Source organism: Galendromus occidentalis, unplaced genomic scaffold, assembly GCF_000255335.2.
Source record: "Galendromus occidentalis unplaced genomic scaffold, Mocc_1.1 scf7180000077471, whole genome shotgun sequence".
Classification (NCBI taxonomy): Eukaryota; Metazoa; Arthropoda; class Arachnida; order Mesostigmata; family Phytoseiidae; genus Galendromus; species Galendromus occidentalis.
The window spans coordinates 190,194-257,483 of record NW_003805459.1 but is presented as its reverse complement, the minus strand read 5'-3'; the positions used below and the strand labels follow the sequence as shown (position 1 = coordinate 257,483).

Below are 67,290 nucleotides of genomic sequence, written 5' to 3'. Positions count from 1 at the left end.
AAGATCGTGTCGTTGACCTTATGGGGCTCACTGATACACAAAGTTGATGATCGTGAGGGTCAAGTCGTGGATTTCCAAAAACTCTCTGTGAAGGAGTTCAAAGCTAGGAAGAATATCTCCTCGACTGGGAATACAAGCATCCAGTTCCCAATACGATCCAATTCGAGAACACGAGAGCTCGAAGATTGGTGGAGAAGCAGCAAGGGAAATGTGATATTCGAAGAGCTCGATATACCCACCTAAAATATACCGTCTCAGTCAGAGAAGTGAAACAACGTTTGAGCGCTGTAGTCATACGTAAAAAAGCTCTACGTATTTAATCGTTTAGAATAGGTCATATGAAGACTAGGTCCCTGTTCCGTCGCTTTTTTTGATCGTTGTCATTTGTGAGGGATTCTTTGACTTATGTAGTCTGTTCTTATAAATTGTTCTTTCTTGGTGAATTTTTATCAAGTGGTGAACAGGGGCGCGGCACAGCGCGCGGGTCGCGCTAGTTATCAATGAAACTATCTATTGCTTCAGAGGAGAACATATTTCGAGAAGGAATGCACCGGCTTCCTGGGGACTACCTGCGACTTTCCCCGACAGGGGGTATCAAACCCCTCCCGTTCGGGAATGCCAGGCTCGACATAGGCAGCCCGAAAATCGGCCGCGATCCCGGCTCGATGCACGTCCACGTGCGAAAGAACTTAGTTTCGATAATGCACGTTTGCACTTGGACTAACAGTACGCTCTAACCACTCGACCATCCGTCGCCCGCTCCCGCTCCTTGAAACAGAATCTTCTTGACTTTTAGGAACCGCAACGCGCAAGCGGCCACATCACCAGACAAGTGCAATGAATCACGATCTCCGCTCCGAATGAAAACATACGGATACATAGACTAGACAGTTTCAGGCTCGATTTTTATTCAAGTATCGTTTCATGCGCTCCCCTCAAAATCGTAAGCTATCCGTCAATAGTGAGCGACTCGATAAGGCCTCCGTTGGATCCATTTCTCCGGAACCTCCAGCATTCGACGGAATTCTTTGCGCAGATACTTGCAGCTCACGTAAAGATATGTGGTCAGAAATTGATTGTCGTTAAGGATCCATTCCGTGGTCGAGACGCGCCTTCTCTGTCGAGCGCTCGATGCGGTCTGACCGCGACTCATGAGACGAACGCGTGCCTATTTAATTACTCATGTACATGTACTTATAAGCTCGATCTCTAGCACATAACTGAAAACTCGCCTTTCGCAAGGGGCGAATTAGATAGGCTCCGCTCTCCTTCGAGTTCTGGATCCGTATCAATGGCAGAATTATCGTAGAAAGTCTACATGTACAATGCTTCTTCCTTCGTGAAATTCGGAGGAGAGTCTGGAGCGGACGGGGACTTCTTCAGAATTCACAGCTAACGCATGAAAGGTGGGCAACGTTCATTGGCTGCTCTCGCGGCCATCATTATATGAGAAATTGATACCGGCAAGAGAACCTTGAATACCTAGAGATCTGGTAAGGAGCAAGAGCCGCGGTCTGCAAGATTTATTTTCCCACACCTATGCTATCTCAATTCTCCTCAGTACGAGCTGCAGTCGTAGAAGTGCGCTGTGTGGACCTGATGATGCTCTACGGACGATGAGAGGTCGTGAGGCGGGATTCCGGTAGATTCTAGAGGAGAAGACGGCACCGAAAATCGGGGAACTTCCTCGAGGATTTTGCCTGTAATCAGAGCATTCCAATTAGGATATATGCAGAATAATTTCCTGAGCTGACGGAGGGCCCCCAGAGCAACGCTTGACGGGAGCGCTGCTCAACAGCCTTATGTCGAGTTTCCGAGCTTCCGGATCCGCTGTGCTCGCTCTCATTATTGTTCATGTCGGGGAAGAGTCATATCCCGGACAACGATCCCCGCTTTTTTCCTCTGCGAGAACTGCTGATGGACGTGTCGCATTTCAATCATGATACGTGCGTCGTCGCAGTTTAGCGTCTACGCGTGACCTTTCTGCGTTCTTCTAAGCGATCTAGCTGTCAGACGCTGCGGAGGCTAAGTCGCTGGGTTTCCAGCCAGCTTGGTAGATTTTCTACCGCCTGCTCGAGCGACCGATGGATGGACGCCTGTAGGTTGGTCGGTCGGTCGGTTGGTTTGTTCGACCGACGGACCAACTAAGCGACCAACTAAGCGACCGTTTCTTCGCTTGCTGGCCTTCTTTCTCGATCGACCTCTGTAGCCATCAAATGGATTGAGACTAAATTATTGTTCAGCATCTTCCGAGAATGCCACAACGACAAGCACGGAGAGAGCGACAACACATTTCTCGCCGACCGATGCAGCGTCGTAAAAGTCTCAAATTTCTTTTCAAAAACACCGGCTGACCGTCCGGCCGACGGACCGAGAGCCACTTATCGAGCCGTCGGAGACAAAGCAACTTCACAATAATCATGCTGCTGACGGCTGCAGTGCTTGCGACCGCTCGACAACGCCATCAGCTATGTCCCGTCTCTCCCCTTGTAGCGGCTCATCTGCTCTCCGGAATCAGCCGACATGAGCATGGCATGAGCCAATGTCCAGGAACAGCGAGTTCATGTTTGCTTATCAAGTACGCCGGAAAATCAACAGCGCGCTCTGCTCATCCGCTCTTGCTTTACGAGCCTTGTTATATGACAGATCCGCGGAGACGAAGTTATAGGTATGAGGCGGAATCCCAGAGGATGCGATCGCGACCACGGTGGTTCCTTCCTCCGCCTCCGATGGGGCAGAAGCGGAAAATTCAGTAATTGGATTCGCGGGGACGGGCGCGAGCGTCCCCATGGACGCATCTCGCAGTTCCCATCGACACGCTTTGGAGCTTAATTCTATAAGTGATCGTCCCCGAATTCGGCTTGATATTCCGAGCGGGCCCGAGATCTAGGAATCAGACTCAATCAGGGATCATGGAGGAGCGGAAAATTGTGGCTTCCGCGAATGTGTTCCGCGAGAAATACGAAGTTTATTCGGAAAGTCATTGGCGGTGTGCCATTCGGCCGGGACGATCGAGGCAACCTCTTCCGACCACCAAATGATTTCCACGACGTTAATGAAGTTAAAGTTCCCCGGAAGAGAGTCCCTTCCCCTCACTAATTGGAGACCACTTGTGGAATGGATAGGACATAGCCACGTTCCGGAGCCCGTCGGTCGGGGGAAGCACGATTTAGGCGAATCGATAGGATGAATGAGCAATAGATGATTTCTCGTGGACTCTTCCACATGAAACCGCAGCATCCTGATAGCACCGAAGTGACCCACATGCCGTAGGTAGCTGAGCTATCGTAGATCTGTCAGACGTGGAGCATGTGGTCAGAGGGAAAGTGAGCACGACTCTCGGATTAGGGTCTGGAAAACCCCCTCGGCCTTCTTTCCATGGATTGCTCCTCTCGCCTGCTGCTGTTCTGGGTCTGGAGAGGATTGATGCTAATGTAAACTCATGTAAACCAACAATGGCCCACCGTAAACATCATTGGGGGGTGGTCGCGCGCCAGCCTGACATCAATCAGCGCTTCTCCGCGATAAACAATAGCTTCCTCAGTGTTAGCTCGCGCGGTTTCGCGCCTGCCTATTAGCCCTTATACAGAGGAGTCCGATCGGACCGTTCCCCAATCTGTCGTTCAGGCATTCCGGATCGGGAAGCATACGGAGGTGATAAAAAAGCTCATTCGATCGAGAGCATGCACCATGATTGAAAACTATCCTGATCATCTCGCTACCGTACGGCTTACAGAGGACTAACTCGACGGGTTCGTGTCTGACTGAGTAGACGTCAATCATCCGGTAGGATCGCTGGGATTCTCGACCGAGAGACGCTCGGGCTCTGGACTCGGTGTCCGTGTAGGAAGGTGAGACATTCCAGGTGGACGATCCGATTCGGAAGCTCGGTCGAGATCAATGGAAAGACCGCTCGAAAAGTCCGACGCGCAATTCTGTGGACGCTATTGGGTTTCGAACGATCTCTGTCTTCACTCGTGGCCGAACGGAGCGCCGCGGCAATGTTTCAGAAAGAGACATCCGCAAAATGCCGCTGTAGCGATATCAACGCTAACAAAACATTACAAGCGATCGATGGATCCACCGACAGACTGAGAGGACATGAATCTCTGGTTTCACTCGCTCGTCTAACCGATCGCAGATGAGAGCAGAGAGCGGCAGGCGGCCTGCTCATTAAATTTGAGAAATGATGTAACCGAGTTGAAAGTGAAGACAACGGGGGATCCGCTGGGACAACATCGGTCCGTGGCTGGAGTTAGATCATCGGCGAATAAACGACGTCTCATTAGGAGACTTCCAGTCGAGGTTCGAGGCTTTTCCAGAGTTTCACATAAACAACTCGAGAGATGTAGCAAAGTCGGCAACTATTTGTTCAGCAAACACGGAAGCTTTTAGGATCTTCCCCGTGGTGGCTGGCAGAAGTGGTGCTTCGGGCGTTGTCGGAGGGAAACTGAGTAAGACAAACTTTAAATGAACGCTGGCTTCCTAATCAAGAACGCATGCCGGTCCGGTACAGCGGCTGAGCGGCTTTGAAACAAGCGGACAATCGCTCCCACTGCTCCGGAACTTCGAAACTCCGTCGCGGTTTCGCATCGAAGACATGGGCCATGCAATGGCTTTCCTTAGCTACAACAATTCTCACCTCGTCCACCCACAGCCACATCAGGAACCACGCTCCGACCGTTTCATTACGGGCTCGGGTTCGCATTGATCCCGGAGCAGCGGCTGTCGGGGCGCTTCCCCGACCGGACAGTGACGCGATTCCGAATCAAAGAAGCGACACCGCGCGGTGAAATGCGAACTCCAGGCAGAATGTACGTTGGGGATTGCCAGAGCTTTGAAACTTTCGCTCAAGCTCGGCGGTAGTTTTCGCTGGCCGTTCGGCGTCGAGCACGGAAGCCGATGTCGTTCCCAAGCCCTCCATTCCATTTCGAATGGAGGAATGAAACTGAGAGACAGACAGTCCGCTCTCACACAGACGAATACAGCCGAAAGGACTCCTCTCTAAGAGGAGCCAGCCCGTAGGGCCCACGGATCTTAAGTGGCCGTCAAAAGCAAAATAGCACGTCTTCTATGCGTGCTCAACGTTCTCTACTCGCTGTCTATCTGGTCTGTAAGATGCCAGTCCGGATCAGAGCCAGTCAGCCATCCGTCCGTCCAAGCATTCGTTCGTTCTTTCGTTCGTCCGTTTGTTCATGCACTCGTCCATCGGCTGCTCCGTCCGTTCAGACATCCATCTCTATCCCGGAGCTCGTCGGCGCATTCGGAAAAGGGGAGATTGCCCGTTTTGGCAGCATCCGATCTCTGGCCCGGCTCGGGGAGCACTCATCGATTTTCTCCGGGGAGTCGGCAGTCCCGAAACCATTTCGAATGTTTCCTTCCTCAACGTAATGTTCTTCGTCGTGTCCTATTCCAAGACACGATATTATCTTCTTCCGTTGGTGGACGCTTCGTTCGCGAAACGCAAAACCTCGCCCAAGTTCGGGACTCGCAAGCGATCTTTCGCAGCAGTCGGGAGATATTCCTAATCACCAGTTCATGAACGAATGCCAGACTGTGCGTAGAGCTACATTTAAGAAGTCAGAGCCGAGCCGACCAATCGCGCCCTCCGAGACTCTGACCGACACCATTGCATTCCTCGCATAGACCACCCACACCGAACAGCACAGCTTAGAATGCTAAGCGTCAAGACGGCGAGAAATGATTGGATCAACACATTCGCTGTCGTCGTCATGATCGTCGACGAGAGGCGGACCGACCCAGTTGACTGGCATCTAGAAAGCGAGATCGGCTAGCTAGACATACACGCAGACAGCCAGTGGGAGAACATGTTCAGCTGAGGGCCCAGCAAAGCGAGCAATCCCTTAGAGTCGCTGCAGGCGATCGTCGACGGTACCACCTAGAGCACATAAACAGTTCCACTGTCAGCTTCTCTGTCAACCCGGGTCAGCCGGTCCGCTTTCCTTGACGTTTTCTTTCGCCGAGCGACGATATCTTCCACCGGCCGATAGTTCAACATCGGATTGAAAAATGACTTTGATCCGAGCTCGTCGCTTCCTTTGGATGACTGTGCGCACCTTTCACTACCGGAACGGGACATGAAGTCCGGAAGATTCACTCTAGTCCGGGCTGAGCATCGTTCACGTCAAGAGACCGCGGTCCAAACGCCGCGGTCGCTTTCGGCCACCGTGCTCGGCTGGGGAGCCGCGCAGGAGATCCATGTCACTTCGAAGGGAATTCTCCTGGGAGACGCTCCCGAACGATGGCCGATCCCGCTGCTCGGCGACTGATCATCACAGACAACAGCTTCGGCGTAAACTACAGGCAACCTACGAAGCGTCGAGTTTATAAATAATACCAGAGGAAAGAGAGAACGTTTACATCTCGAATATACATACACATTCATTTTACACTAACATTCAGACATCGCTGACCACCGCCATGACACTAATGGCTCTCGAGCTTGCACGGCAGCTTTTGCGGCACGAAGCCGGCAGGACCCGGTCGGACCTTTCCCGGACCCTCCCGGGCCCTCGCTGAGCGAATGGAGGAGCCCTCGTCGGCGTGACGCGCGAATACTCGGCCTCTAGGCCGATGTAGAATGTATTCATGTATCACCGTCCCGCTCCCGTCCCTGTCCCGTTCGGCTCGAGTCGCATCTTACGCAAGTTCGCTCGGTTTTCCCTCAAGACCGCTGATCGACCGTACCACCTGGGGTCTTGAAAGCTTTACTACAAGCAGATCTGACATACACAGAATGCGCACAAATCAAGGAAGCACACACACGCACGCACACGTCTGAACGGGGTTCTTTCAGCAAGAGGAGAAGAGATCGCTGTGAATTTCACAATGGGGTAGCAGCGGCTTGTAACTCTTTCGCCATCACTCGACAGCTGATCCTCGAGCTCTTCCGGAAAAGAGAGCTCTTGGAGGACTCCAGCTCCGGGCTAAACCCTTCCGACCTCGTCCAGGCTCCCCGACTCGAAGATTCGGCCAATAGCGGCGATCGACAAGATTCTTCCCCTTGGAGGATAATTATCTCATCGTGAGTATTCGCTCCGTCGATTAATGCCTAGTCTGTGTCAACACAGGAGCAATTAGGCTCGCCGTCACTGTTGTTTCTAGAGTTCGTTGGCAGATTCGCTTTTTACCTTGTTACGAAACGAATACGATGTGCCCCTCGGATTCTCCCCACCGAGGAAAAAGTACGGTGGCACAAGAAGAACAACAACAAGACGAAGAGAGAAGTGGGATGATTCACTGCGTCGAGAGATGCAGCAATGGGTAGACAACGTCGTTAGACTTGTCGGCAGCCAAACGAATGGACGGCAGGCAGACGAGGAAGCAAGTGAACCTCCCCTATACCATGTCTCCTCTTTCTCGGTTCGGAGCGAACCATTGAACCCAATCCTCTCATGTCAATCGGCGACACCTGCAGCCATTCCAGAGTCCGCTTTTTCCGATGTTCTCCGAGAATGCTCGCATCGGCATCGATCGAACGCGTCGACAAGCCTTCGACTGGAATATCGGTTCGGTGGATCCGTCAGTGCGCAGATTACGAATAATGGGAAATGCCTTTTCGAGACTTTCAACGGACCGGACGCTAATGGATGCTCTCACGTCCCACATTCTTGCATCGAGAGAATTTGCGGCAGCGACGGATGGCATTTGCAGCACATGCTCAACACTTTCTTCATGGACCGAAAGTTTTTCGCGCGGAGAACTCGTAAAAAAATCATTGACTGCATTCGAGCCAAATGATAGTATCATACGTTCGCTATGAGAAACCAAAGGGAGAATCTCCGGACAGGACGATTTCTTCCGCTCGTAAAACGTTGTCACTGTGAGAACATCATGTGGGAGCAATTTTCACGGAACCAGTCTCTTCCTCCCTTATGATTCTTCGCCACCGAGTGCCATCGTGCCAGACCGAAAGGCCGACTTCTTCGGCAACTCCTCCGCCCTGACCAACAATTATTGAGTCCGAGCCTCGCAAGACGCCGGGAGGTCCCAATCCAATAGGTCTAACATTCGATCCCTCTTATATCAATATTAGAGATGAGGAGTCTCATGAAGGCGGACAATGAAATCCGGATCCTCAGAGTTCCCATCCGCCCCACGAGTGGGCTCGGGTCACTCCAGGGTGATTGCCCCGAGATTCAGTCTCGCCACTTCGGATGGTTTTTCATGGGAAGAATAGCTGTTCGCTTGTTGGGTGCTGCTCGCTCACTTGCTTTCTTTCCTGGTCCGTCGGTCGGTCGGCTGACTGACTGGCGGCCTGGCTAGCCGGTCGATCGCTCGCTAGAAGGGAACGGTCATAAAGCGTACTCTTTACAACCTCTATCCAGTTTCTGCTGTTCACCCCGAAGAAAGGAAAAAGATGACGTGGGAAGGCTCTCTTCTACAATTTTTTCACCGAAATTTCCGAGATCATTTCACAGCCGTGAAATCGAGTCGTGTAAGGGGAGAGCGATATCTGATTACACGGGCGGGACCGGGAACACATTGCCAAGCAATCGGCAGAGGGAGCATTCCCACCGCAGATGACGGTGCAAAACTTGGCATGTCGTCCGACGGGGCAGAAGAAGTCCCCATCCCGCGTTCAAAGGTCTCGCGCAGTGGCATAGCGTCACTCCTGAGAGTCCTCTTCGAGAGTGAATTATTCATTTTTGTCCGATATCGCTCTTCTTCCTCTTCAGAGCTCGACCTCATCAGATCGATCTGGTCGAAAGTGTCAAAGGTCAAGATGTCGACTCGAGTACGACTCAGATTCCGGCTCGAGGGAGGCGCTGGAAACGGGGGAATTGGCCAGCATCGGGGAGGGGTGAGAAGCGCTCACAAAATAAATAGCCTTTTGATCTCACGAGACATCGGAGGAGCGTCGAAGAGAAATGAAACGAAAGCATTCAGGGAGCGGAATGGCAGTTGGTGTTGTTTTTGAACATGAGTTCGAACTGCCGAACAGGACTGTGGTTGCTTTCTTGGTTGGCTAGTTGGTTTGTTGGTCCGTCCGTCAGTCAGTCAGCCAGCCAGTCGCTTGGTCGGTCGGTCGGTAAGGATCGCTTGAAAGCTCTTACATTCGAAGACAAATATATTGAGACATCTAGATGGCCAGACGAACGCGTTGACGAATGAGCCGACGAACCAGAGACGGATAGATCGTCGAGCAGACACCGCGACAAGTACTTCCCCGTTTCCGGAATAATACTACGATTTGGAAAACGGCGACGAAATCGACCATTCACACCATCGACCCATGAGAACAAGGAGTGGGGATCGATCGTCGGCGTGATCAGCTGATGACGGCTCTAAATTGATGATGCGCTTTCGCGAGTCCGAAAACAAATTCATCCGTTCAACAGAGCGGGAGATCCACGGACAGATAATCTCCGGTCAGAGATCCAATCCGATCCGCTCCCAGGTTCGATACATGGTCCGCGAATATGGACATCCGTATTGGAGAGCTATACACGGGATCAAATAACTAGAAGGATGAAAGCATGCTCCAAGGAGGAATGGACAAAACAGAACATTCACTTTGACGAGCGATGAGATTGCGATGCTCTCTTAAGAGCAGGAGCAGGTGGGAGGTGACGGGGATAGGAGCGAGGAAGCGGGTGTGAGTTTTATAAAAAGGATTTTATGGTAGAAATCAAGACATATAAAGCGTCTACACGTCAGCTCGAATACCTAAGGACCACCGACATCGATGCAGCTACTTCCTGCGTTCTCGGAAGCGAAGAGTATTTACAAGTTTATGTTGCACGCTCAATTAATTTATCTGCAGATAGGAAGGGAGGAGTTCTGCGTTTCCGCAAAACAACGTACCATCTGAAGAAGAGTGATCTAGGATGGGGTTGATCATCTTCGGGTAATCTTGGGGTACCTCCTGATAACCGGCTTGGGGCACTGCGGTATTTACATCGAATCCACTCAGAGAGGGGAGCGGCTTCATGTAGTCGTAGCTCATGGTGGGAACGGCAGAGTTCACGTAGTATTCGGAACTCAGATAGGCGTAGCCCTGGTAGTTACTGCAGTCGGCTGCCGTGTAGTTGCCCGGCACCATGTCGGCGGGACTGTAGCCTTGAGTCGTCTGAACTGGGCTGTAGTAGCTCGGAGCGTACGATGGCGCCGGCGGTGCCGTGGAAATGGGTGGTGGCGTTGTCATTGCCGTGGGGGTGTAGTTCGATTTCTGTTGGCACTTCTGACGGAAGCCTCGCGGTCTCCTTCTGTAGGAGCCCTGTTGGAACATGTACTCCGAGCTGGGATCGATGGTCCAGTAATGACCCTTCCCGGTCTTACCGAGACCTTTCGGAAGTTTGTTGAAGCAGTCGTTCAGCGACAGGTTGTGGCGAACGCTGTTCTTCCATCCTTGATAGGATCCTCGGAAGAAACTGAAGCGTGTTTGCAGGAACTTGTAGATTTCATTAAGAGTCAGTCGTTTAGATGGCGAGCTCTGAATGGCCATGACGATCAGGGCTATATAGGAGAACGGAGGCTTTTCGAGTCTACGTTCTGTGGTCGCCTTTGTTTTTTCGTCTTGCTCCCCGGCTTCTCAGCGGGGACTTCGGCAGCGGGCGGGCTCCCGGGATCCGGACTCTGCTCACAATTCACCTGTGGAAGGGCAACTCGGGTGAATTCGGAGCCTTCTGCATCGGAAATTCTCAGCAAGGCGTTATCAGCACGAGCCCAAATCTTGCGCGCCGGTAGGTAATCTGAATTGGAGGCGTGTGCTCAATCATGAAAGTTCGCGCCCCTGCTCGAGCTCGTTGGATGAATCATGCGGTTTTTGATCCCTCTGACCGTACAAGCGAGAACTCGTTAGTCACACAATGCGTCGGTCCGTCAGTCAGTCAGACAGTCATATGGTCATCGCGGTCCGGCCGTGGTGTTGCTGCGGTTGGTAACGGACGCCGGCCACAGATTCGAAGTGATGAGCTCGGCAGAACGCTCTAACTAACTCTAGTTGAGATGATCTGCGAACATTCATGCCGGACCAGCGTGGAGAAGAATGGCGTAGCAAAGAAGTAATAGCGTAGCCAACACCACATAGGCTCGAGAAAAACAACTACTGTCGATCAGACACTAAATCGTCTCGCGGGAACACGCTCTCTTATCACGTTAGATTTGCCTGTTCTCGAGTTCCGCCGGGACTCCGAGCCCAAATCAGTGAAGAGTTCCCCAAGACGCTCGATTTCGCCGAACTTCTGCCTAAGAGCGGAAGCTCACGCAACAGACGAAAAATCCTTAATCCGCGCTCACTCGTGAGGAGGCAGAAGTGCAGAAGCCAGGAGTTCCAATTCATCGACCGGCCCATAAAAGGACGATAATTCCCATACGCTCCGGGCACGGTAGCTCCGGGAGTTTTTTCCTCTTCTGTCTGAGGGTACCGGGCGGAATCGACCAAAAACTCTGGAGATATGTCGCAAAGTCGCGCGACTCACCTGAGGTTGGATGAAGTCTTGGCGGAGCGTCGTGCGGACGGAAGCAGGGGCTTGACCATTGTAGTAGTTGTTGTGCAGGTTGTTCTGAGGGAGATAATTCTCGACCATCAACGAAAGGGACGGGAAGCACGGACTGGTCGCAGCGGCCGAAACGGTGGGTATGTGTTCTCTCTGAGGACTTTCTGAGCTTTCCAATTTGACCAACATGGTCTCGAGGTCACGGAGTGTCTTCGCGGCTTCTTCACTGATTTCACGCGAAGCAGTCTCTTCCGGCACTTCCTGGAGCGGCGAAGGTTCTCGAAGGGAACTTGAAGGGAAGAACTTCGACGCACAGAATCTTGCACACCCGAAATTGGAGGTACACACAAAGTTGGATTTTTCGCTGAAGACGTTCTCGATGAGGGGAACTGTGATGTCAAGAACAGCAACAACGATGATTGAAGAACGTTTACGTTCACGCTTGCCGCCGCTACGCTTATTGTTGTTAATCGTTCGGCCTTGTGCGCCAGTAAGTGTGCGTGTGTATGTTTGTCCGTAAGTGTTTGTATAAGAGTGAAAGTGTAAGTATGTTTGTATGTATGTGAACTGAGGTTTGGGTTTGTCCGGACTGAACCCTGCTGTTTACGCTGGCGGTAAACAGCCGTCGTCGGTGAAAACGTCAAAACGTTGCACGACGCGTCGACTCGTGCGCTACAGCTGCTGCTCACTATCAGACCGACTGGCTAACTGGCTGCCGTGCTCGCTCTGCTGAATGGTAAATATTTGAATCTGCTCGACGACGACACCACTACCATCACCGCCGGTGTCGGCAGGCGGATTTCGGAGAGTGGAAGCAAGAGAGCCAGCCTTCTCACAGCGGAGATTCGTTTTCCCGGCCGCTGTCGTTCTCGCGTCAGCAGCCGCTGGTAGAAGGCCACTCACTTGGACCGTGTAGTTGGAGGATCGATGCGAAGCGAGGAGGCGGGCTTTCCGTCGGAGGCGGTCCCTCGGCTCTTCGCGCTAGGCCGCCTGTCGATAGGCTTTCGAAGAGAATAGACGAAGCTCTCACACATAGGCTCAGCCATCCAGACGGTAGGGCGTGGAACGCTTATTATGGGTCGCAAAACATGAGTAGCGCTCACGCAGGACCTATTGGAAGGGTTCACGGCGCATCAGTCGTACGACTTCTCCGCGTGAGATTCGACAATTATTGAGGAGAGGGTTGTATCAGGACCTGACGATATTTGCTGTCGAGAGAATAAATTCTTGTCTGGAAAGGGAATCTTCGGAGGAACTCTATGCGACTGACCGGCTGCGTTAAGGAATCCAGTGAATGTTCCGAGTGGCACGTTTGTATCGAAGAGCAAGCGATGCCCTCTCCGGATGTCAATTCAAAAAAATCGTCGAAGGAATCTCTGAGAATTACCTACCAGTACTGCAAATGAACGCGGAGAGTTAAGCGTCCGTGTTTCGTCCACAAAAACCAAGTTCTACAATATAATTCGTGTCAAGAGATTAGGCTCCGTAAATGTTCCAGATCACGAATCGCCAATGCTTGCCTCCTCGGTCGAATTCGAGCTAAGGCGTTTCCTTCTGGGGAGCTCTGATTTGGCGGGCTCCAGGTGAGGGAATCAGCTCTGACGCGCTGCGGAACTTTTCGCATAGGAATGGATAATACTTGGTCCTCGGATAGTCCTTGGAGCCGGCCCTGGTGTCGTGGTGTAGGCTACACCGAGTAGCGGACCCTGATCAGAGTTGAAGGGGAGAAGAAAATCTGTGTGTGTTCTTCATCCTCTGTTCCAGAACGAATTCTGTACTCCGGTACGGGTTCTGGCGGTATCGCTCGAGACTCGCTCACCTCGCCTCCGAAGACCATCGTCTCCAAGGCACATCGATGCTCTGAGTATATTGAGCGGATTATCTAGCCGATAATAATCTATGCCCGTTGAGCCCTCTGCAGCACAGAATTACCTGAGGGATTTGACTGCCGGAGATGACCTCAGAGACCGGAGAGCTCGACCGGGCGCGAGGGCGTCCCCTCACTCTATAAAGCGTCAAAATGATAGAATGAAGCCTCAAATATCTCACGAATCGTTCCGAATTTAGGCGACTACATTGTCTGCATTCAAGAACCCTAGGAGGCGTGTCCGCTTTTCGATGGTTCTCCTGTGCTTTCAAGGATAAGCCTATGAAGGTGACCCTGCTTTAGTGAAACGGTCGCGTCATAACGCACAGCGTCAGGTCCCGGTGGACTTTTGAGACTCTTCTACCTGCACTCTATCATCCTATTTTCCACAGAGACCTACACTACGCTATTTCTTCCATTCGCGTTCACGATCGCTTCGGTGTGGGAAAATCCCTTCGTCACATTCCGTCATCGTTCCCTTTTGAGTCCTGGCCTGGTGCGTTCATAATGACTGATCAGGACGATTAGGCTTACGAAATGATCGGAAGTGGAAATCCAGAAATCGGTTATGCCTGAGGCCTCAGGAATCAAGAGACGCGCCCCTCCCTGTGCACGATATGAGTGCGGAAATTGATATCGGCGCGTTCAAGCGTCAGGGTGGGTTCTCCTGATCACGCTCCGAACGTGAGCGCTTGATTAGGCTGAAATCATCGATCGGAAATCTGAGCCCCATACCCCTGCAGGCATGGCCCCTCCAATGTCTGTAAGAAAGGAGAGCTTTCTCAGGACTCCTTCCCTTGCGGTGAAGATCTCACCCCCCCTTTTTCCACAAGAGAAACGCACTTTCATCGTTTATTCCGGCTCCGGAGTGTCAGCGAAGGAATCTCGCGGAACTTCAGGATATGTCTTCGTCGACATGCCGGCGCAGAAAGCGAGTTCGAGCTATCACGGATGCCAGGAAGATCTCGAGCCTTCCGTAGGAGACGAGAAGACGCAATATCTGAAGGAATCATCGACTCGTTCCATGGATAGCCATGCTCCGTCTCGTGGCCACGCTCGACCCCCGTTGTGAACACGACCCCACAATCGGCTCGAGAAGAATTTCGTTTCGCGGCAACGTTTCAGTACAGCTGAAGCCGAGCGGATCGTATTGATCAGCAGTCCATCCAACGCACCTCCGGGAGATTCTCGGTGAGGCCGTTCCCGAATCTGGATGAAGTAAAACGCTGAGAGTCCCCCTCTGTTTACATGTCTCTGACTCAGCCTCATTCTTCTGTAGTTATTCTCCTTCGCCGGGAAGTTCGCGTATACGCCTAGGACTGTACTGGGAGAGCATAGCCATCAGATGATCCCTCGGGAAATCTGTATCCGGGGATACGAGGTGGGGGCTGGGGACTGAATATGTGTTCCGCTGTCAGCCGAGGTCGATTTCTCATGCGAGAGCTCCTCTTGGGCGCCGGGAACCCGTTTCGAGCGGAAATCGGGAGGAGATTTTTTTCCATCACATTAGGGAAACCCAAGCGGACATCGCGCCCCCATTCGGACGGGAATAACGACGGCTAACTTCGCCGGATGCGCTGCCTTTCGTTTGAGCAACGTCTTCGCGGCATTTCGCAGGCTGGAAGGCTGTGCTCACGAAGTCTTCGAAAAATTGAACATCAATTCCATCTCTGAAGATAAAATCCTTCTAAGGGGCTCCCGCGACTCGCTGCTCTATAATACGCCGTCTTCCCCACCGCAAGTTTCATTGCTCGAATTTCAGCGGATACGTTGCGGAATGTCGCCCACGATTGCCGTCGCAATCATCGTCCGAGGCTGACAATTTACCTGCCCGTAGGGCCATCCAGTCTGCGGCCGCCTCCTTTGTCGTCACCATGCGAAGTGAGCTCATCGCAGGAATCATAATGGCTCCGAACTGCTGAAAAGAGCTTCCTGGATCTGTAGAATCGGAGGGACGATTCACGCTGCTCACTCAAGGATCGGACCCGTCAAAGAACGATGATCTGTAAAACACGTCGGTCTACTGAAATCGCAGAAAAAATTCCCCTCGAGGTTCACCTGATCCATCGCACTGTTTATCCAAGCCGATCCACCCGCGACGCCGGAAAGTGCTAACCTACGAAACAGGATCCTCTACCTCGCTGACACTCTGTATTTGATCCAGTCAGCAACACAGCTAACCATGCACATGTTGCTGAAACTCCGATAGGAATTGTTTATGATAGTCTGACGTTTTTACGCCCCGAGAGAACCACCCATGACGGCAGAAGTGAAGCTCAATCCCATCCGGGTAGAGCTGTTCGGCGATCTCGCACTCGTTTATCGCTTTACCCGTCGAGATTCGAAATTCGAAAAGTTCCACAGGCTCGAGACTCTAGAACCTCTGCCCCAACCTCCTTCCTCCTCAGAACGTCTGACGCAGACATTTTCTCCGGAAATCGATTACGTGCGTTTCTCAGAATTCCAGAGAAACGAGTCTCGGGGCTTCGGTATCGAAGTCATTATCGAAGGAAAGGGAGGAGACTCTTCGAGCGGGAGCTGACCGAGTCGTTGACTCGATTCGGTTTCCCGCGGTCGCTATGCCTCGATGATGATGAGTCTCACGGCGTAGGCGGGCGGGAGCAATAAGCTTGGCAGACTTGTTCTCCGCCCTTGACGACCATGTTGAAGCTCCGGTGAGAGCACATCTATGTTCGACTCCGCATGTGGACGCTGTGAAACAGTTTTTATTTTTTCTCGCTCTTCTTTACGAGTTGCATTTAGATTTGTTTGTAGGAGACTCTGGCGCGCTGGCGCCGTCCCGTCTTTAGGTTTTTTCATCTAAGCGTCATCATCGGCAAGCTGTAAACTCGGAGTTTCTTCAGCGGTGGTCCATCAGTCAGTCCGAGCGTCCATCTCTGCTTCCATCCATTTGTCCGTCTGTCTGCCTAAGGTCCGACCGGTACGTCCGTCCTCTGTATGCACTCCATCTACTCGCGGTTACTCGTCTCCTAAAGACTCGTCCTAATTGCTAGTCAAGAACTCTCTGTGTTTAGTTTTCAGGGATCTGCCCGACCCGATGACGACAGTGGATACTACTCGAGATCTGCACTCTCACAATAACAAATGTACACAAAAAAAGCGCCTCGAACAGACATGCGCGCGTTGACACTCGAAAACGTCGTTTCCACGATCGGGGGCGAAAGCCTGATCAAGCTGCCCGGAACTTGTTCCGAGCTTGATTCGCTTGTTTGGAATCGGGTACGACACAAACACACATTTACGCACACGGATATTCCTCTTCCTCAATTCGTCCTAATAAACTCGAAACTCTAATTCTAATGAGGCTCCGCGACACGACGACATCAGCGCCGGATCCGAGAAGTACAGCAGCTGGAAACACTGATTTTACTGCTCAATCAATGGTCACGATTCGGAGAGAATCGCTTCCAAACAAACCGAATCGGATGCCGGGCTGTACGCGCTCGATAATGGTAATTCGCCTCATCGAGAAGGTACCCGGGAAGTCTGTGATTCATTCCGTTCGGTTCTTCCCGATCGCGGCTCTGTTTCCTGGTGGTCACCGATACATCCCACACTCCGAGAGCGATCCCGAGACAGCACCCTTTTGCTTCGGAAGGATCCGAGTGGCGGCTCGTTTCATCGTCCCCTGTGATGATATTGGTGTCGCGGTCTCCTTCCGGAGAGACCCGAGAGAAGTTCCTCCCGACAATGGATCAATTGATGGCTAACTGGTAGCAGCGAGCAGTTGTGGGTGTCGCCCAAGACGAGAGCCAGACCCCAAAAGATTTCGGTACTTTGCAGAACTCCCATACTCAGCTGTGGGAAGCGCGAATGGTCCGATAGGCCGTACTGTCTGACCGACTGAGTGTCTGCTCATGGCCAACCGTACATTGCCAAGAGCGGGGGTAGCGAAATGCGTGGGAACGTCGATGTGCGACGGCCGAACCTCGACGAAAGTCCGAGAATCCAAGGTCTGACATCCCCTTTCGTTGTCCCTGAAAGCCTACGCGACGGAAAGCCTATCGTTAAGCGTCTACGCGAGCAAGGATTATTCGTGAACCATGGAGATGAGCTTGTCGATGACGTCACCATTGAATAACAACATCGAGTTTCGGGTCGCGAAAGAAACCGCAGACGTCGTCGCCGTCTCCCTTGAAAGTGGCCGAACCACAGGATTCTAAAATCCACGCGACACTTTGGTCTTAGGCGTTTCCGCCGGAAACGGCCGCAAGAGGGTCACCGGAACAAACCGAAAACTCCGTCTCTCCAAGTGCTGGATTTCAGCGGGCTCAGTCGTCTGGACCCGGGTTCAATATTAATTGGTCGCCGATTGACAGCCGGGATTCAACACCGATGCTGCTTAGAGATCCTTGTTTGTCGTCGATTTACGAGTAAGAGATCAACACGGTGGTCTTTTGACCGAGCTGGAGCGGATGTCCCCCCCACAGATAGTCTCTCATTATCGGAGTCCACGATTTTTTCCGTGGAGTCGAATTGGGACAGCTCGTGACCTACTTCCATTGAGGGCATTGAGGAAGCGCTAAGGGCAGGAATTATTTTTCCTCGGACTAATTCGTCTTCTCGGTGTCAGCTAATCGACTCCATCGATTAATGCCCCAAATCAGATTAAATCGGTGGACGACGTTTTTCGTGAGCCGACAGACATGGGAAAAGCGAGTTATGTGCTTGACCCGATGAGATCGGGCGCCTCGGGAATCAAGATCTCCCCTCCGATCGAGCGGGGTTCGGAAGCTTCGCGATAGATTCCAATGTCCTGGGAATGTGGAGACGAGAAGCGTTGACAGGAATCCTCTATGTCTCCCATGTCGGCCTGAGAGCACATCGCATCGACGAGCGCACTGGCCTCATCGATACCGCTCCATTGACTACAAAAAATTGCCTTCCCATAGAACAAGACAAAAAACACGGACGATCATTCTGCATGGAGAGCCGGTGTATCGCGGTCCGTCAGATTTCGAAACTCAAATTAAGTACGATCTCGTCTACCAGCTAGCCGGAGCCTCCAGAAGCTGTCGAGAGCGGTGTTGAAACCGGAAAGGTGTCAAGGCTCTGACCTATTGGGCATCGGTCTACCGAGCCTCGATAAGTGGCTGCTTCGTGTATCTAGAGGCGATGGGTGAAATCTTCGAATTCTCTTCCGGCCCACGGAACCTTCGGGATCACCACGGGGCGGAATTCCTCCAGGAGCGGAGCTTGGAGCCTCGGACGCTGTGAGCTGCTTTCGGTCCTCGTTCCGGGGAAGAGCGGCTCAAGTCTGGCGGGAAGCTCTGATTCTATCGGAGGCAGTCACAGCGAGCGGAATACCAGCCGACTATATCGCAGTGCGCCGCGCTCATGCTACGAAATAGCAGCGCACCTTGCCCGGCCGCTGTAATGTATACACATTTTTACTGTTTGTCTATAGATTGCTCAGTCGCTTCTCCCTATGGATGTTCCTTTGCCTCTGCGGTCCAGTCAGTCAGTGAAAGCGTTAGCAAGCGAGCGAACGAGTGCGCCTGGCCCGCACGGCGGAGGGAGACCCAGGTTCGCGGAGGCCCGAGCCAACCCACCAACGAGCATGAGTTCCTCTTTCTCCCCATCGGCGGGCGATGATCGCGCAAAACGTAAACAGGCTTTCAGCACCGGCCTCTGTCGTGTTGTAACCTTTCCCTCGACTTCTCATCCTGAGTTTACACTCAGCGTCTGTCTGTCCGCCTGACCGACCGAACGAACGGATGACTAGCTGCGTGCTGAAGGTCCGAGCTGCCGTCCCTCCGATCGGCCTTTGCTTCGAACAGGGTGCTCGTCTCTTCCATCTGGAAACGACGGAGAAAGTCATCATTCTTCACGATAGATTCGACACGTTTTGCTTGGACGAGAGCGTTCGATTCGTGCATCGAGCAAGTCCGTCCATTAATCGTATTGTCGTTTCCGGGGTGATCTCGGAACCTCCAGGGGAATCACTGAGAAATTACCGTATCCTGTCGAAGCTTAGTATTCGGCTTCGAATTCGCATCGTTTCGGGGGAGTCGTCCAATCGCTCGAATACGAGTGACTTCGATGCGAGAGCCTATACGTCAGAATCGTTGCAAAAGCCGCCGCCAGATGAAATCTGGCGCGCGGAACCCCGCCTGGAGTTTTCATTACTCGATCTTGATCAAAAGCCCGTTCGCAGCACCGCATGAGCTAGGAACCGCTCGAAACGGAGGCGAACGAGCATTGGCCTTTGGCCGGGAGCTCGATTAATAGCTCCACTCCGTCAATACGCCTGCCGAGTCGGATCGGAGTTACGTGAAGTTCCCTTCGCTCCGAGAGCAGGTCGTTGGAGATATCCATGGAGCTTTCCATGGAAGGACCCGGCTCCGGCTCCCCCGCATGCAACTATCGCCAGCAGGTGCTCCGACGGAAGAATCACGATCCAAACCCTCGGTATCGAGCTCATGCACTGGAAGTCCGGGGCCCTGGGGAAGTACAGGCAGGGAGTGGTAGTCCCAGATTTCTCCGACGGAGTTTCTTTCAGTGTGGAAGAATCTTCGGAAATGCCGATATGGGAGAGACAGATTTCTCGGGTTTCGTCGGACCAGAAGCGTTCGCTGGGGGTGATGGGTGATCGACGCTGTACAATCCTTGGGGAAGCAAATGGAAAAGGGGATCCCAGTGCGACGTGGAGGAAAATAGTCCCAGTGGCGTATTTTCGCCTGCCAAATAAGATTTGATCGATGAGTCGAATAAAATGCGTTCGGCAGAAATAATCACGTGTCGAGAGCGGAGAATGATTCTCCGCCCGCTGTTTCTGCCGGAACTGCTAAGTTTCCCCTGACTAATCGCACCTCGAGCTTGAATAGTAGTTGAGCACTACCGCGGACGAGAATAATTTATGCGAGCGTCACCCGTATGTTCAGTCGCTTCTTGAGTGAGTAGCGCCACGAGCGATTCCCCCTACGAACTCGTTGGGGGCCGAAGCGCGAGCCTCATTCGTCCGATGAGGCCGCGCCGTTCCGATTTCTGATTCGAAGCTCGCACGAGTCATAGGTTCCAAGCTAGAATTTTTCGGGTGAAATTTCGTTCCCTAACCCGATCCGGCCCAGAGGACACTACCCCGGAAGAATGGTCGTCAATAAAGAAAACGAAAATCATTTATTCGGGTTAAGAAAGACTCCAACACTTGTCCCGTGTTGGAAGAGTGAGTTTAGGCTTCCACGTTTAAACAAAGTACATGGAGCCTCTCATCTGGTTGCAAACCTTTTGCGCCGCCTGGAACTTGTCCAGATCCGGCTCCGAAGACGAAGAGGACCGAACAGACTCCGCATTAGATTCGGCGTAAGCCGCATTGTGGGGGGCGCGCCCCTTGATGTGCTCCTTGGCGCGGAAAGCGGCCAGATGGGCGTAGTAGGCGGGCGCCGGAATCGAAACTGCGCGAGTGCATCTCGAGTATGTATGGCAGAGGTTGTAACAGATCTTGTAAATATCGTTCTGGGAATGATGAACATCATCATGAACAACGTGATAATGAGCGGCCCGAGAAGTACCCTGGAGCCCATGATGAGAGCACAAATAGAAATCGAAAATCGCAGGATTGATGATTTTGGAGTCGACTATGGTTCCTGGATGGATGTTGCCGGCTTTTCCGCTGCCCGTGTAGCCGGGAGCCGGCATGAAGCGCACGTGATGACGTTTCTGCACAACGATGAAAGTCATCCCGGGCGTGTAGTCGGGCCTCCTTTCGAGGCAAGCTTGACGAATTGCTCCGAGTTCATAAACGCGAACCGCGTCGAATTGGGCGTCCGCAACACCGTCACGGAAAATGAAAATATGAGCCGGAAGATTCTTGTTCCGCCTTTCGAATTCTGTGAGACACTCGAGGAACATCGATTTCGTCTCGACGACGTACTCCGATCGGCTTCCTTTTCGGTTGAGCTGAACCGACGTGCAGGCGTAGTATTGCGAGGGCACCGAATCCATCGATGCGACGAAGGCGGCGATCGAAGGCGTCGATTCACCTGAAACGATTGGAGCAATGAAAAATGTTCACCACTGAGTGGAATTTTCGAGGAAAGGATGGATACATCTAACTCGATCGTTCGAATCATCGATTTTTCCCTCACGGGAGCATATCTAACGAAACAGACCTGGTCCCGGATGGTTCACGTCGACGCCGATGGCCATGTACGGTTTCTTTAAAGTATCGGGAGTGTTCGGACAAAGGACGCCGTTGTTTCGGCCGCCCATCTTGGTGTTGATCTTCTGCAAGAGATTCGTTGCGAACATCCCATTGAATTTCGTTTCGACGTTCCTGTCCTTGACGCACTGTGTGCGCAGACACAGGTCTGTGGTCTCAGCCTCGGCTTTGAGAGCCCCGTAGTCACTGCGCGGGTCCAAGACGATAACCGTCATCTCGACGTCCGGGTGCTTATTTTTCACATCCTCGAGGACCTGACGCGCACCAGGCTGGAAGCCGTAATTATGAATGAGCTGTGGCGGGGCGATCTTCATGCCCAGCTTTCCGCCTTCGCTCTGGAATAGATCGACGACTAGCTTCAGCTTTTCTTTAGCGACTCGGCCGAGCACAGCCAACACCCATTTTTCGATGTTGGCGGGCTTGAGGAAAGTGCTACATGGCCACACTCCGTCTTTTGGGAGCTGTTTCTTCTTTTCACCGCAAGTGATCGCCGGAGCTTGGAGTATTCTAGCTTCGACTTCGAGCGGCTTGGTTTCAAACGACATTTCGAATTCCTGACAGATTTGCGTAGAGCTTGACTTCAGCTGCTGGGTCCAATTCTGGATTCTCTCGAAGCGATCCTTCGGCGCCAATGCCGTTTGCCTGATCATCATGGTGGTTTGAGTTTCGTTCAACTTCTTGCGACAGTGTTGACCTTTGACCACGTTGCAGAGTTCAATCGGGAAAGAGATGCCTCCTCTCCCGGTGAAGATGCACGGGAGATTCGGGAATTGCAGGGTGTAATTGTACCTGCGGAAATCATCGACCACGAGTTAGCTATCCGTGGATTTACTTCGATCGAGGGAGGACTCCGAATCGGAGGGGGGATCGCGTCTGCCTTCCTTCTCATCCAGGGGAGAGGAGTTTTCCACATTCCGCCTATAACGTAGATCCTCTGCCGAAAACCTACTTCTGTGCGAAGTAATCCACAATCGAAATAGTAGTTCCGTCCCACTCGAACGTCTCCTGGCTCGCCGGGATCTGTCTCAAGCCCTCGATGCGGTACTGGCGCTTCGAGTCCAGATGGGAGACCTAGATGGAGGACGGGGAAAAATTATTCGGTATACATCCCGGGACGGGTCATTGATGTGTATTCTGCTCCTCGATACCCATTCACCGTGAAGGCGAGAGTTTGGGAGGCGGCCGCTACTCACGGTGACTCGCAGAGTTCTTATCTCACGGGTCAACAACGCTCTTTCACGGTCGTTCAGACCGGACCTCAACTCGGTTTTATTGGTTTTCTTCAAAGTTTTCACGGCGTAATCGATCAGAGGAGCAGCCACGTAAAACGTTGTCGCCGACATGTCGATGTTGACCAGGGGCTTCCAAGACCCGAGACGGATCGACGAATAGAATCCGAACCAAGCTTCGCGATTTCCATTCAGATTGATCTGCGGGGGCAATTATTGACACGATGAAGAGAGCGGATTCCCGCGGATTCGGCTGCAACATGTGATGCTCCAGGACCGAATGAGGATAAGCGAAATATCCCGCGCTTTTCCAACTCACTGGTTTGCCAACATCGATGAAGAAGGATCGTCCGACGGGCACGAACGCCAAGGTGGGCCCGGTCCTCAAAATGACATCAGCAACTTGGATGGCGTCTTGGAATTGACTGCTTCCTTTGAGGCCGCGGTCGTACATATCGTGCAGCGCATCGAAGGATACCGTGGCCACGTAAGTGATGCACACAACAAAGCTGCTCTTCTCTCCGTTGACCTCTGCTTCGACGTTGTTGAAAATGTGCTCCTAGCAATCGGATAGGGAACAGCTTAGTCGAGATCGATGAAGCTCCACGCGAACCATACCGGAAATATTGCAAAGCGGCCCGCGGGACAGACGAAAACGAATGAACAGACGCGTGGGAGTTCGTCCTTCGTAACGTACCGCGTTGGGTAGGAGGCGTCGAGTGTAGATATTCTTCCGACCGTCGAACGCCAGAATGCAGTTCCCCAGCTCGCTCTGGTAGCATTTAGAGAACGCATCGATGACCTTGCGGTTGACCAGTGTTGAAGCACAACGCGCCCTTTTCTGGGTGGGCACGGGCGTCGCACCTTCGGCACCTTTCCTTGCCGCGGAGAAGATTTCGACATCGTAGTGGAACACATTGCCACGCGGCAAGGTGACCGGATACATGTTGACGAGAACTTTGCACGGCCTCCCGTCGGTTCCGGGATCGGCTCGTTTGCTGGTTTCTGGAGGCTGACCGTTGAAAACTTGACGGAACGTCTCGGTGATGTCGTCCATGTTCAATTCACCGGTGGACACTGGCCGAGCGTCACCACCAGGTCCGGCAGGAGGCTGAGCCGCGGGAGCTGGATGGAAGTCGGCGGATGATAAATTTCGGTTCAATCGATCTCCAACCGTCATATATCATATGGCATATGCCTCAAGATCGCTGACGCACATATATAATATCGTAATAATTACGCGAATACTCTAAAAATGAACAGCGGAACCAAAAGTTGATCGTACCTGCGGGAACGGGCGCTGGGGCCGGAGGTGCCGGTGTGGGCGCTGACGCAACAGGAAATCCTCTTCCGGGCGCGGAAGCCGGCGGCGGGACTCCAGCGGGACGGGGAGCAGCAGCGGCCGCAGGTCTGACAACTGGAGCTGCGGCGGCCGCGGGTCTGACGACTGGAGCAGCGGCCGCGGGCCTGACCATCGGAGAGGCGGCCGCGGGTCTGACCATTGGAGAGGCGGCTGCGGGTCTGACGACTGGAGACGCAACAGCGGGTCGGGTGACTGGAGACGCCACAGCGGGTCGGGTGACTGGAGACGCCACAGCGGGTCGGGTGACTGGAGCGGCGGGTCTTGCAGCTGGAGCGGCGGCTGCGGGTCTCATGCCAGGACCCGCAGCTGTGGGCGGCGCGCCTGGAGATGCGGCTGGTCTGAAAGCGGGTGCTCCTGCAGCTGGTCTCATCATCATGGGAGCAGCAGCGGGTCTCGGGACCGTAGACGTCGGCATACCAGCGGCTGGTCTCATCGCTGGAGCTGCGACGCCAGCCGGTTGGCGAACAAGGGGAGCTGCAGCCGGTCGGGCCATGGGTGCGCCGGGTTGTGTTCCAATGGGCACTCGCTGGAGCGGCACGGCACCTGGGACCGGTCTCTGTGGAAGAACTTGACCCGGAACGGCAGGTCTCGCTAGCATCGGCGAGCCCGGGGCTCCCGCGGGACGAACTCCGGCGGGGGAGAGGCTTCTGGCTCCAGGGATCGCCTGATGAGGTCCAGCTGTCGGCAGTCTCACCGGAGACGGAGCTCGGGCCATGGGGGCACCGACGAAGCCCGGACGTACTTGCGCAGGGCCCGCAGCCTGTCCGGGGGCTGCCATGGGTTGGGCGGTTCGCATTCCTTGCGGTGGCACACCTGCTGCCGCGGGTCTCATTCCAGCTACCGGCATCGGAGGTCTAACTGCAAGAGAAATAATTCCGACCGTTCGAGAGAAAGGTCGTGCTTGCTCTCGTCGAATCACGATCAGGATCACCTCCATGTCCAGGAAATTGACCAACTCATGATATTCGCTTACCTCCGGCTGCCGTCATCACAGGGCGGGGCTGCATAGGTCTCACTCCTGGTTGAGCTCCTTGAGGCATCATTCCAGGTCTCGCTCCTGGCACCAATGGTCGGGCTTGACCGGCGGGTTGCATTGGTCGAGCACCTGGTAAAGGAATAGTTCCTCAGAGTACAATCGGGATTCTATTCGATCGAACAACACGGTCCAGAATCTAGGGTTTCGCTATGCGGTAATTCACTCACCGGGTTGTTGGGGTGGCGCTCCTGGCCTCATGGGCACTGCAAGATGGAAAATAGTATCTCATCAAAAATCAGATTAGAGGAGGTTGCTTACCGAGCCAGGATTCCGGTCGAAAGCTTCACCGAGAAATATTTGCACAGATGGTGAAGAACAGAAGCGGTGGTGAAAAATCGCAGAAAAGCATTACGATAGCCTGATGCGTCCTTAGAATCAATCGAAGAGCTAGCACGAAGCGCACACGAGCGTCTTAAGATCGAAATGAGCTCTGAACGCGGATGCGTAGCGATCGGCGCAGCAAGCTCAAGCGTGAGTTTTGAGATACCCCAACGGATTCATGTCCGAGTCGCATCGGATTTCGAGGCTGATACGTTTCGGATTCGATCAACAGTTGTTTTTCCAAGCATGACTTCCTTAAGAACGCACACAACGGCGACAATTGTTGAAAAGAAAACAAAATCTCGCCGTGCGACATTTCGCCTCGTGTTTCGAGGCTCGTCTCGATCATTTCCTCGAGCGACGGGAATATCCTTATTGATTTCTCTCCTCTATCGATGGAGATCTCTGAGCAGGTTTCCGATGACTCCCGTACGGAGCGACGCTTCCAGGGCGGAGAACGTGCTCGTGGCCGGCCAACATATTTGATCATTAATGAGTTATAGGTACTGAGTAGGACGACGACGAAAATAAGTGAAAATTCCGTACCTCGGACAGGCAAAGCACCAGGAACACCAGCTCGGGGGGGTTGTCCTGCACTCATCTTCTAGCACAACTGGAAAGTATTATGGTCTCGAGATCTGGTCCAACCGCTCCTCGTGAAGACTCGAGAAATAATGACCGGTCAACGTGTTCACGCTTGTGAACTGTCTCGAGATTTCCTCTAGAGGGAAAGAGTTCCCTGGCACATTCTCATTGTGCCGAAACTTTGAGACGTGTTCCGAATGTAGAATTTCTTCCACGTGGTCGAGCGGAAATGCTTCATGTTAAACATGACCCCGAGATGTAGGGTCAGAAACCAATGTATCGTGGCCGATTTCGATCGAATATTCAATCACCGAGACCTCACGAACCACAAGCGACGGACATTCACGGGAAGTGTAGGGAACGAGATTTCTTTCAATTATAATTGTCGCCGAAAGGTTCGAGTTGCTCTACACATAAATTAATTCGACGACGCCTCTGGAGGAGCCTTCTCCATTTTTTTTTCAATGAGAAGAAGACGAAGCTGCTGGGAATGAAAACAGCAGAACTCGCAGAACCCACCGCCCAGCGAAGTCTGAGCAGGGATCGGGATATGACGATCATAAAGGAGCTTTTGATGATAGGAATATCTGACAACAAAAAGGAAAATGATATCCCTGAGTCACCGCCGACTCCGCTGAAAATCGCCTGCGCCTTAGCCAAGTCTTCCGACAGAGCGTCAAAGCTGACGTCAAATGCGTCGTTCACTGAGCGTTCTTATCGCTTATCGTTGTCGATTTTCTTGATCCATGCGCATACAGCCACGGACATGGCGAATCCATGATATGCAAATGAATTCGCGCTCGACCACGTGGGGGATGATTCTATCAACGGCCGGGCGATCAAGAATTTGAATCTTAGTCGAATCGTATCGCCTGCCATCCGGAGCTATCAACTAATTCCACCAGATTATGATGGACCAATGACTTATGGAAACCTCCGAAAACCAGTTGTTGGTCCAGAAGACAAAAGACAACAGAGGGGACGAGGGCGTTCAAGCCCTGAAGTACTCAGATGCCGAGACCTCGCATGGAATCGCAGTCCATACGATTATCTCAAAAACGCGTCGATAAGGGGGAAACGATTTGGTCTCGTCAAGCCAATCGATGGAAAGATGATCGAGACTTCTTGGTTTGACAGCTATGCAGGTCGCGTCCGCGCAGTACTCAGCTGAAGGACGTCATCACTCACCGTCTGAGGCGCGGTATTTTCAGAGAATGGCTCTCCAGGAACAGATTGAAACCTAATGTAATCGGAGGGGAAATCAAGGACTCTATGATCTCCCTTGGCAGCTGAAAAGGCCAGCGACCCCGAGTCAAAATTCAAGATTGCTCGAGCACAATGGCCGCCGTAAATTAAAGGGGCTTCGCAATCAGCAGACGATGGAGCGGCCAAAGAAATATTCGTCAAACGTAGTCGTGTGAAGTGCACACGACGCATACAATAGGATTGCCCCGCATCGGTCATGATTTCCCTCAGTCGAATATATCATCTGGGCCAGGTCTCAAGCTACGTGGTAGATTCTCGCCATCGGTTTTGCTGAAGTCACTTGAAGGCTCACGTAGTGGGTTTAGCGAAGAGTTCGTGAGCGTATTCATTGATCAGCGAAAATCACGAGTTTTCATTTGATCTCTCCCCAGCCGGGGCGCCGGCGCACTCGCCTCGGTGACGAATCTGATAGACTTGATATGAGCCTAAGAAGCCGTCACCCGATAGGGAACGAGCGGATGCGCACCACGGGTTCGCCTTCCTCTATTTGCCCAAAGCGGAATCGAAATGTGCCGAATACGGGATTAAATTCCTCGTTCCGCGAGGAAATAGAAACGCTATAGCGAAACAGAATATTCGCCGACTGATACGAGACATCGAGCGGTCTTAGGCGGACCTCATCATCTTTCTACGCTGAAGATATGCGGCGACCGAGCCGATTCGCGGAGTCTATCGTTCATGAATCTCCGTGGCTGATTTCCGCCTAATTCGCAGCCGAGAAAGCTGAATATACATGACATCAGCGACTTCTTGAAATTGATCTCACTGGTTGGTGTTTCCACTTCTTCGTAGGGAATGTGAACGAACGGAAACGAGTATGGTGTAGCTAATAGCGAATCCCTACAGCACCAAACCACATAATTTTCAGGGGACAATGTCCGCTGTCTATGGAAGGAATCAATGCCAGGAACTCGATAGTAATTACATCAATCAACGGGTCAACAATTCGGGATACTCGGTCACTTACGTCTTCCTCCGTTGGACTCCGGATCGGAAAGGCTCTGTAACGATCCTCAAACTGCTGTCTAGGGAGCGGTTGGCGTCAGCTCGAATTTCAAATTCAAAAATGAGGTGAAAACCGTGATGCTCGAAAATTGCCCGCGCGGCGGTTAATACGGTCACTTCAGAGGCGCATGCAATTTGGAAATCAGGGGCGCATTATTTTCAACTGATGTCCTCGTCGGTCACAGCAGTGCAGTAGGAGGTCGAATCGTTGTTTTCCAAGGGCAACAGAGGTGCCATGTATTCGCACTGAGCGTTTTTCGACGGAGGTACCTCGGAGAACCATCGATTCTGAATTGACGAGGCTGGAAGACTCCTCGTGAGTTATCGGTGCTCGCTCGCTCGACAACGTCTTCTTCGATGCCCTCGTCTGCCGAAGCCGAGCAAGACCGCGGGAAGGATGGAGTTTGGAAATCGTTCCCTAGAATGAGGACGTGAACAAGAAGGCAATTTATGTCGTTTAACGCTGCTTCGTTTATTCGACGGCTTGGCAGGGATCGACGGATACTTTGTCGATGCTGATTAGCTGCAACGTCGCGCAACCGTGTCTCAATTAATATGACGTCCAAATACTGATCACAAACTCCAACTGAACTCTCGCTACTTTCCCCCTCGCAGAAGATCATCGGATGCCGGCTCGAGCCAACTGGCTGGAGCTACCGCAAGCTCCTAATGGTCGGCTACTCGGGCTCAGAGTTAATGTATTTAAGGTTACCGAGACGATGGTCGAGCTTGCCAACAGAGTCCAGGCTACGCTATCACATGTTGCTTTCTATTCATTCCGTACAGCGGATTCACCGTGAAGGATATAATCTTCTCGAGTGATCCATTGATACGTGTTGCAGACATAGGAGTCGACTGGGAACAGCGTCATTGGATCACTGGTATTTGCCAAGAGCAGACAAGTTCCACCCATACAGCACTCCCAGCTTCGGGAGCCACTGTACGTGTGCATGTTGAGATGAGCGAAATCTGGCATCTTCCTCCTCAAGTCCGAAACCAGTCTCCTCCTGAAGCCCGTCAATTCGGTGTTTGCTCCGGTGAGGAGTATATGAGTCACCAGCTGTTGAATTTGGAATCTCGGCAGACCCCGAACGGCCTTCAGGATCATATCCGGTAGCTGCATGGCGCTGTACATCAGCTCCGGCGCTATGTACAGCTCCGACCCGAATTCGACCCACTCTTGGGTCAAGAGGCCTCCTCGCTGACACTGTACGAAACACTGTTTGAAAACTTCATCGTAAACGGTGGTGTGCTCGAGTCCTATGTTCGCCGAGAGGTAACAGGACAGCTTCACTTGATGGTTATCCAGCCCTTCACAAGAAACAGGGCAGTCCCATTGCCGCATTCGAAGCCGGTCGAGGAGGTTTTCTGAGAGGACTTGGCCGCCGATAGGACAGTCTTGGGTTCGTTCCGGTTGAACCTGGCCGTTGATGATCACGGACACGACCGTGCTGTGACAGCCCGAATCCACCACAATACAGGTTTCTATCTGTGTGAGTGCCGCCGTGCTGTAGGCTTTGTTTAGGAAACACAATCTGCAAGGAATAGAATACGCGATCAAAGATTAACACCCAGAGCACCTCAGTAAGCTTGCTGGAGCTTATTCCACTCGATCAAAATTTTGCTCATATATATGTATTTCCGTCAGAGATCGGAAGCCTTGCGTACCGGCCGGCGCCCGTCGACTCGAAGAAAAACTTGCACAATTTCTTCCGTTGCGCTGTCGACATGAAGTAGGGTTCACAAAACACGAGACTCGAATTCGCCTGTTGCAGATTCTGAGTGACTTGGAATTTTTTTAGAACGTGCGATATGAAGTCCTCGAAGACGGTGCAGCCTCCTTCATCGCCACGGTCTTCTTGGAGACATTTCAGAGGATGACGTAGATAGCTTTCGGGGTTGATGCTCTTCACTACGTTAAACATGTCGTCGAAAACTCCTGAGGCGGAGCTAAACCTCGCTGTGAAAGAGAGGGAGGGTTTAAGAACGGAGTACGAGTCCTTGACGGAGAACCTGGGCCTTGTGTGAGCCAAGTATGAATCCATGTAGATTACGGGAGATTATACCGATCCTGGACGAACCTCTGCTACCCATGCGCATGCTGGCGAAGGATGACACGAGGTCTTGGGGTCCAAAAGGAGGCAGCAAGGGTTGATGATGGCTGTGGGGCCGTATGTTGCCGTGGAATTTCGTGTGGAGCATTGCCTGAGGTTTGAGCTTGTCTGCATGCTCACAAGCGAGGCAATTCCCGTGTTGGTCGCCTATGAGGACGGACGGATGCTTCTGCCACATGCTATTCGGACCCAGACACCAAGTTGTTTTCGACCCAACGTCGAGGACGACCTGGAATTACACTCCTTGATTACATTCTGATTTCAGGCGGGACGGGATCCGGACTAGGGGAGGATCATCTCCGAGAAATCGGAGCCCGATCGAAGGGGATGTGCTCCACGGGTGGTTGGACTCACTCTATCTTCGTGGCAAAAAGTCTCCTGCTGACACGTGAGATGCTTGCAAGTTTTGCACTTGGTGATCTTCGGTAAGATCCGATGTAGGCGCTGCAGTCGTCTCTTCAGTGCTTGAACCCCCATCTGCACTTCGCGTCGGTGAGCAGACGGTGGCAATTGGAGGCCGGAGCTGGACAGCTCTCGATCGCATAGCTTCCGCCTGAGGAGGGGGTAGCGGTTTAACTCAAAATCAGAACGCGTTCGGCAGCGATTAATTATCCAAGCCGAAAACGTTTCGTCGATAGAGATGAAATCACATTCGGAATCAGAGAGCTTGAATGAGTCCGCGTGTCGCGCTCGAGGCTCCGATTCCGCCCAGGGAGCCGGACGACTCGAGGGGCTCGCACCTCGAGCTTGTCTTGGAGGAAAACCAAACAGGGGTTTGCCGGTCGATGGATATTTTAGGACTGCGGACTGACAGCTCGCGATCGGCAAGTCTTTGAAGTCCCGGAGTTTATTTTTGAAAGGAGTGCGATAGCACGCTGTGACCAGACTCCGCGATCTGTCACCGACGACATGCTCCGCGAAAAAAGTCTCGACAGCCAGGAGCGATGGGAAATGAAGCTTGGCACCAATTATTCGAGAGCTTCCTCCTTAGGAGCTTCATATCGACGTCACTGCGACGATAAGCGATAAGACAATTGATGACGTCGACTTATCGCTCTGGAGGATTGACGAATGTCCCGACGCCGAACAATGTGCTGTCATCAGCTCGATTCAATTTGCCTAGCTAAACGAATTTTTCCCTCAGTCAGCCGTAGTGGGATGGTTGCCCGTAGTTTTCGGAACGGCCACGCGCTATGATCAAGTGTGGTGCATTCCTCAGTTTTTTTTCCGTCGGAATGTCTGAGTCGCGCGTGAGCGTTCATACGAATCGATGGAGCGTCACGTCAAAGCCGAAATCTTGGAATATCTTGAATTGAGGTTCATGGCTGACTCCGGAAATGAGCGCTTTCGACAGCTTGACTAGCCATGAGCCATAAGCTCTCGCGGGAGTTACTCGTCGGAGTGACACGAGCTCGATTCCGATGATTGAAGACGTCCGAGAAGATATAAATGGATTATCGCAATCGTTTCGCGTCTATCCGTGAGTCCGGAATGCCGAGGAGGAGGACGATTCCTGAGAATACGTCGGGAATGGCTTGCCACGGAATTCGGAAACAGCTGATCTCGTGTCTGGCACGAAAGCGCGCTAAAGAGCTCTTCGGGCTCATCGGGAATGCTCGGAGGCGGAAGTTTCCGGCAGGTCTCCGATCGAATACTCACCACAAAAACACGTCGTTGGCCACCTTCGAGAGTCTCCTGCAGGTGTTAGCCACGGAGAGAACATCGCGTGAGGCACAGTTCACGAGTACGAGCGTCAACAGCTCGTCGGGCAGATCCAGAAGACTCATGGCCGACGGTGCGGTCAGCTGGTGGCTCGTTGTTCAAACGCGGATTCCGCTGCTGTGATTGAAGTCTACAGACTCCGCCGGGCCGATTCGAACGATGTACTCGCATTCGACGGATGGATCACTGGCTGACGTTGGCCGCGGAACTCGACGGAAATGGAGAACTTGCCTCGCAATCCGACTGACCTGGTTTGTCGTCAGAATATTTTGGATACCTCCGCGGCGCCTTGGCGGCCAACTCAGAGCCGCCGTCGTCCCGAGCCCGAGTTCGGCGCTCGTCACGAAATACGCGAAACTCTCGCTGCAAATCAGCGGTTCTCATTCATGCGAAATCCTGATGGCCACGGCATGGCAATGCACGTGACGTCTACAGAAAGTCATTACGTGTCGTGGAATTGGTAGGCACAGGGAAAATGGGAAAGAGTCGCGACAAGCGCTCCGACTGAGAAAGAGCATCGAGTCGAGACACGCGGAAACGTCATCACGAGGCAGCCTGACGGGACCAGCGGGGAGAAGGACTCGAGAATGGAATTGGTTGACCCATGTCGCTCGGTTTCTTGGAATCCAAGCCCAATTTCTTTCCATTGGCGGGCGACTCAGACGAGAAACCACTCATGGCCTTGGATGATCAGAGCGAAAATTTAGCCGCACATCGGAAGCGATAATGAAAAATGACTCACTCATTGCCGGTCTCAGTGGACATGGTGGAAAATCCTCGATGCCCGTGTTCATGGGGAGAGAGTCCAGAGGATCCACAAGCTCCAACGGTATGCCCGCCGCGCGTCGACTCTCTCGAAATCCGGTCCCGAGAATGTTCATTCGACCCGCGTACGAGCCCTCCAGACACCGCTGACACTGGCTTGGTCAGGGGTGAACATATTCTTTCGCGAGATAGGCATAGATTCCGGAAATCATAATGACTGCGAATCTCTAAGGGACGACGGACGCAGGAGCTTGAGACAGACCTAATTCCGGGGTCTAGGAACTCCGACCGATAAGAGTGATCGCAGGAGGGGCTCTCCACTCAGGGCCGGTCGAGCTGGCGTTGCCTAAATTGGCTATCTATCTAGTCTAAACGATTTATCGCTGATTGTCGGCTACCTACGCAATCGCAAAGGGTTCGACAACGAGGGTTGATATCGAACCATTAGTAATTTGTTTCTAGTTTCTCTCGTCAGTGCATCGAAGAAAATTCCTGACTCCCGCTGCTTCCGTGACGGTATAGCGTATCGATTCAAATTTTGTCGAGTAGCGGAGTGACCGCGCGAAGCCAGGGTGGGGTGTCTTGCTTGACGAGGAGGTCTCGGATTCCTCCTCAGCGAGAATTTCATTCTTCTGGATCCTCGGACGGTACGACGCTGATTCCATGAATGTTAATGAAGGGCATTCCCGGAAACCCTGAAAACCAAGGGAATCGGGTCGAACCAGATACTTTATCGACCGAGGCAGCACCACTCGCGAATTGGTAATGATCCGCGCGCGAAAGATCTCGAGAAATCACGGGAGATTCCGTTGTCTCTTCTCTTGTTCGGCAGAATTATTAGCGCTCCAAGATTTCAAGTATCGATCAATGCGACGCCGTCACACAGCAGGAGATAGGAACAGTGGAATAATGGACAATGCTCGATCTGTTAGCGATGACGAGCGCGGCCCTGAGGCAGCGCTGTGCATTGCTCGCCGCTGCTCTCAGAACCCGCCATTTGGCGGACTGAGTTCCCTTTCCCCCGATAGAGCTCTTTCTCATGTCCTCGTGCGAAGCACCGTGGCTCCGTTGCCGGGAAAGCATCCAACCTGAAGATGAGATCCTTACGAAAGTGCCTGGATTCCTCGATAAATGCAGTTTTCACGTTGGCCGAACCCCTGCCACCCCCGCGTCTACCGCCAATAAGGAACCCCTGGCTCTTGGAACCTGCGACCGAGCTTGCCAAGCGGATCGCTCACGGTGAAGTAAGTGAAAACAGATCCACATCAGCTGTCTGTCAAACTTTTCCGCGGAAGCGGATGCGTGCAGATGTTCGGTTGCTTTTCCGCTATCGCACAATGGCGCATAGGAGCTTCGGCAAGCGATGTTTTGGTGAGCGACATCTTCAGGCCACGCTAGGAAACCGTCGAGTTGAACCTAGAAAACTTCCAAGAGTGCGAGTGATCGTCCTACTTCTCCATCCTCCCGTAAAGTTTGTGGATCTTCATGAAGGGACCCCAGTATGATATTTTCGTGCTGACTTTTCGGGACGTCTGTCAGAATAGGAATCCGAATTGTTTCGGGCGACTTTTGCTCAGTGAGTCCACGGAATCCAAATTATCGACGTCTAGCGGTGGTTGGAGAGAGACTTCTCCCGACTTTCGGTGGGCTCAAAACAGATAGAGCCGAAACGTTGTCGAGTTGTTGTCGCAGGAGTGCGGCGCCGCATACGATTCTTTCCGGTGGGCTAGTCATATTTCCCCATCTCAGGGACGGGGATTTACTCTCGATTCGTAACCCGATTAGCATTACAAAATGAGCCGCGGCCGATGCACTAAATGCTATCTGGGAGTTTCGCATCGGTTGCTGACGAACTACTCCTCGGGGGTCCTTCCTTCCGGGAGAATATTTCAACCAGAGATCCTGAGCTGCGTCGATGTCTATCGTCGAGTGATTCCCACTGATGACAGAGGGCTCGAATTCGGAAAATACGACAAACACGCGCTCAATCCTTCCGGGAATATCCGCCTTGGGCTCCTTTATTCGAAGCCCCGCCTCCCGAGTCGGCTCAATGAGGGGTTCTGACTCGATGCCAGGAATAAGTCGCGCACTGTCCAGTCGTACTCGCTCGCCCAAGATCGCCCGAGATCGCCGACAGCGATACGAGCGCACCTTACAACCTGTCGAAATCAACAATCGCTTCTCGCGTCGGCGGTGTCGCATTGTGGTGAATTTCCGACTTTCCGTTTCATGCGGATGTGGACCGGATTTGCGGCCAGCGGTTCTTGTCATCCATTCTAGTATCATGTGCGACCAGGCCCGCCGATGGAGCAATCGCCCCGAACGAGCACGAATTATCTTGTTTGAGGAAGCGATTCAGAATGGATATGCTCGTAATAGAGTGGACAACACATGACGCCACCATGGAAGTCAAGGACATTTCAACGATGCTCTCCAGGCAGAACAATGCAGGTCTGGAGTGCCGCCGGCGCATGAAAAACGAGCCGTACCGAATTTCGGGAAATCATGCAGCGACCTATCGGCGGAGCGTAAAAGCGCGGTGCTTGTCACATACAGACCGGGATCGATTGAATTGACGCGGTTCCGAGCGGGAGGTCGCGGCTCTGAGTCTGGCAGCGAAGCAGCGAGAGCGGTATTTATTTTGGGGTTTTCCTCCTTCCCATCCCTTCCGTCAGATACGTGGGTGGGCTCCCTGTGCCATGGTGGACCTCAACCCACTGGAACGCTAATTCCATCATACCTTGAGGATACGCAGTTCGGAATTCACCGGGAAATGAGGTCGAGCCGGACGAAACTCTCCAAAGCTGAATGGTCGAGATCGTCCTTTCCGGGGGTGATCCCGGCGAGGGTTCATGCTCGACGGTATAATTCCCCACATCAGGCGTGCCATGAAAAATGGGGATGCGTCCGAAGCGCGTCGATTGAAGTCGGGACGGGATCTGAAGGTGTTATGTATCGAAAGGGTGACCCGCTCCTCTTCTTCGTTATGACGGACGGCATATCCGTCACGGAACCAAGGCCAATATTCCTCCGTGGACGCGTCTCGCTAGAGATCTGAATCAGCCTCGGTTCTCCGCGGAACTCTCATCTCCAAGTATTCGAGGAATCTTCCGCGAGAGTCCACGTTCGGCTCTGCTTCATCGAGATCAAGACGAGTACCCATGAAGTGGGCGGGTGAATGAAATCCGGGGCCTGAGCGTTCCGAGCTGATATGAGCTCGGAGCACATTTGCCGCGGACGAGCTCCGCTGGCCTCAGGCTCGACCTACTAAGCCAAGCGCGACGTATGCTCCGTACTCGACACCGCTCTCTCCGTACCGTTTGCTCTCGGCGGCAACAAGCGAGATACAGACCGCGTGTGTCCTTCAGATAACGGCTTATGCGCATAAGTTGCCCTGGGCTAGTTCCTTGGCGGAAGCTGATGTCCACGTCGATAATAATCTCAGTCGAGTCATCCAGACCATTCCCCATGACTATGTATGTATGTCGAATCTCGACTCGATTGATCTCGATCGGCTAAAGCCCTATCCTCGTCAGACTCGCGTTTTCATCCGATTTCCATTTCATGAATTTTGTTGGTTTTCTACTGCGAAGCCGCCCAGTGGTGAGCTTCGAGAACGAGCTTCAGGAGAACGAACTCGACTTCGTGTCTCATGGTGTCGAGCGTTCGAGTTTCCTCATATTATAAGGCTTTGAATTGTGCTCCGAGAAGCCTTTCCAAAACAAGTACCTACGTCACTGATCGTAGAGGTTGCGAAGAGTTTCAAATCGTGCTCCGGAGTTCGCGGAGTTGCTCGGAGCTGTTTACTGAGGAGAATGAATTACTACGGTGACTGACTTGTTGCCCTTGATTCTGCGAATGAGTCAGCCTCTCGGGACGTTAGACGAATGAACGCTATGAGCTCGTACGGAAAAGTCTCTTCCTATACCCGCGTGTACTCGGAGATCATGGATCCCCGTCGGAGGGGAGAAAACTCGTTTCCCTGTCCTCAGGTTAATCTTCGCGACGAGGAATTGCGCGACGGGGTTTGGCCGCCGACAATCCGCGTGGCTCGGGGGTTTCTTCTTCATCTGAACGCATCGTCTGTCAGGAGGAAGTTTTTGACGAGTCGATGGTTGCGAGAAAACCGAAGGAACTGCGTCGACGAGTCAATTATCCATTATTATTATAATAATAATTGTGGACATTCTGTTCTTCCAACAGATCAAGAGCGTGGACGTGGTATCAGCATTCATCGAACGAATAACCCAGGTGAACCCTCTCATCAACGCAGTCGTAGACGAACGATTCAAGGAAGCCCTCGAAGAATCGCAACTAGTTGACGATCTCATAGCGCGCAGCGATGAAAGTCAGAGACACGAAATCCTTCGCAAGAAACCTTTTCTGGGCGTTCCAGTCACCACGAAGAATCTCGTTGGCGTCAAAGGTTAGTGGACACTTCTTATGGCTTCAATATTGGACTCCTAGGGGATGTCGTCGAATACTTCCGCCGTCAATACGGCCGTTGCCGAAAATATCCATGCATCTCATGCGTTTTCCCGGGACTTGAGGAGGATTGCCAGGATGGAGAACACGAAAGCAGAATATCTATCGGGCCCTCATATTTGTGCGTCGGTCGTGAGAAAAATATGGCGACCGTGAGAACCCCAGAATTTTCCGTCCGGAAAATCCGACGACGAAAAGGTGTTCTATTCTTGAGTTGTACAGGCTTTTGATCGCTACCATCTAGTTGCCGAGCAAAGGGAGCTTCGACTCCGAGACTGTCAGGATGGAGCAATCAGTGTAAAGCCGGACTCAGACCGCAAGCTTTGTACGAAACCCTCATCCGAGTTTCGGCTGTTGATTGGACTTTTTTTCATCTTCTTCCGCATTCTCGTTTCGAATCGGGGGCGCCGAATGACGGGGGAACTCTCTCCGTCCCATCGAGTCTTCCGAAATTTCCTCCACGAATCGAAACACGAGGTGCGGAGGAATCTTCAATATTTTCTCGCGGCTCAGGTCAGTGAATTCGCAAGGGCGGAATTACGATGTCGAGAAATGAATACATTCGTAAGTCGTAGACGCAACCAGCCAGCGGGATAGCGCTCGAGCAAACTCTGGGATCGGAATGGAGCATCAGGCCCGAGATTTTTCGTGAGAATACTCCCGGCGGCTTTGAGTGTCGCGTCCTTGAAATAGAAATAGCGGCGAGTGCAATTAACATGGGCGTACCGAGAGTGGTCTGTTAGTCCGTCCGTCTTTGGGTCCGACCGTGTGCCTCTTCATCTGTTGATGGTCGCTTGTGGGCCCGGTCGTCGTCAATGGGAGTAGCTTCAGTGGACGCAGGTGAATTTCCTGACCACAGTGACGTACTGTGAGTATGCGGAGCGCCTTGTTGCTTCGAGCAGGTCTCATAGTGCCAGCTGGTTGTGTTCCCAACAACAGCTCATTCAGAAGTCCTCCACTGGCTCGAGTCCGTCGAGGTTCCTCGCTCCGCCGGTGCTCAGCCTCAGTGTGAGTGGGCGAGCCGATTCCTCCGACTGACTACTGTGCTCGGGCGGGGGACGTTTTCTTTTGAGGCAGATCCCTCCCGGCAAGGACGACCGAGCTGCTGCCCACCGCATATCCAAGATTCGCTAGTTTCAGTTTTGCCGAGACTTGCGCCGATACCGACTGACACTAGACTTTTCCATCGATTCTGATCTAACTTGATGTTTTCTTCCCTAAATCATCTCCTGTTTCGAGGTATTCGATGAAGCTAAATTCCCGTTAGGACTGACCGCTTATTGTCGGATATGATTCTATCGACTTCTTGATTTTCGGGACTCGGAAGATATCAGAAGTCCTCCTCTCGCTTGACGTTAGGGAACAGATGAATATTTCTCCAGAGAACCTCTCCCGAGAGTCTGAACGACTTTCGCGGGTCTGGATCGTATCTCGCTCAGTTGCTTGAACCTAACGATGTCTCAGTTGATCATCCTCTGTCTCTCAACAGTTTGCCGATACCGATAACCTTCGTGTTTCTTGAAGACGCAGGCTTCTTACCGAGCATCTTCCACCGAGGGAAGCGTTCCGTATACTTTTTCTTCTCCTTCTTGACTTTTACGCCTGGGAGATTTGGTTCCTCAGATTGGATTTAATGATTCAATCAAACCGATTTAATTACGTCCTGGGATCGAGTCTCGGAGCTCTCAATCCGAAGCTATCTCTGTCACTGCAAATTGAGCAAAGCCGGTGGGCTAGGGTCTCCTCAGATGCAACAGATAATCCCTCTTTGGAACAGTCGGAGCTCGGCTCATCGATCCCGATCGCGATACAACGGATCTTCCGGGTTAACAAACAAGCTTATTTTTGCTCCCTTCGGCCGAATTCCTGAAGAGAAAATTCTTGAGTAAAAAGCCCCTGCAGCGAACATTCGCTTGGGAGTGCGACCGGTACCGTCCGATTCGTTGTTCTGAGCTTCGAATGTGTTCTTCCCCGGGAAACAGATGAATATTTCCGACATCGTCGACCGACTTCATTTCATAACGGCAGATGACGGTCGATGGTTATACCGTCGTGAAATCGAACTTCCCAGCCAGAATCGGAGATTGAAAAAAGGAACGGCCCTATCAGAGCAGACAAGGAGGAAGCCGCGTGCCCGATCCTCTCCGACCTTCCTTGTCGAGAGAAGATAATTTTGCTCTCTACGGAGGAATATGTCAATATCGGAACCGCACTTTGCCAGACTCGAGTTGGACGATTAGATGAAAGCAGCGCAAAACCTACTTTTCTCCGTTTCCGTTCTCTCTACGAGCGCTCAGGCCCCCGGGCTCATGTAAGCGCTTAGGTCAGATATGATTGACTTCTTTCCGCTGAATGATCGTTCTCAATTGACCACGGTGGCGGTCATGATCGGTCTACTCTGTACAGCTCCTCGGGTGTTCGGCAGAACGTCGCTATATCGAAGCATTACGAACAATCGCACCTGAGAGGACCTCCAGTCAGTTGCGTGGCCCGGTTCTTCTATCGGCAACCGGGATTTGGCGGCGGGACCTTGGACAGGAGGGCTGAGGCGTGCTCTCCTCATTCGCCGAGTACACCGAATGGCTTTGGAGGAGTGCTGAAGCTCCTCCTCTTCCTTCTGTGCATCTTGGCTTCCGGAATACGGCTTCGATCATTCTTTTTGAGATCCGAATCATTCGCCGGCGATTGGTCGCACCACACTGAGCCAGAGCTTATATTCCTCGCGGCACGCGGGCTGCGGTTCGAGTTTCGGAAAACAGGATTACTATGGTTCGGCATAGATTATATCCGTCGTTCCGTGGGGGATGTCCGCGAAATGTTCCCTCGCAAGCGCACGGAATACCTCCAATCAGATTCATCCCGAGAACTAGGAACCAGAACAATCGGACTTTGGGGCCTCATGAACATTTAATGGAAACGTCAATATAATATGTGGCTCCAGGGACCAGCGATCGTTGGAGTTCTTCTCGTCAGTCCGGTGTTCTCTCAAGTATTTAGGGATCGCTTGTGTGTGTATCTGACAGTGGAGTCAACATGTGGGTTTACGATTATGTACCTCTATTTTTAGTTCATCGAGTTCAAGTTAGTTTAGCCTTCTTGGATTCCAGTCCGAAAGAACGCTCGGGTGTTCCGGGATTTTCGCGCACATGAGAATCGCCCCGTATGGACAGTAACGATTCAAAGAGTCTCAAACACCCGCGCGCCGATCGAATGATGAGATGAGCTCGATACTGGAGTGAAGATGGCTGTTCAGAATCCAGGTTCAGCGGAGAGATATTTGCAATTTCTCGAGGTTCGCTGGGTACACTAAGATCCCCTGCCAGAGCCGTACGAGGAGCTTCGAATGAGTTTTAGAGCTCAGAAATGATTGGAGAGATCTCCGAGGGCGAGAGATTCTGATGGGGTGGAGCTGGGCAAGAGGCAGCTCTGGTTCGCCTCGGGCAGGAGTCTCCCTGCCTTGATTCCTCATTGTCGCCGCAGACGCGCCTTTTTGCTTAGCAGGCGGATCCCAATGGCTCTTATCGTGTCTTCAAAGCCGCGAAGACCAGACTTGTGGAAATTGGAGAGACCCCCGGGAGCTTCGGAAAAGCGAGGACAGGAACTCTCGTCCGAGCCGGACCGGTCGCAGCATCCCCATTTTGAAACCAGAGAGATGATGTTCGAGGAATTTTCTTTCTGGAAGGAGAAATATTCATCCGATAAAAGGCAGAAATCGAGGTAGAGGAGATTTTTGGCGAGACTCGGGAACTTTCCCTACCGCAATTCCCTTGCTGCGCTGGATAGATTCGAGTTCTTTGTTAAGCTAAGACCTCGTTCCTCATCGGAGAGACCCCCGCGACGCATGGCCATAGGATAGAAGACTTAAAGGACGGCGGGAGTGCGGACGGCCCGGTATGTCAGCTGCGTATCGGATTTCAGCACTCAATACATGTACGCGAGGGATCAGAAGAAGTTGAAATCAGAGGAAGCGACGGTGGAGAATATGCGGAACGTTCACGAGTCGGAGGGGATTATGAGTGACGTGTCTTCTCCGGGTCTCTGCGGAACAAGCGTTCGACACGAGCGACATTTTTTTGAACTCCTGCAACCCCGCGAGCATGAACTGCTCCCGACCCTCGCTCTCGGGCTCTCCGGGCAGCACTGTGTTCCTGAAGTCGGCTCGCATGCAGAAATCGGAGAAGTATTATATGAGCTCTCTGGCAGGTCGCCGAGGGATGCGACCCACCTTCCGACTTCCGACAGAATACCGTGCATGCTATCATGGGTCTCGCATGCGAATGCGACGCTGGAGCCTCCTGTGTCAAGCAGGACAGAGCAGCTCTTATCGAGAATTTCCAATTTTTCTAATGGAATTCTGAATTCATAAGCGAGGGGAAGTGTAAACTCCGTCCTTTGTCGGTCTTGTGTTTTGTTATGATCGGGAGCTGCGGGTACAACGATTAGTTTGCCCTGTAGTTGAAATAGCAAATGCATCCCACGGAGTCCAGCTGGCGCTTCTATCCCGTGCGAAGAAACGTGCGAATTCGATACCTCCATCGAGCACGGCGTGTCGGAAGAAGGGCGGTCATCCGGATTCCGAATCTTCGCCTTCAGCGACGCCTTCGGATCTTCGAATCGATATGACGACTCTCTCTCTGTGCCGACGGGAGGCTGGAACGCATAATATTCATCGCCTCATAATGCATGTGGGCGACGACTGAAATCATCCGGACTCGCGAGATTCTTCCCACTCAGATATTTGTTCTATTCAAGGCATGCTTATCGACGTTGGGCTCCTATGTCGACGAGGGATCCGTTCTGAGAAGGACGCGGGCGCCATCGAGATGATGCGGAAAGCTGGCGCTATACCTTTAGCGATCACGAATGTGTCCGAAATGGCCATGTGGTGGGAGTCTAACAATAAGGTTCGAGTCCTTCCGGACGCGATGAAGATATATTCGTGCGTCAAATGAATTTCCTCCGTAGTGTACCGATCCTCTCCGAGGTGTTCGCAAACTCATCCTTCGCATTCTCTAGGTTCACGGACGCACAAGAAACCCCTACGACCTACGTCGCAACGCTGGAGGCAGCAGCGGCGGCGAGGGAAGTCTCCTAGCATCAGCGGGCAGCGTCATTGGGGTCGGAACCGACATCGGAGGCAGTATAAGAATGCCGGCATTCTTCAACGGGATTTACGGACATAAACCCTCCCCACGTGAGTAAGATGTTTCGCACGAGTCTGAGCTCTTTCAGTCGGGGCTCGTCCCGAGCAGATCGGAGACTACGTCTTTCCGTACACGCAGCTTTTCGTATTAGGGCAATCCGCTCATCGTGCGATATCTCTCGGCGTCCGGTGGATTGCGCCTCCGACCGGGAAGGATTGAAAGGCCCATACAGAGGGAGGAGGTGGGGGAGGGAGAGAGGAAAATAGTCCACCGGCCACTGGGCCCGAGAACGCTGTTCTTGAGCGGGAGCTTCTTTCCGGACTACAAACCTCGTTCCCAGCGGAACCATTTCGGCCGCTGGACACAGGGCTTTGTATACTCGCAAAGAAGCAGCCGCTCATTGTTAGCCGGGCCCTGGTTATTATTAAGCTCCGTTCAGGGGCTTTCTCCAAAGCCTGTCCCGAGTACAATACCGGCAACAACGACTATTTATAAAGCGTAGCCCGCACTCACCGGTCTTTTCTTCTCCGCCTCCTACACTTCACTACGACCTTTACGTAATGCGCAGACTCGAGGAGCTATTCGCACGACGGAAAGTCACGTGCGCCGCCGTGCCGTCACTGCCCCCGATATAAATTAATTAATATAATAAAATAATTATGACGAAATAATTAATATTGCAGATATCGTTTCCAACAGCGGACAGTATCCTGAAATCGTTGACGTTCAGACCGAGTTCCTCGGTACAGGACCCATGTGCCGGTATGCGAAAGATCTGCGACCGATGATGATCGCGCTCGCTGGCGAGGAAAACTCTAAACTTCTGAAGCTTGAAGAGAAGGTCGACCTGCGCGAAATTCAGCTGTACTTTATGCGCGAGATCAAGGACCGTAGTTTTCTAATGTCTCCAGTGAGCAGCGAGGTCCGCCGCGCCCTGCAAGACGTGAGTCGCAAAGCTCGAAGCGAGGAGCTCGCCCCGTGTGAGGAGATTAGTGCAAAAAAAAATGATGAATTCCGATGGCTGTGGGCTCCGATAGATGAACTGGCTCCATCATTACCTCTAGGTTGTTGATCATCTTTCGAAGCTTTCGTCAAGACCGGCCGAAGAGAAATACTTCGCCTCGATGTCCTACGCGTTTGAAATTTGGAATAATCTCATGATGTCCGGTGACTGTCCGAGGTTCATCGACGTCCTGAAGGAGAGCGGTTCCTCGATAGGCAATCCCGTTATGGAAATGCTGAAATGGGGAACTGGACAATCGAAGCATACGTTACCGGCCGTTTGCCTTGCCGTCGGTGAAAGGTTCTACCCGTCGAAGGAGTCGGAGGTATGGAAGCGGGCTATACCGCAGCCGCATATATTATTTGATTTGAAAATTATTCTTACCGAACTCTTTCTAGAGCCCGGAGAGTGTGGCCGTCAGACGAGGAAATCGATTGATTAACGCTCAATTTCACAGACAAGTCGACGCTACGTCGAGATGGGCATCAAGCTTCAAGAAGAGTTCCACAACCTCCTGGACAACCATGATGCGGTCTTCCTCTGTCCAACGCACCCGGAACCGGCGCCGAAACATAGAACTCCGATTTTCAAGGGCTTCAATTTTTCGTACACCGGAATTTTCAATGTGCTCAAAGTGCCAGTGACGGCGTGCCACGTGCGTCTCGGGGAGAGCTCGGGGCTACCTGTGGGTATCCAGATCGTAGCGGGCCGGAACCAGGATCGGCTGTGTCTCGCAGTGGCCGAGGAAATAGAGCGCACTTTCGGAGGATGGCAAGACCCGAGCGGCAAATCCTAAAGCATTTTGGTCGTTTGCTGGAGAGTTGCCACTCGATTCCGAATCGGAGCCCAATTATGTAGATCCTAGATGGAAAATAACTTTTCCTACTTTAAATGTTACGACTGCCGTGCTTACGAGTCTTTCGCCGGGTTGATCGGCTTCGGGAGCTTCTTCCTTCGGGCTCTCCGAACTCCGACCCCGCCGTAAGATACCACACAGACCTGTGACTCCGTGAAACGATTCGGTCGGCGGCGACCTGAGGATTCTGCTTCGACCCTTGTCCGTGAGTGAACGAGATCATTGGGTGTTCGAGTGAAGTCGCGGCCGAAGATTTCGAACCGGAGACCTTCTTGACGGTTTCACGTCATTGCCTTAAATACAATCACCCCTCATCTGATAGGAATGAGGCTCTGAACACTCGACTATCCTCCTGTTCCCGAAACTTCCCAGTGTTCGGCCTTGCATACCTACATCTAAATCTTAGCTTGGGTAATATAATCCCCTGTTGCGTGATATCCCAATTGGTTGGCATCGAACAGCGTCCCGCATCAGATAGCGGGTTTGCGTGTGGGATCGGGTTGATGCGGGACTTTGATCGACTGACGGATCGATTTCTCGAGTGCAATACCATCATTGTCACGGCTCACCGGAGTATGTTTTTCTTTACTTGTGATCAATGTTAATGGAGTTTTTGTCGAAACCGGGAGGCATCTGATGAGGACGCGCTATTCACCTTGTGGAAGAGGAAACTACGTGACTCCCGAGTCTGTCGCAGCTTCAACTGCGATCTGTCGCGGATTCGTGGGCTTTCGGGTCTCGGCAATAGTCTTCGTGACTGCTCCAATTCATATTTTCCTGGAAGAAAGTCCAGGAATCCACGAGGAGCTCGCCAAGAAATCTCGACCCAACTCCTGAAGAGATCGACTCTTAGGTCATCGATTCTCCGAGAGCCCTCGAACATACTCTCGCAAGTCTAGAGCTAGAGGGAATATTTCCCGAAAAGCCCCAAAATACTGAGGTGCCTTCACTTCCGGAGATTTTCTAGTGGATACGAGACGTCTCGATCGCCACCGCATTTCGGTGGTTCTTGTTCATCTACCATGTAGATTCGGATGTTCCCACGGAAAACGCAAAGGGACTCAGTTGTGTGATTCAAGTCCCACGGATGGTCGGAAATGGACGCAGGTCGTATGACGTCGAGGGAAGGACCTGAGCTAATTTGTTGTGGATCCTGAATGAGGCATACATCATGCTTTAGGCTAAATCAATCAACGGCGCCTGAATCGTTCGCGAAGAATCCAAACTTTGTGATTGAGCTCTCAATAAATTCGCGGTGTTGATGAATACTCTCCATCGGCTACGTTGTTGGAACAACATTCAGGAACCACAGCGAGTAACGGAGTAGGAACGACCTCCCCCGGAGTCAAGTACACAGTTCGCGGACAACGGGTACAAAACTTCCCTCGAGACCCTCGGGCGAACAAGGTCGACCATGACTGACGATAGATACTCCGCTCGACCGGCCCTTGCCTCTGCCTAATGGTCAAGAAATTCGAGCTGCGTTCGATAGCTGACCCAGGGGGTCCTGCCAACTTCGAACCCCGAATAAATTGACAGCATCGGTAGTCCACTCGCATGGAGCACACAAGAGGAATCCAATCGCGCACCGTGCAAAAAATGATTTCCCAAGATGAAGCTCTGGAACTGAGATCTTCGCGAGACAGTCCGAGGAAGATCACGATTAGCGGCGGCACGCCCGGGGTACGCATCCGAACCAACCGCCAGGTCGGCGTCGCCTCTCTCTGCCTCGCGACTGGATCGATGCTTGAAGTAGGATTCGTCGGATCTCAGGGTGCAAAGTGTAGGCTCAATTGAATAAAATGCCCGTTTTTGTCGGAAGGCGAGTCTATGAATCTCACTGGACAGGACATTCGACGTTCATTATTCTCAGGAGCGGAATAACTCGCGACTGCAGCGAAAAACTTGGTGGGTACCCCAGAACAGTTTGCTGCTACGAGTCCTCTCCGTAACTTCGCCCAGCTCGAGAGCTGTCTCGTCCTTTCATCCCGGTTGAATGGAACAGCATCCACGACATCCCAGATCCCTCAATTATAATCGATAATCATCGATATCTCACCTACATTGCTCATTGTTCCATCCGCCATGCAGCCTGGGCAGGACCTCTGAGCTCACCCTGCACGGTTTTCCTCTGAGATCCGCAAATATTCTCGGCAGGATTTCCATCTCGGGATGAGCCCGTCGTCGATGGAAGTCGAAGTGAACAGGCTCCATATGGCAAAATAAGCGCCTCCCCAGGCGATCGCCTTATATTTTTTACTCTCAACTTCGGGTCTATCTTACGCCCATTCTTGTCATCAAACAATCCCTTCTAAGAATTGTCGTCGATACTCCCAGATAAGAATCGCAGCGGAGACGTGCACGTTCAGGGACCTGATGACCCCTTGTTGAGGAATTTCCACGCAAGCATCCATCAAGTCTATCAGGTGCGCCGGCAGGCCCCCCCTCTCGTGGCTGGAAGGAAAAGTTTTTTAGGCGTCTCGATCCCGATCAGAAGCTCTTCTTCGCGTATGAGGTCTCCGGATCTTCCCGGAGGTCATGAGATTCATTGGGAGGGTACTCGACTCACCCCAGAAGAAGTAATGATTTCAAAGGGAAGCAGTACTTTCCCAAAGCGACACTCTTCGCCGTTTGCTCCACTCCGATCAATGTGTAACCAGCCTGCTTCATTTCCATCAGGTACGCTTCGAGCCCGTTGGTGCTCACGGCCCGTATCGGGAGCCAGTGATGGGAGGATACCGACAGATTCAGGAATTCTTTCGATTCGAGCATTTTGAGGTTGGGTATAACCAACTCGGAGGCCTTGAAGACCTCGCAAGTCCGGCTGATACCACCGAGGTTCGGTATCCGGTCGATCAAAGATGCTACGACCACGAGCCCCGATTGACTACTGCGAGGCTGTCGATCCTCTTCGAAGAGATTGGACACAGGGATCATTTTCCGCTGATAGTTTTTCTCGCGGATCACTGTTGTCTCGTCGGGGCGACATTCTTCTCGTAGGACCTCGGAGGGGAATAGAGAGATTTTCTTTGCAGGTTCGATCTCTGATTAGAAATTCGAAACCCTTTGAATTTCATCGGTACGTCCTCACCTCGATTTGGAGATCGGTGTGAATATCCAGATCGTCATTCTCGACCGACCATTTCGCATCGAAGTCGAAATATCCCGGCGGTATGCAGTCGTGCTCCGTCAACCCATAGGCTTTCGGTAGTCTGTCGAAAATAACTTCGTACGTCTCACATTCGGTCATGACGCAGCCCGACATGTAGAAATCCTGACTTAGCTTCTGGACGGTTTTCGCTCCGTCGCCGTAGTTGATCACGCTGTCCAGAGCTCTCAAAAACGGCGTGTATTGCGAATGGCACTTCATTGTGCACCGACAGAGACCAATCAGTCGTTTGAAAACGAATTGAGCATGTAGCCGCACAGCGAAGTGCTGGCACATGGTCCACGGAAGCACCGTTTCAAGGGAGTCCGATAGAATGTCACAGTTCTTTCTGGCAATGCAGAAGTGCATGAGGATGCTCAGAAAAGAACAGATGCATCCGACTCGCTCTCTCGCCGCCTGCAAGCGTCATGATGATAGGTCACTTCCAGTACCCGCCTGATTATTCGATGCTTTATGCCTCATATGCCGCTGGCAGGCGCGTGCCCAGGAATTGTTTTTGGGGGCCGGGACAGGGCCATTGTATTGGTAGGGGCTAACTACCGATGATGATAAGCCTCAAATTGGAACTCTATGGGCCAGAAAGGGATCTTGAGGGGGCCTTGGTCCCCTGCCCCCCTCCAGGGCACGCCGCTGGGACCATATCGGGGAATTTCAGAGAGCGGATTCGCCCCATGGGAGACCTCGGGAGCTTACCGTTTCGATGGCAGACATAATCATCCTAATCGATGACTTTGGCTGCTTGGATTTCAAAAGAATCTTCACCGCGCACCATTCCATGAGGAGTCGTACCGTGAGCTGATGATTATCGTTCAGGAGTTGTTTGAAAACATTCGTCAAAATTTCATGATTCTTCGTAGGCGTAGACGTTTCCAAAAGCACGAGGATGACTTGCCACGCTCTTGTTTTGACCCGGTGTATATTGGAGTTATTGAAGTACCTGCGGGAAACCGAGGGGCCAACGGTTTCATTGAACGTATTCCATTAATTCAGTTTCTGGAATGATCATAAATCATGATCGATTGCATCGCCGATAGCCCTCCGCTACAATACCTCTTTCGCGTCGATGATACAAGCGTGTCGTGGAGCAGAACTCCTTCGATCACTTGGTCAGTCCAGGTCGAGGTTCGCGGTTTTTTGACGAAGCTGAGGCTGTGCGCTCGAACTTCCCACGCTGACCGACATTCGCTCAGTCCTGTGAAGTCTACATTTGTGTGGAGTCTCCACTCGTAATTCTCGGTGTCCAATACGATTTGTTGATCCTTGCGGAAAGTTGGGCCGTAACAGAGGGCTTCGCCGAGCTTTCCATAGAAAGACGCGAGGAGCTCTGGCTTCTTCGCGAGGAGATTGATGAGGGCCATATAGTATTTTTGACCGAACCAAGCCATCCTCGCCGAGTGCTCCTCTAGATCTCTAGATACATCTTTGAGGGTTGACGACCAGTGTTGAATGCAAACTTTGTGGAAGTAAATTTTCACGAAGACATCGACGCAGTCGGCGAATAATATTGTGGCCTTTCTTGCCTCAAGACAGTTCTTCCAGGCCAAGGTTATCATTCTAGGTATCCTGCGGTCGTCGAGAGCTATGAACTTCAGGCCTGCCAGAAGAAGTTTAAGAAGCGAAGGGGTCAGGCTCTGGGGTGCCAAGGGGAGTGCGTTGGAAACTAACTCCACGAAATCGATGATCGCTTCTGGTAGAGTCTCACAGAAGCTGGCGATGCAATCCAAAATTTTCGGAGCCAAGTCCGACGCGAGCATTATCTTCAATTGCGATCTCAACGTCAGCAACTTGAGATGTCTGGCCACAATTTTCGGGTCAGCATCCACACAAGTCGTAGTCCACAGACAGAAAACGAACCAATTGGGCAGGGGCTCCGTGAGCGCGTCGCCCACCAGACGGCAATCGAAGGAGCACTCACACATCAATTCGAAAACGGCTCGTCTGACCGACACTTGGCGAAAGTCTTCTCTGAGAATATTTATGGCGTGAGTTTGATATTCACGGCTATTGAGTATTCCCACGAGATGCGTCATAATCGAGCTGATGCCTTTGATCCGATACATGCTGAGCCAAACTTTTGAAGAGTTTCCGAAGCGTTCCATGAACGTTACCGCATCGTGGCATCCAGACCAGATCGCAGAGCAAATGTCGACGGGAGTTGTCTCCGTTCTTTTGATTTTCATGACGAATATATCAACGGCGTCGCATTCCTCAGCGTATCTGTTTATGAAATCCGCGAGACCTTCATAGGTTGGCAACTGCGTGGTCTCGCAACCGACCCGAAGCCAATATCTTACTAAACATCTCTTGATCAGGGGTTCTGGCATCGACCACGATTCTAAAGCGTTGACAATCACGCCCAGGTCCTCGATGACCGATCTCGGTTCTATATCGACGATGCATTCCGTTACGTATAACAGTGCAACCGAATTCCAATCCACTTTCTTGCAGACGGCTGTGATGAATTGAGCGAAAAATGAGTCCATGCTTTCCCCGTCGATGCTATCTCGAACATTTCTCATCCAGTTGCGCAGCAGAGTGCCGAGCTCGGCGGGATTCGAGACCGGACTCAGGGGATTCCTGGAAAGGGATTCGGGTCAACTAAGATGGCGAGGCACAAATCGAACTGGGGGCGATTCGTTTTGCCGCAGCGGGAGGGTTACGACTCCTCCGACCCCGTGTCACCGATCGAACGTAGCAAAGCAGTCGATCGCCGATGAGCCACGAAATTCGTCGGAGCCGCGGCAGGGGTCAACATGGAAGGTCGTGAGGCAGAGATGTTGTCCTCAATTTCAGCCTCAGACCGCAGTCTGGGGACACCGACCAACATGAAACAGGACGCGCAGCCGTGAGCCAACCCCTTTTATCTCAGGGATTGAATGGGCATTTCCCTCACCTGGGATAAATGGACAATTGGTTCAGGGAGTCCAGGAAATGTCCGTAGAAGAAATCGTCATTTTGCGTTTCGAAAATTCTTTTTTGCAATGGTGTCAGCCGAAGGAAGAAACGAAAACTCTGTAATTTGACCCATGTCGTCGGGTGGTTGAAGAGGCGTCGGAAAACCATCAAAATCCACGGCACGTCCGTCAACGTTCCGTTCTGTATTGCTTCTATGAACATGTTCAACACCTGGGGAGGAATCAAGGTCAGACGGCTCCTGCGTTTTCACCTCATATTCGCTCAATCGTTCCGAGGTTTCGCCGAAGCTCAGATGTGGGTAAATATAGATAGATACATACATAGCATACTCACTGGCTCGATCAAATGCACTTGTTTCTGCTCGGCGACGGCCAACACTTCGAGAATAAGCTCTCTGCTTTCTACGCGGGCGTGGTCCAGAATGACTTTCAGTAGGGTCACAGAAAACTTCCGAAGCGTAGGGTCAGAACTGTCATAGTTATTCGAGAGCACTTCCATCAGTCTCCGATAGCGCTCCGGCTCCGAGAGGTAGACCTTGACGTTCCTGGGACAAATGTGCTCCGCGTGGACGAGAAACTCGATGCTGGAAGGTACGGGTGCTTGAGAATTCAATCATCATTCGACTATCACTGTGGAACGAAGGGACGGGGTAAGGCGTGGTCAGAGCTATTAGATAATCGGATGTTTGACGCACCCCAGCGAGATCGGGGGTTTTGTTGGATCTCAAATAAACTCACAGGATACTCTCATCCTTCAGGAGTCCCGCAACCCTCAAAACGAAGTCTTCGTCCGGGAGAACCCGCAACACTTGGACGAGCACCTTGACGGGGAGCAGATCCAGGTGGTAGATGATTGTTTCTCTACTGAGAATTCTCGATCTCAGAGCCAAGTCAACCAAACTCGGACCTCCGGAGAAATATGGATCCTGGAAGAATGCCTCTCGGTAGGAAATGATTCCCCGCGTCGCCGAGTTGCGATCGGAGCGCTCTGGACGAGCCTTCGTCTCCAGTCTGGTCTCTCAGAATACGTACGCAAACTGCTGTGATCACAAGATCTCGTTTGGTCTTCCATTCTGCCCTCGAGAGCCTTCTGATCATTTTGCACAACCAGCGCATGTACTCATCGTTCTCACAATCTCCGAGGAGTCTCAGGAATTCGTCTTCGAGGATCGCGGATAGACTGTCACTTTTGGGGAAGAAACTTTCGACTCTACGGAGAAGGTCGAGGTTTCCGAGGGATGACTTCACGTAATCGCTGAGGCGCGCCATATCAATGATTTCATCGGGGATTCCCCTTCCAATGGGCACGCTCATTGTTGAGAACAGTCTCTTATCCCTCCCTGAATCAAAAACTTAATTCTGTCAAGTAGAATCAGTGATTGCGCCAACGGGTCAGTTCTTCCGGATGAGCACTAAATGCAGAAGGCGGTTCCCTGGATTCAGCCACCTCTCGGGTTCGAGCGACGTGATCCTTAGCGTCGGTGGTGTTTTTCGAACATGACCGATCTGACAAACTCGTTCTCATTCTTTCCGAGGACCGAGAGCGTGCGCGAATGTGTAGAACACGTTCTTCATTTAGTGGCCGAACACACGTGCAGAGGAGAGGGTCATTGGTAAAGGCGAGTGAAAGCCGTACCCACGTTTGAACAGAATCTTTGGCTTTGCTGAGAACATCAGTATCCAATCTCCTCTCGCGACCGCGCATGAGTCACCGCCGAGTTTCCCATCTTAGTGGCGAGGGCTCCCCCCGTTCATAGAAAATCGCCGAGTCCCGGATGTGGATACATTTCATTTCCATTGACAAGGAGCTTCGGTCGGAGAAGTCGCTCGCTGTCCGATCAACGTCCATACCAACGCCTTCTGAAAGGGAAATTACCCTCCCCGCTCTGCAGAGAACGTTTGACGTTGCCGGCGGGATCCGGGATTTTTCATGGGGAGGGGGGAGCAATTCCGCGGCTGGAGGAAAAACCTCATCCTGAGATACCCATCCGGAAACCGCTGGTTCCGAGGGAGCGGTGCTGTCAATTCTGAATCATTACCTGATTATGGAGACATTGTTGGAATTGATCGTCAGATTTCTTCTCCGATTGGATATAAGGGATTCCAAACATTTGCGGAGCCGCTAAACAGCGGAATATACCGATACGAATGATTTTCATACTAGGCATTGAGGAGATTCACGAAGTTTTCAACATTTATTTGCGTCTTCCCATCGGAAATCGGAGCTGCTTGCTCTCGCGCGCGGGACGCAAAGGTAGTCGAGTTCGAAGTCAAGGTCCATGTATATACACTATATACACTGTCTATCACATTTTCGCTTCGTATGAGAGACATCCAACGCGGGATTCAGGCTTTGGTGCTGTCTCAACTCGCTGAGTGGAGGCCCGAAGCGCGATTGGATATGATTGTATACCAGGCAGTCAGTAATTTAGTCGAAGAGTAGTAACCCGGGTCAAATAGAAACTCAGTCAGCCTGATAAGTATATATATGTAGGCAGATGGTTCCGTGTGGCCAAAATATAGTCTAGTTCGCGGTATGTCTGACCACGTCGGACACCTCAGATTCCTCTCCTTCATCACTTAAAGCAGATTCTCCAGAAGCGAGGTCTTCGTCGGCCGCAGCGACGATGGCTCCAGGCGCGAAGTTTTTTTTCCGCGTAGACGGAATAAATCCCGGAACGTCCGAGCGAAAGTCGGCTATGCTATCGAACGTTATCCATGGCAGCGCTCATGCTCCCGTAGCGTGAATTCCTCGATAGACCGTCTTCTTCCTTGAGCAATCCCTGGTCGTCTTCGTCACCGCAAGGTGAGTTCCCGACCACCATCGCCAAGACTATGAGCCCTCCTCCTGTGGAACAGAGACGTCTCAATCTCGTGAAGATTGTAATGCAGATAAGGGTCGTGGGATATATCGGATCGAGGGTGATTTTTCGGATCAATAAATCCCAAATCCCAAAGGAAAGTCTACTCGTAAGGAGAACCCCGTTATTCGGACGTCCTGGTTGAGATTCCGATCCGGACTCTCGCGCGATTCGGATAAGCTAACGTACCGGCAAGAGCGTATACGGAGGGTTGAACGCCTTCGAAGATCGCCTCCAACAAGAACGCGAAAACGACAGAGAACGTCATGGCTACCGCCACTCTGGACGCCTGGGTCAATGAGCAAGCGATCGCTGGGAGTAGCGCCTGGCACAACATACAAAATGCTGCCAATGCAACAAAGAGTAGATCACGCATATCCGTCGGTGGTCTGGAATGCGTTGAGAATTTTGAATATTTTTTTCGCTCCTGAATTCACCATCGATTTGTTGTCGTAGCGTATCCTGTGAACTTTACCTGTATCCTCCGAAAAGGAAAGAGAGACCCATGGAGACGATCGCGGTTATCGCGCAGGCGTAGAAGGATACCAACAGAGAGTGAACCTGCAGTCGAGGAGAAAGAATAGAAGGGAGTTAGTCTCAACGGCCTCGGTCTCTATGGCGGAAGATACGGCTTTGTCAAGGAGGATGCCTCACCTCTTTTAGCCTCCTCAGCCAGCAGAGCGCCATTGCGTTGCTCAGAGCGGAAACGGCTGTGACAATGTAACCTTCGGTGGCCTCGGTCTTCAGGGCTGCCTCAGCTTCGGTCATCGGGGGTCCTAAAGATGGGAATTGATTTATCCAGGGACATTCCTCGGAAAACCTAATCCAGACGCGATCTGATCCCGCTTTTCCGCTCAACTTGGTCTCCGGAGTCCTCGGTCTAGTAAGAGGATCGCGAGCCGGTGCTCCTTGTGTATGCGATTTCCTCCGGACTCGTTCCTTTCACGTTTTACGAACCTCCTATCATTCTGGGCAAGAAAGTTGTTGCGACTCCCAGCATCACGATCAGGCAGCTCATCCATTCTCTGAAGCCGCACTTTTCCGAAAGGAGGAGACAGCCGAGGAATGCTGTGAACACTGGGACGGTATTGCAAAGCAGGGAGAACTCCGACAGCGGTAAGAGGGTGCTGCCGACGCTGAACGTCACGAATTTCACGCAGAAAACGAAGGAAACTCCCAACGTTTCCAGCATCATCTTCTTCCCGAAGCTGCAGAAAATCAGAACATTGTACCGAGAGGTCATCTCGACCGCCCAAACGATCCTTCCGCTTTCGGCATTTCAGATTCACGAATTTTCCGAAGTCATCGCGAAGCAGACGGATTAGGTAGGAGTGAAATTATCCCTACTCTCAATCACTTAATACTCAAATCATACTCTTATCTTACTCGTGTTTAGGTCTGAAGTAGAGCAGAAGAGGGGTGAGGTAGACGCATGCGAGCAAACTCCTCAAACCGCTGATTTCGAGCGGTTTCAGAGTTCGGATTTTTCCAATCGCGAGTCCCCCGACGCTGAGGAAGAAGCCCGCCAGGAGAGCGAGGAATGTGCCCAACAAGTGTCTGCGGTCGACAGAAGTCAGATTACAATCACGTACAGAACTTAGAGCTGCTTGCTCGTCTCCTTCCTTTGGATATGGTTCCGGGCAGATTTTAATCCTACTCACAAGACGATCGGAGGTATTTCCACGGTGAACCAGTGCGGTGGGGGGTCATGTTCGGAGCAGCAGGATTTTCGGCTCCGGGTCGAAAGAGTGAAGTCGTGATTTTCGAAAGCATGTTGAGAGTTGGGGGTGTTCACCGAGGTTTCGAAGAGACGTTTCTTCGGCAGTCTGCCACTTGCTGGAACAACGGCTTCGTCAGAATCTATATCGAGAGTTTTTTAGCCGAACAGAGTATCGAAATGATCTTCGATGATAATCCTCATTTCCGCGCTATTGAAGCATCTCGAGCATGCACGATCCATCTACATATATCGGGATCAAGGTACTGAGTGAGTCACAAAGAGGCAGGCCACACTTTCTTCGGACAAAAATGACCAGAAGTCTGAATTAAGTTCGCAAACGACGCACTATCGAAGCGACGTACCACAGCATCGGCCCGAAGGCATCTCAGACACCGCTCGGAGTAACATCTCAATAAACACGACACGCGAGTCCTGTACGCTTGGGACTTTGGCTTGGAATCGAACAGCACGTGGATTATGAGCAAACGAGAGCAGTCAAAACGAGAGTGAAGACGATAGGAGGAAAGCCTTTGCAAAATCATCGGCGGAACGGCAGCTTCCGTTCTGAGAGTACCTATAGGGGCACTCCGGGGAACAGATAGACCGCCATTACATTTCGATTCGAGGCTGGCTCTTGTCTCGCTGATTATAGGACGTTTGTTTGTCAGGAATTATCTCGAGAACCGCTCAGCCTGGCTCGCCGGTCGCCGCGATCAAAGGAAGCTCGCGCTCGATCGCATTATCACAGGACGATTTTGAGACTTCCGGTTTCGTTAGAAAAAAACCTCATTCAGATTAAGGACGCGTCATATCCGCCGTCGGTACGCTATCGTATGCGCTGGAGATGGCAGCGAGAAATGGGATCGGAATGAGCTGCATCGCCGTGAACAAGGGCTCGCATGTCGATCGTGCGTCGCGCGCGATCGAGGTCCGATAGTCCCCGGATCAAATCCGACACCGGATAGCTTTTCAGGGAATTCTCCTCCACAGAACTCGAGGAGGGTGGGAACAATGCCGCCCTTGAGTGCGCGGGCGATTAGGCGTGGAGACTCACGTTCCAGAAGGCGCGAACATAGTCACGCCGCGCCGCCGGCCGATCATCCGAGACCTGAATCACGGTCTCAATTGCTCAGCTTCGACCCATCAGAGAACGACCGCGAGTTTCGGAATTTTACCTTCCAAACTAGATCTCATCATGACGTCACATCCATCAAGAGTCTCACAAACGATCCGGATCGTAAGTCGAAAAGCGAACGGGCGTGATCTCAGCGGATCCGCTACATGCGTCAACGTTGGTCGAGTTCAAGTGGACTACGAATGAGATGTCTATAGGCCATGCGACGAATAGATAACAGCATTTCATGACGTTCGGTCCACGAACTCTCACCTACGAGAGGATCCTTTCCATGGAATGGGACACGACCATTGGACATACGCCTGGACGAATCCACGGATCACAAGTCGAAACTTACAGGTCACGGAGATCGAAATCGATCCTTGAAGTGATTGAGGAGCCATTCTTTCCGCTCAGCTCTCCCAGAAGTCACAGAAGTTCAAAGGTCCCCTCGGGAAGCGAGTGGAATCGGCGAGCGGCGCTGCTTGGTGTATCTACCGAACAAAGCAACTGGCTCAATAACGCAGTCAAATCTTTCGCAGATCGTCAAGGATAGATTAAAAATTATTCCGTCACTATTGATCTCTCCCTTGTAACTGATTGTGAGTGGAAATTCGCTGCTTCCCTCGTAGAAAAGTAAACCTATCACCTACTAGGTCGAGGAGAAGTAATCTGTGACAGTAGCCGGCTCAACGGAGAAGCCGACACCAGCGTCCGCATCTCCACAGAAGGTCATCGAGGGACGATTTAGATGCCCAAAGGGTGAGCTTCGTGATGCTGATTCACGCCTCGAGCGGACAGCGTCCAGACGGAATGATATCGAACTTAAGTTTCCGAGAAAACGAGAGATGATGCGGGGATTATTCCGACGCCGATTGAATGAAAGGGTCACGCTTCCGCGGGCTTTACGACGATGAATCGATGCGTAACTAGAGCTCATCTAGACGTAGTGATAGCCTGCACTACAGAGGCAGACGAGAGCTCTAGGTTCTCCTCTCAGGCAGCGGAGCTTCCCCTTGGAGCCTCGACGGCGAAAACGAGCCACGTTCTCCTCGGATCGTCATCCCCAATGGTACTCCCTCGCTAAAGAGTACCATTCATCTCGCGAAGGAGATACGAAAGAGAATCAGAGGATGAAAATTCTATCGACTCTCTGCGCCTGAAATTCATGACGGAAGCGCCATCGCTCCCGGCGACGAGGGCCGTTTCGCGAAATCTCCGGTGGTCCTGCGAATGCAGCTGGTTCCGACGTGCCTAGACCGCTTGCTTTGACTTGGAACGGGTGATCGTATCAGAAATTACGAGTAGGCTCGCTGTAGGAGAAGATCAACTGAGCAACGCCGCGCCGCACACAGTATATGAATCGCATATCCTCCGTCTCGATTCAGTCTAATCCTCTATACGCCAGCGCACATCAGTGCTTATTGCTCGAAACGAAAGAATTCTGTAGGTTCCGTGGCGTCTGACGTTGTTCTGAATTCCATGACCGTATCAACAGCTTGATCTGAGCAACTCCGAAACTCATCTCGGAGTTGGGCAGCTCACCTACTCCAAAGAATGAATTTAGATGCCGCGCAAAGGGTGATGACGTGTGGAGCGTGGAAAATCACCCCGAAAAGAAAAGCCGGTCATCTACTTAATCTCGAGAATCAAAGACCGATAGTCGATGTAATACGAACTGCCGATGCAACCAGTCAGGATCGCAGATTTGGGCTCCAAGTGATTATGGGAGACGAGTGATTGAGAGTGATATTTCGTCGAGTACTCGCTTAAGCGGGAGGAACTCATTGCTCGACGGAGATCCTCGTGGGCATCGTGGGCTCACAATGGTAGCTCGATAAGTCATCCCTTCAGCAACAGAGCTGGATGAGAATCGGCCCAGAAGCATAGATGTGCTCGAGAAACTCACGGGCTCGGAAAAAAAGGAGAGTCAGCGAGTAGGGCGAAATTGGGCTCCTCTTGGCTTGTATGTATCACGATACGACGCCTATTCGCTTCAGACGGAGACCGGGTGGATGTGGGACAGGTGTTTTCAGCCTCCGTTGAATAAACCTATCAGAGATCGGCTAAAGATCGATTGAATAAACCTGTCCGGCTTTGGGGAGAGCAGAATTTTTGATGGTGAATAAAGAGTGCTAAAATTGAGGTTCTCGAGCACTTGATACCATCTAACGCGATGAAACTCCAACGGAAATGCCTTCTCGGGAGTCGTCCTAACGTAATCCGTTACAAATTCCATTAGCCTCGCGCCGCAGCAAAGGCTGATGTAGAGCAACCCGTAGAGATTCCAGTTAAAAATTCAGCCGACAGCGAGACAAAATATACCTACCACTTGCCCGGAAGAATCTTTTATGTTCCGTGTGGAGTGACATCACAATAGTCGATTCTACAACCGCGATCCGAAGCGCCCGAACTCGCTCGGATTCGAGACCATTGAGCGGGATGTAATATAATCGAACCCGCTCTCATGCTGCCTGTCTACACCTCGTCGAGGGTCGGCATTCGTTCTAGTGATACACAATACTTAATACCCGGGATTAAGATATAAAAAAATATTTAGGATTCGTGATCCGGGTTCTGAGCGCTGATACGAAGTTGTGCAGAACTCTGTCGAGGGCTAGGAAAGAGCGCGCTCGAGCGCGGGATTCCTCGGCTGACATGCAAAGCAGCTTCTTCGTCGAGGAATTGCGCGTTGAGGAGCGCGAATTCACTCAGGAAGAGTACAGCTGATCACCTGTTTCTATCGGTTGTTTTGAGCCGTCTCTTCTCTTTCGAATGCTCCTATGACAACGATTACTGCTCTTAAGCATGACCGCAGAGGGGGAACTCCCCCATTCGGAGCAGTACGAGACTTCCCGCGGGACATATTGATAGGATGGATTCTGACTTTCGGGAGCGTTCCTGGAGAGAAACCTTGGTTGATCACTCACATTCACAGTGGTCTTGACAGTGCGGCGAAGAAGTCACTTCCACGTCCCTCATAACGTGACGAGTCTCTCAATGAAAATGTCGGAAACTTGAGATTCCTGCCCGAGAGATATTCCTGCCGACGGCCTTCCGATCGAAATGTGTTATCCATCCGTTTGTCCGCTCGAAAGTGTCAGCAGGCCGAAAGCCGTCGAACTGCGCATGTGCAGGCAGCGAAGGGAAGGCACAAGTTGTGGGAATTGGAAAACAGACACACTCAAGCACTCGCAATGTTTACCTATGTGCCTCCCCGCTCGATATCTATCTGTCGATAGAATTCGCTCAGCTCTCCCCTCTCGGGAGAACCAGCGAGCTCATTGAGATTATTCAGAGGAATCAATTACAACGGTTCTCGCTAAGCAGGCGCTTAGCATAAAAGCTTTACATAAAAGGGCTATATCAGATGACCGAGGAGTGGAACTGCGCTCATCAGGACAGCTCCGATAAGGGCTCTCATGGGAGGATTCCCCACGTCAGCCGAAAACGGGATTTGCGGATCTCTACCAAGCTCGGTTTTCGGGGTCAGCTTGTTCCGAAACGATCGATGAGACATATCTCCACAAAGGAGAGAATCGAAAGAAAAAACGCGCTCTGATTATTCCTCGCTACTATTCCTTCTTATCGTTCCGGACATGCTGAGAAATCTCGTGGCTATATTCCCGGCGATGGCATGGGCTACCCTCGGTAGTATTCCTCTGGTTCTGGTAGCTATGGATTATCGTGGGGTCCGATTGTCATCAAGCAGAATAATGATAAAATGAGAATCCGGTAACAACTTTATTGACATACTTCCTCGAAAAATGAATTAACCGAACCTTACAATAAATCTTCGATTGACTCTGATAGCCGATAGAGACTAGTGCCGCATGTCTTGAGAGTAACTCTGACTAGCTTGGAAATCGCGACTGAGCAGGGAAACTTCGATATCGCTATCGACGGTATCTCGGCTTCACAAAACGCCCGGAGAAAGTCGCAGGAAATCACTTCGATGTCCGTAATCGTTCTTGATCTCTTCCGGAGTCGTGCGCTCCGAATCAGAGATTCTGCGGGGAGACGATGTCGTTCCTCACGTAGAAGGTGTCGATCGTGGTTACGACTATCTGGAGATGCTTGGTGTACTCGATTCCATCGCTTTTCAGCGTGGTCTCGTAGGCGGGATTATTTGCCACGGCGGGCGACGGGGCAAGACTTTTGACGAACGTCGAGTAGTAAGGCAGAGCTCGGATCGCCACGGAGAATACGCCCCTCACGACGAAATTGTGATGTCTGTAAGAATATCGTTCATTCGAGGGGGGAAATGGGCCCCTGCGATGAGGTGGAGGAAACGACACGATTTTCCCGAAAACCTGCAGTTCCAACTTACTTTCTCAGGGTTTCTCCGTAGGCTTTCGTCGCACACAGCGCCAAGTCGACATCTGCCGACTGACAGGCCTCGTGGAGGAAGATACGAATGAATGCGAGGGCTCGTTTCAGCCATAGTAGTGCGTCCGTCGCTGAACCTGCCTGTGTCGTCGTTTTCATGTCCAGCTCGCGTTGGATTAGGGCGAGGAGGAAGGTACATCCCGTTTCCTGAAATTCGGGACAGGGTCGTCAACGCATGGAGATTCGATTGTTCGCGAGTCTCGGGATTTGCGAGGAGCTCCTCGTTCATCCGACCCGTTCACAGCATATGCAATGTGGTTTTCATCTTCTGACTCATTCCCAAAGGTGGCGAGAACATCGGGAACGATCCATCGCGTAACCTCGCGTGCTGACTCGAAACTTACCGTTCCGTGCTTCTGTAGCTTGCTGATATTGCCTTGTATGTCCATTTTCACAGGAGCAAACGCCGTAGAGCCGAGGACGTCGAAAACTGGTACTATTCCCTCGCAGCAGAGGAGAAACTCCCCCAGAGGGATATCGTTGCTCTCGAGCTTGAGCTTCGTGAAGGAATGCTCCATCAAGGTGAAAAACGTGGGAACCTGGATAAATGAGATTAGAGCGGGCTATTTGGACTAGCCTAGAGAATAAACCAAATCTCGTCGAGAAGGCACGGGATTCATGTCTGAACTGGATTCAGGGGCTTTGCACGCTTCGTCGCACCTGATCCTCCGCACTTGAGCCACCGACGAGCGCAACAGCTCCGGAGCTTTCTCTCTGGATCAGGGACTCAGTAGAGATTCGTCGACTGTCTGAGTCGTCGTTGTTTCCGTTCAGGTCGAGGAACACTTCGTCCCCTCGTGATTCTGACTCATCATTGTCCTGAAAAATGATCGGCTTTGACTATCTCCAAGTTGGAATCGGTCCCACCCCGAGGTTTCAATGTCTCCCTAATCCATAGGAGCCCGAAAGGGAAAGAACGTCGTCGAGAGGAGATGAGGATGTGAGACCTTAATATTGAGGGAGTCGGTCCGAGTGCTACGATCCCGGCCGCTGTGCTGAGACGAAGTTGATGACGGCCTTTGAGATTTCTTCTGCTTCTCCAGAGCGCCGACCATTCCTGTTATCGCGCCTAGCAGTGAGATCAAGTTCGAGTGAGTCGTTTTGAATGCAGTTACATCAAATTTGGCGCTCGCGCATGAAAACTGGGAAAAACAAGTCTCGAATCATCATTGTCGATCACTCACTCTGCGCTCCATTGAAAGCGGGTATCGTGGAGCGAATTTCCTTGGCTTCGCCATCATCGGCTGCCGTGGACTCAGTGTAGTCCACGCAATCTTCAAGACAGCGGATGAACATATCACATGTTGCGTTCAAGCGTCCCGCCGCTTCTACTCTCTCATCCGCGTCCTCGCTGTTTTTTATTGTGTGCACCTAGAATGCAGTCAGACTCAATTATCCTGATGGAAAAAGAAATCCCAAGCAAGGCCGACGAAGTGCCTCTCTTCCGCCTGAACTCCTGAACGGATGAGTCTTCTCGTCATCTCTTGGGAAAAGGCGATCGCCATCTCCCTCAGGTGAGGGTCGCTCATTGACTATGGAGTCGATTCTGAGGGATGAACTACTTCGAAAGAATCGGAAAAGCGGGTTTCGTATGATCTTCCCGAGGGGCGTTTCCCAGGGCCTCGTGTCCGGAGTTCCCGCTCGATGTGTCGATGAAATAGACCAGAAATGTTAAGGATGCCCGAACTGACCTGTTGCATGAGCTGATCACAATACCAACGCAGCTTAGTTTTCTTCTTCTTGATCGAATGCACGAGTTCAGGGACCGTGTTCGTCGAGACTGCAGTGGCGGTTTCAGCCGAGAAGGCCGCTTGTTTTACACTTCCCAGAGCAACGAGCCAAATCTGCCGCTCTGTTTCGGATTGGGCCTGAAAATTTATCCCCCCGATGAGACAGCGCGGAAAAGTAAGCCACTTCCCGCACAGACCATTGTACACAGAAGAAACGTTCCCGGTGTTTCTGAAGCATCGTCTGTGCATGCGGTGGCCTAACGCTCCCGCAACCCCGCACTTACCATAAGATAATAATGCTGCTCCGACGGAATTATGATGTCGAGTCTCTTTGAGTTCACGTGATGAGGAACAATTTCACAAGCAGACACCTTGACGCTCCCCTTGCAGCCTGAGGGAATGATCATCTTCATTCAGCGATTGTCAAGGCTTCCCGTATATTCCGTCCACACCTATGCAGATACTCACCCTGACAGACTTCTTCTCGACTTTTATAGTAGGTGAGAACTCCTTTCTCGAGGACGAACCAGCGGGGCTGCCACCCGTTCCACAAGTTCGTCCACTTGCAGAGTGTTCCTTCGACGACATCGGTTGACCTGCTCACACTCTGTCGACGGATTCAATAAAGGCGATGTGAGGCACAATTGAACGAGGGGACAATCTACGTGAGGCGGCCGAAGCGTATCAGAATCTTCTCGTATATAACTAGCGAACGATGTTCTTCTCATACCATGTTCTCATCTCAGGGCGTACGGAAGTTGAAAGTCCCGGCCGGGTTCCTCCCGGAGGCTTTCAGCCGGAGAGCTTGCACTCTGGTGATGGAAGCTCTCGGCCTACGACTCCCATCCGAGCTCCGGCTCAGTGTAGCTCTCAGCGTTCTTGATCGAAAGTGGTGGAAGCGAGAACTGTCAAACACTAGAGCGGCAATATCCGCTCAGTCCAAAGTAAATATTTTTCCGTCGCTTAGCTTCAGACTTTTAGGCGAAGGGGGATTTTCGTTGATGGGTGGAGGGTGGAGGACAGTCGGAGGGCTCGACTCACGGACAGCTTTGCTGAAAGTGCCAAATCAAAGTGGTCTCCCTGGGGGAAGACATCGGGGCTGATCCGGCGAAACTGGCAAATGTTTGATATCGCCGGAAGTCGGAGATTCTCCGAGTGGCCGCGCGCGCGGGTTTCGGAAGCTGAGGTCTTGCTCCAAATCGCTCATCGTTCCGGAAGCGCGATCTGATTCGATGAGATCTGATGGGATCTCGAGCAGAGATCGACGATGCAGGATCGGATAGGAAAGCATCCGCTCCGACGAAATTATGTGTCCTGCACGGATCGGTCATCGTTATCATTGACATTGGGGACCTGATCGGCTGAGAAATCAAATTTCCCCTCAAGAAGATCTTCTTTCAGAGTCTCGGTAATTCTGGTGGTCGCACGATTGTTCCGTGCTCGGTTCCCGTAAGCTGTCCCATATCAGGAAGCTGTCCATTGAGAGGGGAGAGAGCCAGTTCTCGGCATTGAAACTTTTGCCAGACGACAGATTCTCCCTCTGTCTGAACGCAGCGTGGCTGAATGATCACCGATGTCGTGTATCGATGAATGAGAACGCGCGCGCAGGACGCGCGGACACGGATCAGCGTGCTGAAATTTCGATAAGCCCCTCCATTGCATGGGCTTGTGATTATCATTCTTCTCTTCTGGCAATATTTGTGTCGTAGAAGGGATCCGGGTTCCTGCCTCCCCTCGAGTTCCGTTCACCACCACTTGCTTCTCTGTATGTATTCACAGGGAAGCAAGAAATACGAAATATCATTCAGCGAAATGAAGGCTCGGGAGGGCGTCAATAACTACAGAGTCGAACCTCGAGCCAAAAGTCGCTACTCATGCACGAAGAAGACGCGCTGGAATAGAGAGTTCATCAGGTGCATGACGTCAGACTTGTTTACGCCCACAGCTCCATTCCCATAGTGCGAAATCGAGGCACATGCTGTTGGGACCGTAGGGAGTATCGTCGCTCGATTGAGCTCTTCGGGATTGAGGCTGATACGAGTACCTTCGATTAGTCGTCACCGCTCTCCAGAGCCCATATTCCCTTCCTCGCTCTCTCCGTGACGTTTGTGAGCAGAGCTTCATTTCGACCGGTGGAGAGAATCGTCGCGCACATGTACATATAAAACCGAGCAGCGGAATCCTGACAATGCTTTATCCGAGTGATCAAAATGGACCGACTCTTCATCTCACGGACAAGAGCTCGATGACATTTTTGAATCCGATTGATGATGAGCTCGTCGCACTCAGAAGAAGTTGATTATTCTGGTACGGGAAACATCGGTACCGACGTCCAAGAAAGGTATTGACATCCTGTGTTTCAATATATCTTCTTGGACTATTTTTGTGGATATCGTCATCGTGTCCTGCGGAAATGCTCCCTTCCAAAGGAAATTCTTTTTGGTGCCCGGGGCGCCCTCCGTCAAGATCTACCCGGAAACTCTTCCCTCGACCTACCAATCACAGCGATCTGGAATCGGTCGCTGGATGAATCACTTCTGACCTACTTCCTAGATCCTACAGGAACGATCGAATCCCCGAGAAGAATCAAAAATTCATGTAGATCGGAAGGGGGGAGAATTCCCTCAGTCTCCTTCCCAAAATGAAATTCACGTAGTCCGCAGCGGAATACAACGAGCCGGACCGAACTCCCGGGGGATATGAAGAGTTCATTCAGCGGCTATCCTCTAACAGAATTCTGCGCGAGATGTGACCGCATGTCTTCGAAGATGCAATTACGATATCGACTTTCCGTCATTTCGTATTCCGGAGTTCTACCGTGAGAAATCCCATGCCCAGAAATCTCCATCTTCTCCCACAACAGCGCGGAGGACATCGAAGAAGAGCATCCCCGTCAATGACGGGCGATTGCCGAATCACCGGAATGCGCCGCTATTTTTAGATGCGATCCCTCAATGAGCGGGAGCGCTCATGTTGCTTGGGAAGGAAGTCCCACTGGGATTCATAAGCGTAGCACGACTTCGAGAACAACCACCCCACCCTTCCCAGCACCGAATCCCTTTCCACGCCGAGAAAGGGCCTTAGGCCTCCCTGAGCTCTCGTGGTGGCCACCGCGAGTGAGCAGACTGAGGAGAAAGGCCAAGATACCCTCAACACCACCAGCGGAGAGTCCAAGCTGAACCCGGCTTCTTCCGACGGCGCCCGGTGAGTTGATCGTCTTGTACATGACGGAACTTTCACGTGCGAATCGAGGCTGATCGTCCTGGAGAAAGCCCGGGCCATTCCATGTGCCGATGAAGTGCGCCCTCTCCTCGGCGGCACGCCGCCATCGGGTCCTTATGACGCTCGGAGGAGGCTGCTGCACTCTGCGCGTGCTCCTTTTCGAAGCGATGCTCGTTTCGTATGCTTTGACGGATTTTCTCTTCGGGCTTTTTCCGCTTTCCAATCCCGGGGCCGTGAAGATAACCCTTACCAGAGATTAGCCTGACAAGTGGTGAAGAACGTCAAAAATTAGCCTGGGCAGATGGAGCTGAGACAGCATGGTGCTCGCACAGATGTGCGCTTAGCAGCTCATTGGACGGGTCATTTGCGTTCCTGAACGTTCAACGTATTGAACTGTTCGAATACAAATAGAACTTTCTATTCGCGCAGCTTTTCCTCCGCGAATTGTTGAAATCTCTTGGGCGACTTATGTATCTCGCGCCGACTTCGTCCCGCACTCATTTGCGTTCAGTTTATTCAGCGGAGCTCAATCGGCAAGCGGAAACACCGGTACCGTCCGGGGAGTGCTCCGGAGCCGAACCCTCATGAATGAGTCGTGTCTCGTGTCAGGGCGGTCGAAAAATTTTCTGCGATTGAATCAACTCTCTGAAAGCCACTGTCCTCCCCCGCAGGTTCCTCGCTCTGGTCCCGATCCAGACATGACGACTCAGGGCGACTACAAATATTCACCGGGTGAGTCGACAGTTCAGCGGTCTTTTCTACTTCTCTCTCCGAGTACAGAGGGTGCATCGGAGCTCGATGATTCCGAAAAGGTCGTCAATGCCTGAAAAGATTCACCGCAGTGATCTCACAGATAGACATTTCTCGAGAGTGGCCGTAGGATCTCGGATAGACCAGACAGGAGGTTGTGGTAAGAAGTCACGGTGCTCCATAACGACTTACACCTTTGATCGGAGATTCCGAGAGCTGCGCTCACCGCTTCGGATTCTTTCATGAGCAGTGGACCTTCGAATTGATTCTATTTCGAGGCTCCAGAGCCAGTGTCGTGCTCGGCGTCTCGATACTTGTCAAAGTCGGGACTTTTCATTAGCGATTCTTGATCTGCTTGGGACTCTCAGCAGCGGAGTCCCACCGGATCATTCCCTTGCACTAAGAACACTCGCAAAACAGCCGGCTGCTACTAGGTGTCGACGATGAGCTCAGTGGAGCTCAGTTCGCTGTCGATGCCAGTTCATTTGTCATTCCCGAATAAGTGACGAGCGTGTGCGCGAGTGTGTTTGTGGAAGCGTTCATGAGTCCCTCCCAACGCGTGGATATCCAGAATACGATAGCACACGTCCATGGTCTGTACGTTAGCGGAAGAGGAGTCCAGCTCGACCGTCTCCGAGAGCTGGGAATTCATGGACGGTGCGGGACTGAGGAAAACTAGCAAATCATCCGGCAGGGGCACATTCAGCCGAGATCGCACGTTTTTCTCGATCCCGAATAAGAACTCTTGAAACTCTGGACAGCGGCTCCCTTCAGCTGCGGCTCTTACCTCGTTCGCCCCAGGACGATTCCCGCATCGCCTGCGATTCCCTCATCGGGAATTAATTGCTACTCATCATCCGAGAGGTGAGCCTTGCATCATTTTCCATGCTCAAAGGTGGATGCGCGGTTTCTGATACATTCTTGTCAGCCTCATTCTGATGCCACAAGTGCGCGACCACATGCGAAAGGACACTGTTTGGAGCTGTCCACCCGCTTACAGTCCGCTAAACTCCAA

At 52.0% G+C, this 67,290-nt stretch overlaps 8 protein-coding genes across 8 annotated transcripts in view; 2 read left to right on the top strand and 6 right to left on the bottom strand.

Moving 5' to 3' along the window:
• LOC114828293 (uncharacterized) overlaps window positions 1–243 on the top strand; it is a 1,334-nt gene extending 1,091 nt beyond the window's left edge. The window contains exon 2 of the mRNA XM_029111820.1: window positions 1–243. This exon is cut by the window's left edge and continues 1 nt beyond it. Within this exon, the coding sequence (XP_028967653.1) occupies window positions 1–243 (243 nt within the window).
• Window positions 244–1,557: 1,314 nt separating this feature from the next.
• On the bottom strand, window positions 1,558–11,651 carry LOC100903565 (forkhead box protein F2). The gene is made up of 3 exons (XM_029111819.1): window positions 11,445–11,651; window positions 9,829–10,543; window positions 1,558–1,700 (listed from the first exon to the last, which is right to left on the bottom strand). The coding sequence occupies exons 1-3, from the start codon at window positions 11,649–11,651 to the stop codon at window positions 1,558–1,560; spliced, it is 1,065 nt and encodes a 354-aa protein (XP_028967652.1).
• An 8,810-nt stretch (window positions 11,652–20,461) lies between these two features.
• Window positions 20,462–25,337, bottom strand: LOC100903277 (protein argonaute-2). The gene is made up of 9 exons (XM_029111818.1): window positions 25,307–25,337; window positions 25,077–25,208; window positions 24,026–24,961; window positions 23,438–23,865; window positions 23,072–23,299; window positions 22,705–22,941; window positions 22,461–22,582; window positions 21,462–22,300; window positions 20,462–21,332 (listed from the first exon to the last, which is right to left on the bottom strand). The coding sequence occupies exons 1-9, from the start codon at window positions 25,335–25,337 to the stop codon at window positions 20,536–20,538; spliced, it is 3,750 nt and encodes a 1,249-aa protein (XP_028967651.1). The 3' UTR covers window positions 20,462–20,535.
• Window positions 25,338–28,772: 3,435 nt separating this feature from the next.
• Window positions 28,773–32,406, bottom strand: LOC100908132 (uncharacterized). The gene is made up of 5 exons (XM_003744584.2): window positions 32,090–32,406; window positions 30,785–30,983; window positions 30,398–30,659; window positions 29,985–30,276; window positions 28,773–29,851 (listed from the first exon to the last, which is right to left on the bottom strand). Exons 1-5 carry the CDS (start codon window positions 32,215–32,217, stop codon window positions 29,086–29,088), a joined length of 1,647 nt encoding a protein of 548 aa, XP_003744632.1. The 5' UTR covers window positions 32,218–32,406; the 3' UTR covers window positions 28,773–29,085.
• A 1,605-nt stretch (window positions 32,407–34,011) lies between these two features.
• LOC100903133 (fatty-acid amide hydrolase 2-A) lies at window positions 34,012–44,699 on the top strand. Its single transcript, XM_003744630.3, has 7 exons — window positions 34,012–34,161; window positions 37,121–37,343; window positions 42,155–42,306; window positions 42,419–42,596; window positions 43,230–43,489; window positions 43,611–43,874; window positions 44,007–44,699. Exons 1-7 carry the CDS (start codon window positions 34,012–34,014, stop codon window positions 44,343–44,345), a joined length of 1,566 nt encoding a protein of 521 aa, XP_003744678.3. The 3' UTR covers window positions 44,346–44,699.
• Window positions 44,700–46,663: 1,964 nt separating this feature from the next.
• LOC100902995 (uncharacterized) lies at window positions 46,664–51,817 on the bottom strand. The gene is made up of 9 exons (XM_003744629.2): window positions 51,522–51,817; window positions 51,228–51,415; window positions 50,824–51,073; window positions 50,468–50,700; window positions 48,625–50,151; window positions 48,268–48,511; window positions 47,497–47,970; window positions 46,975–47,408; window positions 46,664–46,859 (listed from the first exon to the last, which is right to left on the bottom strand). The coding sequence occupies exons 1-9, from the start codon at window positions 51,801–51,803 to the stop codon at window positions 46,703–46,705; spliced, it is 3,789 nt and encodes a 1,262-aa protein (XP_003744677.2). The 5' UTR covers window positions 51,804–51,817; the 3' UTR covers window positions 46,664–46,702.
• Window positions 51,818–52,675: 858 nt separating this feature from the next.
• LOC100907856 (uncharacterized) lies at window positions 52,676–59,383 on the bottom strand. The gene is made up of 8 exons (XM_003744582.2): window positions 59,115–59,383; window positions 55,012–55,186; window positions 54,737–54,907; window positions 54,308–54,558; window positions 54,005–54,126; window positions 53,826–53,911; window positions 53,540–53,739; window positions 52,676–53,337 (listed from the first exon to the last, which is right to left on the bottom strand). The coding sequence occupies exons 1-8, from the start codon at window positions 59,164–59,166 to the stop codon at window positions 53,192–53,194; spliced, it is 1,203 nt and encodes a 400-aa protein (XP_003744630.2). The 5' UTR covers window positions 59,167–59,383; the 3' UTR covers window positions 52,676–53,191.
• Window positions 59,384–59,915: 532 nt separating this feature from the next.
• On the bottom strand, window positions 59,916–63,188 carry LOC100902846 (pleckstrin homology domain-containing family A member 8). Its single transcript, XM_003744628.2, has 10 exons — window positions 63,034–63,188; window positions 62,772–62,910; window positions 62,588–62,694; window positions 62,265–62,441; window positions 61,758–61,944; window positions 61,521–61,642; window positions 61,234–61,392; window positions 60,918–61,112; window positions 60,515–60,720; window positions 59,916–60,417 (listed from the first exon to the last, which is right to left on the bottom strand). The coding sequence occupies exons 1-10, from the start codon at window positions 63,034–63,036 to the stop codon at window positions 60,186–60,188; spliced, it is 1,527 nt and encodes a 508-aa protein (XP_003744676.1). The 5' UTR covers window positions 63,037–63,188; the 3' UTR covers window positions 59,916–60,185.
• Window positions 63,189–67,290: the final 4,102 nt, after the last annotated feature.

What these genes read in the sequence shown, in the direction of transcription:
- LOC100908132 (XM_003744584.2), bottom strand. Translation starts at nt 32,217, where the DNA reads ATGAGTCTTCTGGATCTGCCCGACGAGCTGTTGACGCTCGTACTCGTG. An exon ending in GCCAACGACGTGTTTTTGTG is followed by an intron (nt 30,984 to 32,089) that starts GTGAGTATTCGA and finishes CCCCCTCCTCAG; the next exon opens with GCGGAAGCTATGCGATCGAG. An exon ending in CTTTTTGCCACGAAGATAGA is followed by an intron (nt 30,660 to 30,784) that starts GTGAGTCCAACC and finishes GTGTAATTCCAG; the next exon opens with GTCGTCCTCGACGTTGGGTC.
- LOC100903565 (XM_029111819.1), bottom strand. Translation starts at nt 11,651, where the DNA reads ATGTTGGTCAAATTGGAAAGCTCAGAAAGTCCTCAGAGAGAACACATA. An exon ending in AAGACTTCATCCAACCTCAG is followed by an intron (nt 10,544 to 11,444) that starts GTGAGTCGCGCG and finishes GAAGCCGGGGAG; the next exon opens with CAAGACGAAAAAACAAAGGC. An exon ending in AGATCACTCTTCTTCAGATG is followed by an intron (nt 1,701 to 9,828) that starts GTACGTTGTTTT and finishes CTCTGATTACAG; the next exon opens with GCAAAATCCTCGAGGAAGTT.
- LOC100903133 (XM_003744630.3), top strand. Translation starts at nt 34,012, where the DNA reads ATGAGATCCTTACGAAAGTGCCTGGATTCCTCGATAAATGCAGTTTTC. An exon ending in AGCGGATCGCTCACGGTGAA is followed by an intron (nt 34,162 to 37,120) that starts GTAAGTGAAAAC and finishes TTCTTCCAACAG; the next exon opens with ATCAAGAGCGTGGACGTGGT. An exon ending in ACCCGTCGAAGGAGTCGGAG is followed by an intron (nt 43,875 to 44,006) that starts GTATGGAAGCGG and finishes TCAATTTCACAG; the next exon opens with ACAAGTCGACGCTACGTCGA.
- LOC100907856 (XM_003744582.2), bottom strand. Translation starts at nt 59,166, where the DNA reads ATGAGGGACGTGGAAGTGACTTCTTCGCCGCACTGTCAAGACCACTGT. An exon ending in GAAATACCTCCGATCGTCTT is followed by an intron (nt 54,908 to 55,011) that starts GTGAGTAGGATT and finishes TGTCGACCGCAG; the next exon opens with ACACTTGTTGGGCACATTCC. An exon ending in CTTGCCCAGAATGATAGGAG is followed by an intron (nt 54,127 to 54,307) that starts GTTCGTAAAACG and finishes TCCCATCTTTAG; the next exon opens with GACCCCCGATGACCGAAGCT.
- LOC100902995 (XM_003744629.2), bottom strand. Translation starts at nt 51,803, where the DNA reads ATGAGCGTGCCCATTGGAAGGGGAATCCCCGATGAAATCATTGATATG. An exon ending in CTGAAGGATGAGAGTATCCT is followed by an intron (nt 51,074 to 51,227) that starts GTGAGTTTATTT and finishes CGTACCTTCCAG; the next exon opens with CATCGAGTTTCTCGTCCACG. An exon ending in CAATTGTCCATTTATCCCAG is followed by an intron (nt 50,152 to 50,467) that starts GTGAGGGAAATG and finishes ATCCCTTTCCAG; the next exon opens with GAATCCCCTGAGTCCGGTCT.
- LOC100903277 (XM_029111818.1), bottom strand. Translation starts at nt 25,337, where the DNA reads ATGAGGCCAGGAGCGCCACCCCAACAACCCG. An exon ending in CCCAGCGCCCGTTCCCGCAG is followed by an intron (nt 23,866 to 24,025) that starts GTACGATCAACT and finishes ACTTCCATCCAG; the next exon opens with CTCCCGCGGCTCAGCCTCCT. An exon ending in GTGGATTACTTCGCACAGAA is followed by an intron (nt 22,301 to 22,460) that starts GTAGGTTTTCGG and finishes TGATTTCCGCAG; the next exon opens with GTACAATTACACCCTGCAAT.
- LOC100902846 (XM_003744628.2), bottom strand. An exon ending in CGCTTTCAATGGAGCGCAGA is followed by an intron (nt 61,643 to 61,757) that starts GTGAGTGATCGA and finishes TCTCACTGCTAG; the next exon opens with GCGCGATAACAGGAATGGTC. An exon ending in CCGACTCCCTCAATATTAAG is followed by an intron (nt 61,393 to 61,520) that starts GTCTCACATCCT and finishes ATCATTTTTCAG; the next exon opens with GACAATGATGAGTCAGAATC.